At 41.8% G+C, this 72,089-nt stretch overlaps 1 long non-coding RNA gene across 1 annotated transcript; it reads left to right on the forward strand.

The window, feature by feature from the left end:
- Window positions 1–22,697: 22,697 nt before the first annotated feature.
- LOC132593701 (uncharacterized) lies at window positions 22,698–47,692 on the forward strand. The gene is made up of 3 exons (XR_009559442.1): window positions 22,698–23,338; window positions 24,152–24,257; window positions 47,469–47,692. It is a non-coding gene; the product is annotated as an uncharacterized lncRNA (long non-coding RNA).
- The last annotated feature ends 24,397 nt before the right edge of the window (window positions 47,693–72,089 follow it).

The following is a 72,089-nucleotide window of genomic DNA, read 5'->3' on the forward strand; positions in this document are numbered from 1 at the left end:
CCCTCTCCTGACATACGAGGTTCTCCGGTGTCTCAGTGATGCTTTTCTCTCTGTCCTAAAGCACTTCCACACCCACCTCTCTGAGTTGTCTGTCTGTTACTGGAGAGACACCTACTCTCATGCTGTCCTCTTTGGAATTGCCTTCTTGCCTTGTCAGGGGAATGAATTACATCACTCACCCTGTGACATGAGATAAGGGGTCCCCCGGCTTTCCCCAAACTAGCCAGCGTAGCCAAGCCCAGTGGTCCCACCAGCAGCCTGACATGCCCCCTGCCAAACTGAAGTAGGTTCTTTTCTTGTTTGTTTCTCTCTAATTTTTAATTTTTTTAACTTGGTTGCACCAAATGGCATGTGGGATTTTAGTTCCCCGACCAGGGATAGAACCCATGGCCCTTGCATTGGAAGCATGGAGTCTTAATCACTGGACCGCCAGGGAAGTCCCTGTTGCTCTCTAATTTAATATGAAAGCTTTTGGCAGAAGGTCATGTCTTGATTATCCTTGAGTTCCCAGAACCTCCGGCAGACGTATGATGTAGCAAGAGCCCAAAAATGTGTTTGTTGTATCTAGAAGTAGTTTCTTGAGTATGGGATGTGGAAAATACAATCAGAAGTCAGAGCTAATACTTTATTACTACTCTCATGATGATTTCTCCAGCTGTTTCACTGCTGAGGTCCTACACCACACCATCAATAGAATGGGGATTAGGGCCAAAAAGTTATTCAACCAGAAAAAACAGTTTTTTTTTCTCATTAATGGATCCAATCCATTTGGAAGCTCGTTAGCGAAATTAGGAGACATGATACCCAATGCAGAAAGCTCAGTTTGTTGGGTTAGTTCACTGAGGATTTCATGGAGGAGTGGGGAACCATACGAGGGGCCGGAGGCCAGCAAGGAATTGTCCGGGAGCCAATTCATGAAAGAGCCCTGGGATCAATGGGACTGGGGAAGCATTTTATTTTCATTCCATTCAAGTAAATTCCACAAAGGTGTGTCGAGATTTAAATGCTTAAAATAAAGGATTGATAAGCGCGCGCACACACACACACACACACACAAACACGTTCTACACAAGTTTGTACCCATCACATCTCACTGCACCAGTGCAGAGTACCTGTGGTTTACATTAACGACACGATGAACAAATGACAAATACCCTCCCGCTATGGACATCGCGTGCGTGCCTCCAAGCCCACATGCTCACCTCACGCGCGCGTTCACATATGCACACCCCAAATTACAAGCGTGATTTACAGACACACACCACACCAGCATTCCTACTTGTGTTATACACAGAACTTGCCCACATTACTCTTATCATGTGTGTACACTCATATATAAAAACACAATAAATGAACATTTACATACCACAAAGTGAGAGGGACCCTCACACTTTCATCATAACCCCATATCTCACACAATTCATATTCCCTCCCTTGTTTCCCGTGTTCCATACCCCACACAGCCAGTCCCCCATCCCTCACATGCTATACAGTCTGTGCTCACCTCTCGTTCCTCAGTTGTGACACACACACATACCCACATCTACACTAGTGAGCACACACATACGCTTGTTCACCCACAAGGATGCTGCTGGCATGTTAACTACATTGAAGAGAAGCCCTCTGACACTATAACAAGCAAGGTTTGAAAACAATGAAACCAGGTGTGTGAAAGAGCCACACCTGTCTGACTGAAGCTTTGCTGCCGCTAGAAGCTCCTAGAAACACAAAGAGAACCTAGTGCAATAGGCATCTTTGTTGCCATCAAAATTGTCACTGCCCCTTTGTCGTGTGTTCTAACTCACTGAACATGTTCAAACACGTTGTTACGTTCGATCTTTGTCACGCGTATTCAGGAGGGAACACTGAGCGTCTGAGGAAGGAGGTGACTTATAATGTGACCCCATCCAGAGGGGCCAGAGTCAGGGGCAAAGGTGACTACCTGCTTCCTTGTTCCAGAGACCAGTGATTGTCAACTGGGGAAGACAGGCCATCTGCGCCCCTGGGAGACGTTTGTCTGGGGACGTTTTTGGTTGTCAAAACTTTGAGGATATCGTGACTGGCATTGGGGTATTAGGTGTCAGAGGTGCCCTTGAGAGCTTGGAATGCCCAGGACAGCTGCCTTCCTCAAAGAGTCGTCGGACCCCAGATGTCAGTAGTGCAGAGACTGAGAAACCCTGGGCTTGACCCAGGGGGCTTCCTGACGGCTGTGTGCAGGAACCGGAAGGGAGACAGTTTGCTCTTCTCAGTGTGTCATCTGGACACACACCCCAGCTAAGGGGAAAGGCCAGGGGTATGGTAGACACAGAAATGGCTTCTCTCTGCTGACATTATTTCTACATATGCCCTCCAGAGCCATCCCTTTAAGAAAGGGCATCTTTATTAAAACAGAAGGGCCGAAACCTTTCGAATATGGGCTGTTGTTGAGCTGAAGTATGACTGTCCTTCCTCTTAAAGTGCCACACCTTCCCTTCAGTAGCAATTACAAGAGAAACCAGGAAGAACAAATACGAGTTTCTCCTGGCGTGACGTAGATCAGCTGGACAGGCCCTTGTGGAGCTGAAACACATCCATGAGGGTCTCCCGTTAAATCACTTAGCCAGCAAGAGGGAGGGCAGAGGGGGCCGGCTGAGTTGCCAGCAGCCTTCCTAACAAAAGAGCCCGCCATTCTGGAGTCCAAATCCTCCCCTCGTCCTTGTTTCTTTGGGCACAGAAACTCCTGGGAGTCAAGGGAAATGAATCATTTCATAGAAGAAAACCAGAAGCCAGCTGTCGTTTGATTCATTAGAAGGTCTCTGAACAACAAGAGTTGATCTCAGGCTCATACTTGAGCCCAGATCCTTCTGTGGTTTGCCGTGAAGATGGTAGGGGTCCTCCTTGTCAGAAGATAAGTAGTTTGTTTGTGTGTTTGTTTCTGGAAACAGAAATTATTATTTGCTTCAGACCATCCCCATACTTTCCTGTGGGCCTTCTGCTGGTTGAGGAATCTCAACAGGCATGATTTAATAACACCTTAAGATCCCCATAGCAGTATCCTGTTCACAGAGAGCGTCCAAGCTGATCTCACAGCAATCCAATAAGGTGGGTGACATGGTTATTATTATTCCTACTTAATAGACGATGAAATGAACTGAGGCTGTGAGATATCAAGTGACTTGACCTCAGCTACTCAAAGTGACAGACACAGGAATAGAATGTAGAGATGTTAAGGTTTTGAGAAGAGCTAATTTCTTACATTCATAGCACGAAATCAGAGGTTCTCAGGGTTACTTGCAGACTGGAAATAGAAGAGGGCCTAAAATAATGCTCACGCCTGGGTCCTCCCCTCAGACATTCTGATAAAACCAGTGGGGTTAGAGCACGAGTATGAGGGCTTGTGCAAGCTCTCTAGATGATTCTAATGTTCAACCAAGTGTGAGAACCACTGAACTAGGTATTTAGTACATTGCAGGTTGGGAAAAGGGACTCTGGGCCTCCAGGGATCATTACAGTAGAACAGCCAAGACTCGAGCCCAAAGACGTCTTACTTCAAGTTCATGTTCTTTCTATCTGCTCACGAATAATCTCCAGCACCTTTAGGGCACCCAGCGATTTGCACAGGCCTTTCATGGCCAGCATCCCTCCGATTCTCATGAGCACTATGAATTAGGAGTGAGGTGAGCATTGCTTTTGTCATGTTACCGATAAGGAAGTTTCAGCATTTTTAATTTTCAGGAAGAGTTACTGACTTTAAATCCTATTCTTGCCATTCATCGCTCATGAACTTTAAACCCCAGGCTGCTAACTACACAGTGCTCTGAGATCTGGCCACGAGCACAATAAAACTACCGTCTGATCCCCATGGGTTTGGGAAGAGGTGGGAGAAGATGCAGCTGGTTTTGTTTTTGTCGTTTTTCTGCCCTGTGTCCCATGCCACTGCTCTCTCCTAAAGTGACCCAACAGGAACATTGATCTAATTTGAGAAGGCAGTGGATGAAGGCATGTCTGTGGTCAACCAAAGTGAAGGGCTTCTTTTTTAAAATTTTATATTGAAGTCTAGTTGATTAACAGTGTTGTGTTAGTTTCAGGTGTACAGCAGACTGATTCAGTTACGCATATACATGTACCTATTCTTTTTCAAATTCTTTTCCCATTTAGGTTATTACAGAATATTGAGTAGAGTTCCCTGTGCTATACAGTAGGTCCTTTTTGGTTATCTATTTTAAATATGGTAGTGTGTACTTGTCAATCCCAAACTCCCAATTTATCCCTCCCCACTCACCTTTCCCCTTTGGTAACCATACGTTTTTTTTTTTTTTAGTCTGTGAGTCTGTTTCTGTTTTGTAAATACAAAACAGAGATCTATGAGATCTATGAGATCTCATAGAACACCTGTCTGCCTTCTCCAATTTTAGCATCCTCTGCCCCGGGCTGCCTTCACGCAGTTCCCTGCAGGGTTACACATGCTCTTGCCTGCACAACGCTTGCACTTTCAACTGTTCCTATGTTCTTAAAGGTGAAATAACAGCAACAAATGTTTGCTAATACTTAATATGGACCGGTTCCTCTTGTAAGCTCCTAACATGCATTTATTCATTTAATCCTCACAATAACCTCACAATATGTATAATTGCACACACTTTAGAGCAGAGGAAACTGAAACAAAGGACGGATAAAGTGACATATTCAGGAGATGAACCTTCCAGTCCAGCTCCAGAACCCACATTTAACAAACAGACTTTGCTGCTTCTCAAAGAAGAGAGAAAAGAGCAGCTGGTTCCTGCTCTCCAGTTCACACTTTGTGATTGCATGCCATGCAGATGCAATTAACATGTTCTGGGCACAAACACGTTCTCATGTGTTGCTCATCCAAGATGCTGGGAGATAAGCATTATCTCCATTTTTCCCTCAGATCAGGAAACCACGGCTTAAGAGAGGCTCAGTGACTTTTAAGTGCTATTTGGGCCACAGAGCTATGATTCCGGGTCTGTGTGATCCTAAAAGAAGTACTTGTAAATAGTAGTTATGCTAGAAATACACGACAGATTTAATTTAGTTTGTGCAGATAAATTCTATTTACTTATACTCCCAACCCTAAAATGAACATTAAACACATTTATTGAGTGCCTCCTCTAGGAGAGCTTAGTAAATCACAATCTTGCCTACAAGGCAGGGAGGACGGTCACGAGGAGAGACCCTTGTAGTATCGGTGGTTGACGTCACTACAGGTGTAAGCACAGGGCATTTATAAATACGCTGTGATCTGTCAGTGTTGGCCGACCTGAAGTCCGCTTCTCCTCATTCTCTACCCACAAGCAAAGGTTCCATAAGCAGTTCCGAGCCACTTCTCCTACTGCCAGGTTTTATGTCCCAGTATCGTTCATGCGTCATTCATACCTGGCACCGGTCCTAGAAGGATTTAAGTTGGGAAGCCAAAATAAAACAACAGTTCTAAAAGCAGCATCCCAGACAGCTCCAATACTACTAAAACTTGGAGGACTGCTTTTGAACACTTCTGTTACTGACCAGGGTTCTTGGCCTCCTTAATCAATAGAAATTGATAAGATGCCAGACAAGAAATTCAGGCAAGGCTTTACTGGGGCTCCTGCTGCAGCGTGAGAGAGCGAAAGCAAGTTAACAGGTTCCCTTGCTCGCTCCCCGAGGTGGGGGCAAGCTGGCTCCTGATATGGGGTGAGGGTAGGGACGGGTCCAGAGGTTAGGCCAGAGGGGTAGCTTAGGTGGTTTGCCCACCCCTTTGGTGGTGGTGTGTGCAGGGGGCATGCACAGTGCCCTGCTTTTGCTCCCAGCTCTGCAGAAGTGGCAGTTGGGTTTTTGGTCTTTTCCTATCTTGTCCGTAATTTGCCCCACCTGCGTGTGCATGCACACAGCTCTTTTTAGTCCCTTATAGTTTCTTTGTATTTTGTTGCTGGAGGAGTCATTTATCCAGGTGCGAGCCCTGCAGCAGAGGGTCCCAGGTCCCATCTCACTCTGTCTCACTTTGTGCTGGACTCTATGCTCAGCAGATGATGAACAGCATCACATCGATTCCTCCGGCATCCATGGGCCATAAATACCATGCATCCCGCTTTTATGTACCAAGAAACTGAGGCTCAAAGAGACATGTTGACGTACTCAACTTCGCCTGTCTTGGATTCAGCTCTGAGTCCATTAACTGCTCTTAACCTCTGTTCCGTCTACACTGGATCACATTCTATGGACATGGGCTTGACTTTGGGCAACTTACATGACTATTCCATGCCTCAGTTTCTTTGTCTTTCAGTAGCCATCTCAGAGTGTACAGTGAAGATTAAATAAGTTTTAATAACATATAAGATACTTGACACATATAAATACTCAGTAAGCGGCTTTTATCTCTGTTCTTTCTCACCTTCCCCTGCAGTGTCTTCCTTCTTTTCATCTGCATGTATGGAGCCCGTATCCATATAAGTCAGATTTCCCACACTACAAAGGCACCCTTTTTTCAGCTTTTGCCCTAGGACAGAGAAGCTCTTATTAGCCAGACATCTGAGCAACTCAGCCTCTTCCGCTTGAGAAGAAGCAGAATTGACTGCATTAAACCTAATGCACAGAACTAGCTTTTAAAAGTAGTATAGCATATCATGACGTTTGTCCAAACAGCCCTGTTGCAAGGCACACTGCAGAATCAGGTGATTGCCTGTCTGTATTTCCTGCAGACAAATCTGTTACATACCTTGGGTGATTTTAGCAGCAGAATTAACTTTCAATTTGTTGACACTTTACCAAGGAGAAAAAGTAGAGAAAAATGAGACCTCAGAATTAAATTAGCTCCCGATACCGATATTCTAACCTTAATATCCAGCACACAGTGTCTACACACCCATGGAGCCAAGAGTTAATCAAATTCCTAATAATAAAATATTTTTCTTCAGGTTGAACGGATTACTCATCAGCAGATGAAACTGGTGGGAGAAATACCCAGTGTCTTCAAATACACACAGGAAAATAGACATGTATCAGCTGCCACTCTCCACTGGCTTTAGGAAATGCCCGCTTTGGGGGAGCATGTTCTCCACAGGCAAGGTCCTTTGTAGGTCTTGGTCTTTGAAGATGTAACGTGGTCCCTGCCCTCAAGGTTTCCATGGTATGTTCTAGACACCGACAAGAAAAGTTCCATCACTGAGTGTTCAAGCTGTAATAGGAGGTCAAGGGAATGAGGACATGTGTATGTCCTGGACATGTAGGAAGTCTTCTCAGTGGAGGGGAAGATGCTGTGAGGAAGAAGAGACCAGTTCAGGCAGTGAGCAGTGTTAGCTAGCTCACTTTCCTAAAAACGAAAAGGGTGGAATGCAAAGGGTTTCCCCTTGGTATGAGGAGTCTCCTAGGCTGCCTCCACTCTGCCAAAACTGGGGAAAGGAACATTTTAACTCTTCTCATTGCTTAGGGCATTTTGGATAACCAAAGACTTTCCTTTACCAAAAATAAAAATCTCTACTTGCCATCCTGTGGTCTAATTGTCTCGTCTCCTTGGGACCTGCCCTTTTGTCCTGCAACATTGCTGTCTCCTTAAACCTCAAATCTCCAGAGTGGGACCATCCTAGACCTGGATGTTTCTGTATCAGGAGGCCTTTCCTCCCAAACTACTTCCTTGAGCCTGGCTCAATAGCTGCGATCTCCCTCCTTCTGGAATGGTGACTAAGCTTTGAGGTTTTAAGCTCAACTGATATCCTGAGATTCACCATCAACCATCTATTGTGCTTTCCTTCCAAAAAATCCTACTTCCTGGACTCCAGGCCATCCAGACTCCAACCACGTTCATTCAAGTAAAGACTTTCTGCTTTCTGAGCTGACTTAATCCATAGTCTTGTCTTTCATGAACTTGCCTTCCCCATGCGTCCCACTCTGCCTGTCGTATTCGTTTATATTGCAAATTAGGTTATCAGTGCCTCTAGGAAACAAGAGAACTTGCCTACTGACTCTATGGACACTGATAATTTATTTATTTATTATTTTTTTTACCAGTGGAATATTACTTAGCCATTAAAAGAAACGAAATTGGGTCACTTGTAGAGACGTGGATGGACTGTCATACAGAGTGAAGTAAGTCAGAAGGAGAAAAACAAATATCGTATATTAATGTATGTATGTGGAATCTGAAAAAAAAATTGGTGTAGACAATCTTATTTACAAAGCAGAAATAGAGACACAGATGTAGAGAACAAACATATGGACACCAAGGGGAGAAAGGGTGGGGGGTGGGATGAATTGGGAGTTTGGGATTCACATATATACACTATTGATACTATGTATAAAATAGATAATTAATGAGAACCTACTGTATAGCACAGGGAAGTCTACTCAGTGCTCTGTGGTGACCTAAATGGGAAGGAAATCCAAAAAAGAAGGGATATATGTATATGTATAACTGATTCACTTTGCTGTACAGCAGAAACTAACACAACATTGTAAAGCAACTATACTCCAATAAAAATTTTTGAAAATAAAGTCAATATAGGAAGTTTAAAAAAATAGTAAGGGACTTCCCTGGTGGTGCAGTGGTTAAGAATCTGCCTGCCAATGCAGGGGACACAGGTTCGTGCCCTGGTCAGGGAAGATCCCACATGCTGCGGAGCAACTAAGCCCGTGTGCCACAACTACCTGTGCTCTAGAGCCCGCGAGCCACAACTACTGAAGCCCACCGGCCTAGAGCCCGTGGTCTGCAACAAGAGAAGCCACCACAATGAGAAGCCCGCGCACTGCAACGAAGAGTAGCCCCTGCTCGCCGCAGCTAGAGAAAGCCCGCGCCCAGCAACAAAGACCCAATGCAGCCAAAAATAGATTTATATATAATAATAATAATGATAAAAACATAATTTTTGACATTAGTCTGATTTCATCTCCCTCTCTGAGTCCCAGATCTTGACTTTGAAGGTCAAATTCATTCCTGCATTTGCATGTATAAGATGATTGTCCATGAGCAGAAGGACTGGCCACATGGATGAACTGATCACATAAGGAGACTTTAATAAAATGACTAACTTCCACCAAAATAGTTGAGGATTGTTCGGGAAATCCAATTACTCATCCTTCAGTTTGTGTCTCAATTCCCTGGTCACACCTTTTAGTTTAAGATCTTCTCTACTGAGACCGTCACCCCATTCCCGTACCATCACATTTAGACTTTCTCAGGTAGCTCTTTGTAGAGGAAGAGGCGTACCGTAGTCAATAATTCATATCCTGGAGTATGGGAGGTCATCAATTAACTATTGCCACATTCATTTTAGAGCTAAGAAGTAGGTACCATGATAACACATTGGCCCAATGATGTCAGATTCTGAACTTCACAATAAGCCTTCTTATTCCAACTGAATCTGTTCGTAAAAATATAGGTTCAAAGCCACATATTTAAGCTCCTTGGAGGCAGATATAGTCTGAAATTCTTTATTTACATTTTTTTGAAAGTAATGAATGGGTATACTATATCACGTATGCTCCAAGGGGTCGGGGAGAGCACTCTGCCATTAAACACAGCAATATTTTTGACACAAACTTATGAATGTTGACACAAGTAGGATGAATAAAAATGATAAAGAGCCTAGCCTCTTGCCAGGCCAGATTAGGTATTGACAGTAAATGGGCTCAGGGCAGGTTAAATTGTTCCACTAAATAGTTTTACCAGAAGCTTCCGATTTCAGAAATGTAGCTATGGGATTTTGGACTGTATTATCGACATTGTCATTGCTAAAACAAGTTATGTTGTACTGAGCGCTTTACAGTTAACCTGTATTGTTCCATTGATTCCTCATGAGATGGTGGTGTTGCCATAGTACTGAAGAGGATACTAAAGTTGAAAGGACGTACATGTCCTCATGCACATAATTATAGGCAGAGCCAAGATTTGAACTCTGGACTATTTGACTTCAAAGCCAGTAGTCTGGTCACTGTGCACTGAGCATAACCTACACTCTGTGAATCTCAATTTTGAGTGGTTCTCATTCCAGAGGATCTTTCATCCTAGGCTAGAGCTATTGCCTTAAGGTGAGAGGATTATGGTTTTCTTTTCTGACAAAGAAATGGAAGTAGAAGTCTTCTTTAAATAATCACTATAGTACAACATTCACAAATAATGTCATTTACAACTCAAAATCTAACCACCAGAACCTCATTTAGTTGGTGCCTTATCTGCCCAACTCTTAGGATCTGCCAGTAATATTCCTTAATATTTAGATAACCCCTCCTGGCTACCATTTTGTTCATTCATTCATTCAACAATTAGTTATTAAGTATCTAATATATGCCAGGAATCATTTGAGGCACTGGGGATACAGCAGTAAGCAAAACAGACAAAATCCCTGCCTTCATGGAATTTATGGTGGAAGGAGAGATCATAATTAAAATAAATGGGTGCGTGTGTGTGATTAGATGTTGAAATGTGATAAAAACTTAAAGCAGGGAGGAGGGGGTTGCAGAGGGGTTGTAACTGTAAGTCATGTATTCTTGGAAAGACTCACTGAAAACGTAACATTTGGAAGAGAAGCAAGTGCGGAGCCCCTAAGGGAGAAGTGTACTTGTGGACTTTGAGAAACAGTAAGAAGGCCAATGTGGCTGAACAAAATGAGATCCAGCCAGAGAGCTGAGGAAGGCAGCACCAATGCTGTAGGACCTGGTCAAATGTTGTGCTTCTACTCTGAGTGAAATGGGAGCCTTTAGATGGTTTTGGGTAGAATGATATCGGCCTGCTGGGTTAAGAAGAGAGTAGAGGAGAATGAGGGCCGAATCAGAAAGGCAGTGGAGTGAATCTGTCCCGGCCCGCCTGCCTGACTCTTCATCCTGCAGGTGGAACATAGAGGGAGCTGGCTTTAAGTCTGGATCTTGAGTGAATGTTTCCTACCCAAGTCTCCCCCAGATATCCACAGCTGGGGAGATCAGATAAGTCAAAGCAACACAGGAGAGTTAGGATCTAAATTACCTAACTATGAATTATGATTTCATTCATCATACCCCAAGTCTTGGTCCATAAACAGAACTAAACTTGGATTTCCAAGCTACCACTCAGAGTCAAGTTTGGATGAGATGAAAAGAGGTCTTATGAAGACTTTGCACTGTCAAAAAAAGAAAAAAAAAGCAAATTAGAAACTAAAGGAAAGTCTTCATTTTATAGATGAAAAAGGAAGAACCCTTAATATGCAAAGGATATGAATTGAGAGTTTACAGAAAAATGTTCTTAAACATGAAAAGATGTTTTAGCATCACTTACAATGAGACACATGGAAGTTAAGATTGTACTTACTATTTTTACTCACCATGTTGTCAAAGATTGAAAAGGTAAGTTAATGTACTCTTTGGTAAAACTGTGGGGAAACAGACCCTTTCACATATTACTTGTAGAAATGCAGAACCCCATACGAAGGGCAATGTCTATCAGAATTATAAATTCATATGCTTTTTGTTCCAGAAATTCTACTTCTGGGAATTTATCTTGTAGTGTTAATTAGTCATGTATAAGATGATTTAAGCATTGGATTATTAACTACAGCATTGTTATGCAGTACAACATTGTTGCACAACAATTAATCATGATACTTTCATGCAACCAAAGTCGAAGTTGCTATAAAAGAGAATGAGAAAATGCTCATGTGGAAATACCTCTAAAATATAGTAGTACATTTGAGAAAGCAAGTTATGTAGCACGGTATCTTTTTGTGTAAAGATGAAGAAAATCAAGAATATATATTTTCATTTGCTTTTTATGCATAGGGATACTCTGTAAATATACATAAGAAACTATTAATTGAGGGTATTTGTTGGGGAGGTGGGATCAGGGAAGAAAGACTTTTCCCTGTAATACTTTCATATGTTCGATTTTGAACAAACGTAATAGATGACTTATTCGCAACTAATTCACTATATAATTAAGTTTAAAATGCAGCACTCAATTTATATCTGCTATTATAATTATTAATAGTAACATTGATATTAATATTAGATACCCTGAATTCTAGTCAGACTCTGATACAAGCTGACTGTTGCATTCTGGTGAATTCTCCTAACTAGTGTAAACTTTCTTAATTCATAAAATGTTAATTTCTGAGGGCACTCACTCATTTAACATCACAGTGACAAGAAATGAATGGGCATTTGAAGAACAGCACTACATTAATGTAAAGTATTTCTTTTTCTTCATTTTAGAGATGAGAAAAATCACAATGTAGAGGAATTAAATAACTTGCATGGAGTTCCAAATCCAACGGGTGTCAGAACTGGGATAGGGACCCATGCCCTCTGTGATTCCAGAGTTCCCGGTGATACCACTACCTGAGGGATACTGTCTATCCTAAAAAAGTCTGATCAAGCATCAGAGGCCAGCACCAAGTAAAAGATAGAGGCCACAGTTCCAGGCTTCCTTCCTGTCTTGGTCCTGCTCGAATTGGAAGGTGGACAACCATTGTCAGGAACAGGCCTGTTAGGGTTCTGTGTCTTCCTACTGGTCATGCCAATTTATTGACCATGTCGTCAAGGGCAGTAGGGCCCATACTTGAATAGAACATGGATTTAGAGGGTTTTTTTTTTTTTTTCCTTGAATTGAATACCTACGTTTTAAGCGGCTCCCTGTTTCCGAATCAGACAAAACATTCCTAGAACTTAAATGATGCCTTAACCGTGCTGGGCAATGTAGATGTCACTTAGAAGTGACAACACCTGAAAGGGATGTACCATTTATCAAAATGGCTTCCAAACTGCTCTGTTTTGTGTAAGCGCAGCCCACAGGTACTCATCAGTGTCGAGGCTGAGTGGTGTGGGGAATGCTTGTGAGAGTGGCCACAAAGAAAAGGGTTTGCTTAGCTTCCACTGGAAACTCCAGAATAATTTTCTGGTGGTGAGTGGAGGCCCCTGTGTGCTGTGATCCTTTGCGGGGGCGGTTTGTTGATACTTTTTAATCTCAGCCTCCAGCATGTTGTGGAAACTAGCATATGATTAACTTCCTGATTGCTGCAGGGTTGTTTTAGGACTCTTTTTTTCCATTTTAATTTTATTTTAAAGCTGGGACATTGCAAGCCTCTGTAAACAAAGGAATGGATCGATTGCTATCAGCAGTTCTTGTGAGACGGCAGAATAATTTGATGGATTCCGGACAATAGGAAAAGAATAGTGCAAGCAAGTTGAATAAATTAATGAACATTATTATCAGCGGAAGTGGAGGCCCCTACAGGTGTGCTTCAAGGGGCACATTCATTCTTGCTCTGAGGCTGCTACATGTCTCAGGCCACGTGGAGTCGATCATGAGTAGAAGTTTCTCATTTACAGTCTCTAGTCCATTTTTGAGTCTTCTTGCTTTTGTAATTAGAGTCTTCCGCCGTACTACAGGTGGCAGAGATTTTAAATGTTTCCTTGTTTATATTTAATTTTCATCAAGCCACTAAATGTTAGTACTAGGAGAAGATGCTTCTGTCTTCTTGTACCCTGACTCCCTTCGATGAGAAACAGAGACTCTGAATCCCAGAAAGGAGAAGAGATTTACTCAAGGTTACCACTGCTTGTTGTCAGAACCAAGCCTTAAGTTCAAGTTTTCAGCCTTCACGTTCAATGCTCCATCACTCACGTTGCCCACCAGGTGTTATTTAGGTAATTGTAACATGAATGCCATTGTAGTTGGGACCTCTTCCTGAACTTCCTGCTTCCTCCCTCTTTACTTCTCATCCACCTTCCACATCGCCTCCTCTGTGAATTCCTCCACACAACTTTTGTCCTTAACAGGACCAGAGAGTCTTGAACCAGAGTTCAAACTTCTTTGATATTTATTTATTGTTGACTATTTTGATTACTAGCTGTACTCTGACTTTTAGATCCTATATATACCACTGCATGGTTGTTCCAATATCCAAGGATTCGTCATGTGTTTTCTAAACTCCAGCCAGAACTTTCTACTCCTGTGCAGAGTGTTAGGTTGGCTAATGATCTTACCATAGCTGTGAATACCCACTACCCACAACATTGAGTAAAATCTTACCTGGCTTTCAAGATGCTTGTTAAATGGCATTTCCTTTATGAAGCTGTGACTGTGACCTTCACACCCCTAGCCTTCCTGTGCACAGTCTCCTTTACTTTTTCTGTTTCTGAGATGACCCTGGAATCCACATGTTGAAGATGATAGAGCCACAAGATGGAAAGAACCTGGGTGCCTGAATCACCACCACTTGAAGGAGATTAGTCCTTAGTCAGAACAACCGTTTAGGACTTCACATGAGTAAGAAATAAGTTTCTACTTTGATAGTCATAGAATGTTAGGGTTTACCTTAACTAATATAAGACAACAATAAACAATAGAACAATGGAATAAGAGTTGAACAAGAATTGACTTCAGAAGGCAGGGTAGGGAATTATCTGACCAAGGACTATGATTTGCTCAAGAAATAGTGAATTATCCTCTTTAGGGCAAGGGCCTGTATCTGATGGTGCATGGTCTACATTTGACCCACCATCTGTTTATAAATAAAGTTTTATTGGAAGGCAGCTACCTCATGTGTTTATGGATTACCTAGGGCTGTTTTCCTACCACAACAGCAGAGTAGAATAGTTGGGATGGAAGCTATAGTCCATAATGCTGAAAATATTCATTATTTGGCCTTTTACAGAAAAAGTTAGCCACGCCCCTCCTCTAGAGTTCTGTAGCTGTGCAGGCAAAGGAAAAAGAAAGGAAACAGAAAATAGGACTCTTGATGCCCTGAAGGGATTTGGATTTTACCGTTCTGTGCCCCGCTCCCCATTCCATCCATAACCGAGCGTGGTAACAGTACCTACCTTGGGGTTCTCTGAGGACAACATGAGCTAATGCATGCACGGTGGTTAGAACAGTGCTTGGGATGCCACGGGCAATCGAGAAATGTGAACTATCAATATTACCTTGAAACAAAAAAGGAAAAATCAAATAATTTGTAGCAGATGTGTTCCAAATCATATATTCATTGTAAATTGATTACTTTGGCTTTAGCCAAAAGTGGGGTTAGAAACTTAGGTGGAAGGAGAGGCTGCTTACAGAACCTCTTCAATGTCTTCTTTCTTTCCCAAGTAGTCTCTTAGATGAGCTTTACTTAATTATTTGCTGGTTAAACAGCACCTAGCTATTCTTCTTCAAATACACTGATGATGTGTGGAGCAGGCTTGAAAGATCTGAGCTGATCACCTGCTCTCCGTACGCTTGCGTACCTCTGCCTGCGAGGGGAGAGTTTATGCGTCTTAAGAAGCCCCTGTATTTGTGCCAGTTGTTCTTGTTATTGTATTTATACATTGAATTAATTGCCGTGTAAATGACGAAATGGGAGTGCAAAGACGAAGAGAGTCATTTCTATGAACACAAATGTAAATGCTTTGGGAAGAATTTGATGAAAGTGAGTTGTTTAAAAATGATGGTTAAATCAGTAAAAATGGGGGATAAAAAAGTAAAAACAGATCCAGAAGTCTCTTCATATTGCTTTCTGAGTGTCTTTACATTTTTCCTCTACTTTCAAGAAACTTATATTGGAAATCAAAGATATACATTGCGAGTAGGATTTATGCAGAAAAGACCAGGGGGACCTGCAGTCCATCAGGGACCCTTCTTCAGTTCAACGACTTGGTTGTACATCTGAACCTTGGCAAACGAGGCCTGTTTTTACGTTTTAAGTCAATACAAAATGCTTGAATTATGTGTGCCTCATTTTTATGATTCTCTTTAACTGATTCCTTTGATTAATTAGCCCACTCTGATAGCCCTGTTGTATTGGCTACAGGGCTTCTTTCTAATGAATGTTGAGACTCCTTTAAGCCGCTGCTCCTCTAAGAGTTCCGCCCTCAGCCGGAGCTCCTTCTCTGCACCCCGGGACCCGTGACACGGACACACCTCTGCTAGCGCAGCTTCAGTACCCGCTGCTCATGTGAAATACTTGGAGACAGGACTCAGGCCTTCAGGTTCACTGTTCTAGTTCCCTGTTAATTCTCTTCTCTGCACATCAGCCATTCCGAGGATTTACATTATAAAGCTGTTCCCTGAGCACCTTCTATGGTTCCTCTTCAATCACCCATTCGTCTCTCTTAGGATAAAAATCTGACATTCTTACCATGGCCTAGGAGGTGCTATGTGACCTGCCCTCTGCCCGTCTCCAGGGTCACCCCCTACCACTGTGTTCTTTCTTATTCTTGTGCAACCTGTGGATTGCTGTTCTTCAAAGACCCCCCAATAGGTTCTAACATTGGGGGGTTCACCGCTCTCTCTCTACCTAAACTGCCCTTCCCAGAGCTTCCCATGGCGTGCTTTCCGAGGTCATTAAGTTTAAACGCAAAGACCACTTCTGCAGAGAAGGCGTTCCTGCGCTCCCCCTATCTTAGGAAGCACCCGCCTCCCATCAGTCTCTGCCATCAGCTTCAGGGTATGAATAGATCTAAGTATTAGCTGAAATGGTATTACTTATTTGTTTCCTTGTGTTCCCCTCCTACTCAAGTAGGAACTGTATGAGAGCAGAGAATTTTTTTAAAACAATCTGTGCTTGCTGAGTGCCCAGAACATGCCCAGCACAGAGTAGGTAGACGATGATTATTTGCTGAAAGAATAAACTGAAGAAACAATGTTTATTAGATTCGGATGCTTTGATTTGAGTGGCTATTTTTTCCCTCTTTAAATGTATTCAACACATTCTTGGAAAGAGAACACAGGAGAGTGAATATATCAGATGATATATGGGAAACTGAGAAAATAAAAAGGCCAAACTGCGGAGCTACTGAATAGTGAATGTTAAGGGGAACTTTCTTATTTTTAATACCTTTATTTCCTGGAATAGAAATAGAATATCTTCATTTGGAAAGGAAACCCCAGTGGAACTTGCAAAACGCGAAAGAGAATTGCTTTGCCTTTTAGGGTTTTGTTTTGCTTTGCGTTGCTTCAGTGTATGAAAAGAGGTTTCTGTGCACATTTATTAGGTCAGTGTTTGTAACAACATTATCCTTAGGGCAGTGAGGGAGAGATTGGAAACATTAGAAAAGGGCGTTGGGCAAGAAAAGCTACTAGTTTTTCAGACCTACTCTGTGCTCATTGCTTTACAGTAGTTATAATAGTGGCTGAAATTGATTGAGGAATTCGTCATTGTCCTGTGTTACATGCGTTATCTGATTTGGTCCTGTTAATCTTTATGGTATCTGGATGAATCAGTACTGTCATCATGATTTTGTTGATGATGAAACTGACTAAAACTATTTCACTTGCCAAATCACATGGGTTGTAAGATCCTCTGCTTGGCATTCCCACGATTGGTGCCCTGATCGAGGCTTCCTCTCCCCTCAGAGGCTCTGTAATAGGTCTTTGAGCTGATCTACTTGCCTCCAGACTCCTTTTCTTCCAACCCTTTCTCAAGACTGGACCGTCAGCATGTCACTGGGTGGTCGGGTGCGTTCCCGGATTGCTTCTGACCGACCAGCTTCAGGACACGTGATCCTGCTGGTGTCCAGGCCCCCAGAGGACCTCTGCAGTGCAGCAGAGAGAGCTTGAGCCTTTTAATTAGAGAGATCGGGGGAACGTTGACAAGCTGGAGGACAGGGCATGAGCCTTGTTCATCTCTGGATTCCCCACACTTGACATGATGCCAGGAACAGAGAGCATATCCTGTAATTTTGAACTTTCCCATTAACCTGTTATTTTATCTCTCAAAAATCCTCTTATAACTCTTGTGGGTATATCTGTCAGGCAAGCAATAGACATTTGGAAAAAGCTAGTAATGGCACATATTGTGGCTAAAAATAGTGTATCCTTTCCAGAAAGCACTTCACAGACCATAGACCAGAGGGTTACTCTCTCACTTTCCTCATGTATAAAATGGAGACAAAGAATCATACTTACCATATGGGATTTCTGTGGGGTTCAGTGAATTAATGTGCAGAAACCCTGAATGTAGTACCAAGATTATAATGAGTACTTAACAAATGTTAGCAAAAGTTATTAAAGTTCTTAAAAAAAACCTTATGAGGAAATCATTATGCATATGCCCATTTTATGGATGCTATCACTGAGACTTGGGAAGTTAAGGAAACAGAAGTCCTTGGGTTTGTATCGGTATCTGTCTCCAACCCCGTAGGATGTTGAGTCTTCCAGAGGACATTTGACAGCGCCTGGAGACATTTCCGATTGTCACCACTGGTGGGTGGTGATATTGGCATACAGTATGTAGAGGTGTAGGACGTCCTGAACATCCTCCAATGCATAGGACAGACTCTACAACAAAGAATTATCCTGCCCCAATGTCACTGGTGCCAAGGTTGAGAAATTGTGCTTTGACCAATGATCAATTAAATTGATTCACCACAACACTATAATCACAATCTAATAACTACAGAGCAGACACTCATAGGTAGCACTGCAAACTTCATGCCCAGGGGATCTGGTCAACCTCAGCTGACTGGAATCTGGTGTCATTAGCAAAGATGATTCAATCAGACCAGCCAGGGGCACCAGCTTGTTTTTCTAAGCAATAATGAAACTCCCGGTAACCGTGTCATAATTGGAGGAGAACAATTCTATTTAGATCACAACCCCAAGATTATCCTTTGTGATATTTGTCACACCTATAATTCATTAATCCATTAAGTTGTCTATTAAAATGTCATCTTCTTTTTACAATGTAAACTCTCTGGTGACAGGGACTGTGCTGGGCTCGTCCGCTGCTTCTCCATAGCTCCTGGCAGAGGGTCTGGAGGATAGTAAGTCTAAAATAGATCCAAGCTAGAGATATACTCATATAAATAAAGAAACAAATGATCCAGGCCAGCAACTGGAAATATGAAAACAGGGTCTAGAGCCCAGGACAAAAATTTGTGCTATTTAAGATGTGTTAGTATAGAATGTTTAAAGGATTTGGAATCCAATGTTCGTTCATTCATTGACCGGATATGCATTCAGAACCCACAATGTGCTAGGTGTGGTGAGATTGCAGGCATGTAGCCAAGAATCCGGAGATGGGCCTGGTTTGACCACTTCCTAGCTCTGTGAATTTATGTAACTGCTCTGCATCTTAATTTTCCTCTATAAAACAGGTAAACAGTCATTGCAATGAGATTGCTAAGAGGATTGCTAAAAAGATCCTTATAAGGTTAGGTGCAGCTTCAGGGCATAGAAGGTATTCAGTCAATGGGTAATCATACGTGGTGGCTTTAAAACATGTTCACACATTCTTGGACACACCATCCATTAAGAGGCATCTCTGTCCCTCCCCGTAAACCTAGGCAGGCTTGGGGGTTTCCTTGGCTAATAGAATGTGGCAGAAGTGACACCATGTGACATCTGAGACTGGGTTGGGAAAAGCCAAACCGCAAGCTTAACAACCTTGTAGAGAGACCAGAGAGGGGGAGAGAGAGAGAGAGACAGAGAGAGGCAGAGACAAAGAGAGGCCCGAGGAGCCCCAGATGTTCCAGTCCAAGTGTGAGTGAAGATGCCAGGGAGCCCGACACGGCCTGGCTGCAGACACGTTTCCTGCTCCCGGGGCATCAAATAGGGAAGGGTAAGGGGATGGGGAAGGTATTTTGGAAGCTAAGTCTAGAATGCTATATTGAAGTCAGATGTTTTTAAAGTCTTATATGTTGTATTCTGAAGATTGTTCAAGAATTGGGATTTTTGCCTAGGGGGTGGAAATACAATAAAAATTTGAGAAGATTCAAGAGACTACAAACCATGACTTCAATATTTTATCCTGTAGAATTCAGGTTAATTACAGGTTGTATGGAGTAAAGAATCATTACATGATCTACACTGAGGAAAGGAGCTGGATGCCCGTCAAAACCACGTGTTATACACACAGTTGTTTTATTTTTATTGTTCTAGAAATAGACTATTACTATTCCCCTAAACTTTTTTTTTTTTTTTTTTTTTTTTGCGGTACGCAGGCCTCTCACTGTTGTGGCCCCTCCCGTTGCGGAGCACAGGCTCCGGACGCGCAGGCTCAGCGGCCATGGCTCACGGGCCCAGCCGCTCCGCGGCATGTGGGATCTTCCCGGACCGGGGCATGAACCCGCGTCCCCTGCATTGGCAGGCGGACTCTCAACCACTGCACCACCAGGGAAGTCCCCTCTAAACTTTTTAAAATTGAAGTATAGTTGATGTACAATATTATACAAGTTACAGGTATACAATATAGTGATTCACAATTTTTAAAGGTTATACTCCATTTATAGTTATTATAAAATATTGGCTATATTCCCCATGTGGTACAATGTATCCTTGTAGCTTATTTTATACACAGTCGTTTGTACCTCTTACACCTCCCTACCTCTATATTCTTTTGCCTCGCTTTATTCTTCCAATAAAAATGTATAAAATGTAATTAGACAACATTTCAGACAGCCACTTCTTATTAATGGTGAAAGCAGCTATTTTAACCACTACCCAAAGATTAGTTTCATTTTAAAAACAGGGAACCTATTTCCCATTTCTTCTGTTATAAAACAGAGCAAGAAAAAAAAACAATGTCGAGAGATGCAGCCAAAGATTTTCCTGAAGTCATGATCTTCTTTACAGCAATCAAGTGTTTGGTCGCGTATTAGGTACCAGGGGAGACCACAGATGTCCGCATCAGAAAAGCAATCTTTCCTCCCAGTATTTTGACATTTGACTCCACCTTCTGACCTTTGGATAATGTTCCAGTGTGATCTGATGTCATCTACCGTTGACAGTGTTTATTTTTACTTCCTTCTTGCAGGAGAGAAGACGCTATTCTGGGTTTAAGACTGTCTGCTTCCCCCCTGATGGGCAAGCGGTTGCCTCGACCAGCCCGCAGAGGGTCGAAGGAGCAGGGTTTGTGCAAAACAGCAGACACTCAGCTTCTCCGGCTACTTGAATTATTGATGGCAGGTTTGTCACTGGGCTGGCAACGCCTGGAGCTATTACGGCTCTGGGCTAGAGGAGCTGTGTTTCAGAGCCAGGCACACGACTTACTGGAGCCAGCGCTGAGATAAAAAAGTTCTGTGGATGGAAGTTGGTGATGGCTGCACAACTGTGTGAATGCACTTAACCCGACTGAACAGTGCACGTAGAAGTGGTGAAGATGGTCAATTTTATTTATGTGTTTATTTTTTTTAACAACAGTTAAAAATAGAAAAGAAAAGAAAAATTTAAAAAATAGAAAAGAGGGAAAAACACTTTGTCTTACCAAAAGTAGAACTTGGGTAATCAAAAACCTCATGGGGGACCTTTGCGTCCAGACAGGTAACCAAGTAAACCCTCCCAAGGACAGAGCGACTGAGTGTAGGGTTTGAAATCAGAAGAGCAAAGGCATTGAGAGCTGGGTTATGGAAACCATTATTCAAAATGATACTATAGCATAAACTTGCAATTAAATACATGACATTAAAAACTAATGCAGTGGATAAAAAAATGAGGGACTTGGATTTATTGCTCCTTTTTGGTACCTTCTGTATGCATACAAAGCACACTTTGTTTACTTTATTCAACATTTCAGATGCTCTTCCCATAGGAAGCTAGAGAGGTCATTTGGCGAAGTTCCTTCACTGCAAAAAAAAAAAAACCACCTCCCTACTGCATAGTTTTTAAAAAGCTTCAGGAAAGAAAGCCCAGTTGAGTTGTTCCAACGAGTTGTCATGTCCCCCAGTTTAACAATTGTTCTTCGTCCCCCCACCTACCTGCTGAAGTGTTTTGTTTGTTTGTTTTAACGTGCGTTTTGGTAATAATATTTATAATGCAACTGTGGTGAGGCTAGTCCTGGATGCAGTTTATGTCTTGCTATATTAAACTCACTTGTCGCCTCATTTATTTGCAGCAGCGGCTGTTGCTGTCTGGTCCCTTTTCCTTCAACACTCACCATTTCCTTACCCTGAGGCCCTTCTGCTGCAAATACCTGGGACTCTTTAGCTGAGTCCTTTCCTGGTCAGAACTGCAGAGCAGAGGCAGTCAGGATGCTGGGGAGCAACTCCCCTGAGAAAAACCCTCAACCAGTGACAGACAGGAGTGGTGGATACACACCCAGTATCCTTACCTTTGGGTGAGATAACTCAGCAGTGGGTCCAGTCTTTCTAAGTCCTCGATGGTATGGACCCCCCGACGTGCTTGCAGCAGTGTCTTGCTCATGAGTGTATGATCCACTGTGTGCCTTCCATCCTCACCTCAATTCCCCATTCATTTATGGCGCTTCCTGAGAACTCTTCCCACCTAAATGCAATGCACTCAAGTCCTTGTCCAGGGTGCACTTCTGGGACCACTCAGCTGCAGACATGTGTCCCATTCAAACCTCTTCTGTCTTTTGCATTATTTTAGGAAGATTGTATTTTCATGGCAAGTACTGTTGGGGTCTTCTGCTTGACTAGGGTGAGGTTGGTGAATGCGGATGGCCAGGCTCAGACAGACCCACTCGCTGCAAGAGCATCACTTCTGCAAGAGTCCCTGTCTATCGCATCAAAGGGTTGTGAGAACAATGAATATGTTACCTTTATTTCTCCTCTTCTCTTCTCATGGGCAATTCTATTTAATTTTTTTGTTTTTTGAGTTGGAAGGTTGTACCAATAATAGAGGGATCAGTTGTGAAGGCCTGATTCCTCCACAGAAGGAGGAAAGGAATGAATAGTTCCTGAGTATGTGCTGTGAGCCAGAGACATTGCCTGGTGGTTTAGACTTAATTACTGTATATTATCCTCAGTTTTCGGAAGATCTTGGTGCCCTGCGTGATGGTTAATTTTGTGTGTCCACTTGACAGGGCTAAGGGATACCCGGATAGCTGTTAAAACATTCTTTCTTGGTGTGTCTGTGAGGATATGTCTCCAGAAGAGATTAGCATTTGCATCTGAATTGGTAGACTGAGCAAAGGTCACCCTCCCCAAGGTGGGTGAGCGTCACCCAAGCCATTGAGGACCCAAATAGAGCAAAGAGACAGAGGAAGGGCAAATTCAGCTGCTCTCTTCTTGATCTGGGACTTCTGTCTTCTCCTGCCCTCACTTATCAGTTATCAGAGGTCCAGTTTCCTGAGCCTTTGGACCTGGACTGAATGACGTCCCTGGTTTCCTGGGTCTCCAGCTCACAGGTGGCAGACTGTGGGACTTAGCCTCCGTAACTATATGAGGCAGTCCCCATAATAAATCTTCTCTTATCTCTCTCTCTCTCTCTCTTTATATCCTATTGGCTCTGTTTCTCTGGAGAACCCTGACTAATATACCCTGTTTTGCAGGTAATGGAATTGAGACAAGGTGTGTTACGCAGTGCCTCAATATGTTCCTATGTAAAATGGAGACGTTATTGAGACTTTATTGCCTTGTGAGAATTACAGGCAATAACACAAAGATACTGAGAACAATTACCAGCACATAGCATGATATCAACACATCTCAGCCAATGACTTTCTAGCGTACTATGACATGGCTGGTAAGTGACAAGTGCAGGAATCCCTCCTGGGTCTTTCCAGAAGCCATGCATTCTTTCATCATTTCTATGAGGGACCCTGAAACTCCACCATTTGGACAGGGGATGGTACTATCTAATGAACCTCAAGCCAGGTGTCACCAAGTCTTACAAATAACAAGAAAGGGGTTAAGGAACTACATGTTGCAGATGCTCCCTGTGTAAAGTACAGTGACATCTACATCTTAGGTAATATATCCTGGAAGTGGTTTGCGCTTGTGACCCCGAAGATACCCATGCACAGGATGATCAAACATTAACATTGCTGTGTGGTGGAACTCAGAATGCATTGATTTTATTTTTTGTCATTTTCTTTGTTTTTAAATTTTTTGAGAATGGGCAGTTATTTTTGTAATACTGTAACTGTTAAAAGTGCTCGCCACATGAAGTTTGCATTAGAGACAAAATAAAATACTCATTGGTTTCTGTCTATGAGACATGCTAGCCTTGAGACCATCTCCGTAAGCCCGTCTGCAACTAGATGCTATAAAGGGCCGATCCAAGTCATCAGGGGGTTTCATATTTTTATTAATACTGAGAGATATGAGTTCCAGAAGGAGCCACTTTCCATAACTATAAGTAGAACCATGGTGCTGCCTAAGATGATGTTGAAGTCTCCCGATAAGTAATGCATTGAGCTCAATGACTCAATTCTAGATTCCATCAAATAATTTGCCTCAAGCCACAAAGTACTTCCTATCTTGTTCAGGGTTGGCCAGGGCCTAGAACAGGCCTGGACATGTGCATTGGGTTCAGCCATGTGTCTATCTCTTACAGGGGTCTATCAGTGAGCAGAGGCCTGGCACACGTGTGGAGCTTCTCTGTACGTCCATCCATTCCACAGAGTGAACAAGATGGCAGTTCTGGGATTCCAGAAAACATGGTGAGCCAAGAAAATGTTGTATAAAAATGACAATATGATACCATTTATAATCCCAAAATTAGCAGAGAGAGAGAGAAATCTATAAATATTAACTGTTGACAAGGATGTGAGGAAACTAGAGTTTTCCTCATATGCCACTGGAAGGATAAAATGGTGTAGATAGTAAGGAAAACAAGTTGCCATTACCCAGTAGTGTTAACGAGGTGAGTAACATTTCGACACACACACATTTACACCAATCGATGTGTGTAAGAGTGTTCATTCTTTATGTCTTCAATAATCTCCTCTTTTCCCAATTTGATTAGAGGGACTGAGTTTATAATCACTCCCTTCTGAATACCCTCAAGTCTTTAGACCTGGGGCTGGTCATGTGTTTTGTAAATAAAGTTTTATTGGAAACACAGAGCCATACCATTTGTTCATGTATTGCCTGTGGCTGTTTCCATGCTGCAATGGCAGAGTTCAGTAGTCACTACAGAGAGTCTCTGGCACACAAGACTTAAAACATTTCCTGTATCTCCTTTTACAGAAAATGTGTGCTGACTCCTGACACCATCTCCTTCTTTTTCCAAAACAAAACTAAAATAAGCCTGGCTAAATCCGAGTCTTTGCCTCCTATCTCATGCAGCTCAGTATGTCTGAAGAAAAACACACAGGCATAATGCCCTGTCTCCCTTTACAGTTTTAAGCATTAACCCCAACTGGGATCTTAGTATACGTTATTCTACTGAATTCTGCTGTTTGTTTTCTCTCTCATTCTTCTAGATAAATAATTTAGATCTTCTCACTCGAAAACCTCCTCAAAAGCCATTCCTAATCCTCACTCTCAGTCACTGTCCTTATTTTTTATACCTATGAACAAATAGAAGTAAACAGAAAAGATCCCCACCAACACATCTGCTCTTTCTATGCATTATATCAGTTAGCTAATGCTGCATAACAAACTACTCCAAACCTTAATACCATCATGATTTACTATTTTTGAGAAGCCTGCAGATGAACAGAGCAGTTTTGATGATTTGGACCTGGCTTGGCTTATTTCATTTCATGTGTTTGTGGTCATCTGGCTTGGGCTTCAACGATTTAATTCTTCAACACGTCTCTCACATCCCTCAAGCAGGCTTGTCCAGGCATGTTGATATTACGGTGACCAGAAAGCAGAAATACATAAGCAGTTTTTCAGTCTCCTGTTTATCTCAATCTGATACTGTCCTGTTGGCCAAAATAAGTCAAATATAAAGTCCAAAGTCAGTGTCAGCATGGACACAGGGAGGTATGAAAAATCAAACCTGCTAATATATCAGTATACTACTGTATTTCTATAACTGCATTACTTCTCACTACAGTGGTACAAGTTACCATCATTCTTGAAGTTGATTCTCACAATACCCCCCAGCCAGACTCCTTGATTCATCCCTGGCTTTTTTAATGTTCACACTCAACACAGCAGCCAGAGTGACTCTATTAAAAAATAACTCGTATCACGCCACTCTTTTTCATCACATCTCCCCAAGGACTTCCCATCCCACTTAGAGCAAAAGCAAAGATCTTTATCTTGGGCCATTAAGCCCTACCTGTCTTAGCTTCCCTGTAACATTTTTGATCTCATTTTCTCCACTCTTCCTCATTCACCCTGATCCAGGCACCATGGCCCACTTACTGTGCCTCAGATGGTCCAAAATCCTACTTACTTAAGGCCTTTGCATCCTGTTTGGATAACGTCTTCTCCAGAGAGCACCAGATTTTAGGTCTCTATACAAAAGTTCACCTTATCAATGAAGATTTCCCTGACTATGCTACGTAATACATGACTACACTGTGTTCTCCAACTGCAACAATCCTTATTCCCCTCGTCCCACTTTATTTTTTTTCCCACATCTGACACACTGTGTATTCACATTTATTTTTGTTTGCTTCTTTACTCGAGAATGTAAGCTCCTTAAGGACACTGCTGCATTGGTTTACTCTTGTTTCCAAAGTGCCTAGAACATTGCTTGTCACTGGATAGGCCCTCAATGACTATCTGTTGAATATATGAATGGATAAGCAGATAAAAAAAAAACAGAAGAAAATTAGAAAAACCTGATATGCAATGGCTATAAATGGATTAATTAAATGTGGTACACTTTTACAATGGAATACCATGTAGCAGTGAAACAGAACAGATCACCACTACGCATATCAGCAAAGATGAGTTGCATTATATGATGTTGAGCAAAAAAAGCCACTTGCAAGAGAACTGTGGAAATTACCCACACAAAGAATCAGGTTGGATTAACAGAAGCCTTAGACTCCCTTTCTTGACTATATCCTGGGGGATGAATAATAGATTCACGCTAATTGTATTGCAGCGTCAGAGGTAGGGTGCTCGGGGAGATGCAAGCCCCTGACTGAGCAGCATCTGAGGCCTTACTCTCAGCTGACTGTCATAGTAGCCAGTCATAAAGTTATCCTTCAAACTAAAAATAATACATTCTCTTGTGTTTAAGTGGCATTACTTTGAGATAATATCTTTCCTTTTGGAACATGCATAAAAAGGAAAAGTCAACACACGTGGTCAGTACAGGAGACAATAAGTCAAAATCTAAGACGAGGGCATAATTCCTTAACTGTATCAGGCAGAGCAAGGCAGGAGATCTCTGTGTTCCTCTGAGTCATCTAATGGAAAAAATGAGTAATACATCTAACTACCTATTTAAAAACCACTTCAATAGTGCATTATAGCATGACCAAAACAAAGCAAATAGGACGATATGTCCCCCAGACACTGTGTAGTATCCACAAACCATGGACTTTTGGGTCAGAAAGACCTGAGTTAAAATCCTAAGTATACAGTTTACAATCCTTAAGTTGTCTAAACTCTCTGAACCTCAGTTATCAGTTTTTCTTCTGTAAAAATTGAGGCATTAATAATGTGTTAAAGGTTTTTGCAGTGACTAATCGGAAAACAAAATTATAAAAGTACCCAGTATAAGACTGGCATTAAAACTTGAATAATTGCATGAATGAATAAATAATATAAGTGTATGAGTAAACTCTGCAGTCAAGTAGGGGAGACATGCAATTAACTATAAGTCAAAGTTCGAATGTGATAAAGCTACCTGCATTGTTCTCCTGGAGAGCAGTGCAGATTACTGTGTTAGGGAAACAAGGAAGATGTCAGAGGAGTGAATTTGGGATTTGCAATATGGTGAGACTTTTTGGTTATGGAGAACAGAAGAGGTTTTCTATGTTGACAGTGAAGGGAGGAGAGGTTGCCTAGAGACCAAAGACAAGGTTGGGGTTTTTACCAACTTGACAGTTGGTCATCAATCTACCAGTAGAACTCACGGTTTAATACTGATGAAAACTACTTGTATATCCATATGGTGTCATCAACATCGAGGCACTGTTTCTCAATCAGTATCTGGAAGTTTTAGGGCTTGTGATTTAGAATTCTCTCCTCTCTCCCTGCCTTTCTTTCTTCTTTCCTTCCTTTCCTCCCTCCCTCCTTCCTTCCTCTTCCTTTCTTTATTTCCTTTAATTTTAGAAAGGTCATGTCCTCAGTGGGATCATGGAGAACAAATATAAATATTTATGCAGTAACCAACAAACCCATCCACACTAAAGGGATAAAGACTAGAAAAAGCCTCATGTCAAGTCAGGTAATGTTTTATTGCAAAATACTTATAAAAAACCTTCAGCCTTCAGAATTTTGGATTTCAAAATGGAAGCTAAGAGACAGTCTGTATGGGCCCTGAGAAAGAAGCCTGACCACATGAAAACACACTTGGCCACATCTGAGGTAAACATCTTATAAAACCACTTAGGGCAAGGGGTCGTACAGAGGAAATGTTAGGCCCATAATCGCTTACTGCACAGTAAAATTCATTTCTCCTTGCTTTAAATAAGCCACAAGAGTTGGGAGGCCCTCTGGAGAAATCCAATCTGTCACATACTAATTAACACAAATAGCAATCCTCACATGGCTGGATTATGTCTGAAAAATCACCCTTGACAGTGCACATCTAAGCATCATAGGAAAGTGATGATAAATAAGTGTTTTCTCTTTCTAATGGCTTGAAATACAAGATATTTCAAAAACAAGATCAACAGAATACCAATTTGTCTGACAAGGGAGAGAAAATGTGAGGCATGTTTTTCTTGACGATTTTTTTTCCTCTTGAGATGTCAAAGATTTAACTCAAATCTGCAGCTCTTTAGCTTATTATTGGTGCAATTCCAAAAGCGAGGCTTAATGCACTGGGCTCTAATGTGGTTAAAGTGATGAGAGCAAAAAGCACCATCCCATCACACTCATTTCAAGAAGATCTCTTAAGTTCTATTAAGAAATCTTTTCAAGGGAATTGGCAAGCAGGGTCTTGCCAGTCAGCGGCTCTGATGGATGTGCCCATCAAGACATTGGATTCTCTGAGCTTCAACCTTTTGTACTGAAATTAAGACGGCACTTAGTGTAGACAACAGAAAAACATGTGTGGACCCTGAGAGCCCATCAGTGAATGTGTCTTAATAACTCAATTTCACCAATCCAGTTATACAGACATATTCTCAAGTTTTCCACTTGGAATGAGAATTAGGGTGGACTTGGTTTTAGGACTTCATGGTAAGAGTCAGGAGGACTCTGCCCAGGGTGGCTGAGAGCACAGGAGCCAGATGTCAATTCCAAGCCACAGTCCTTACAGAAGAAAGAGTGGGATGAAATGAGTTTTTAAAAAATCCAAAGGGTAGTGATGAGCTGGGGTCTAGTCAATAATCATGAAATGAGATAATCTGGAATAAAATGAGAGAGAGCATGATTGCCCTGTGGAAAGCACTGCCTTTGGGTTCAAGCCAACCTAGGCTTGAAACCCACCTGCCCACACCTTAGCTCTGTGATTGAACAACCCATTTGAGATTTCTGAGCTCTGAGCCACTCTCTCTCTATCTGAAAAATAAAGAAAATGGTGTCAACATTCTCTCATTGTGAAGATTAAATAAGAAAGTGGCAGAATGTCTGGCACATGAAATGTGTTTGATAGAAGCGGCTATTATTATAGGATGGTGGTGTTGTTTGTGCTGATAAAGATTGCTGGTGGTGGTGATGGTGATGATGATGATGGTAATGATGATGGTGATGATGGTGATGATGGTGATGATGGTGATGGTGATGATGGTGGTGATGATGGTGATGATGATGATGATGATGGTGATGGTGATGGTGTTGATGATGGTGATGATGGTGATGATGATCATTAGAAGTAGTAGTGGGCTTTCCTGGTGGCACAGTGGTTGAGAGTCCGCCTGCTGATGCAGGAGACACGGGTTCGTGCCCTGGTCTGGGAAGATCCCACATGCCGCGGAGCAGCTGCGCCCGTGAGCCATGGCCACTGAGCCTGCGCGTCCGGAGCCTGTGCTCTGCGGCGGGGGAGGCCACAACAGTGAGAGGCCCGCGTACCGCAAAAAAAAAAAAAAAAAAAAAAAAAAAATAGTAGTAACAACCAGATGAATTCAGACCCAAGAGGATCTGGGATTTAGAATGATCATAGCTTCATTGTCTCATAATCAATCTTGTGGTACATGAGGGTTTAAAACAAACATAAAGGTGAACAAATCAACTTGGGAACCTAAATGTTGATTGGAAGAATCGGAAGAAATACCCACTCAGTGGGTAACCAAACCAAAATTTCCTCTCTAATTTGTGCCATAAATTCTTCCCTATGCTGAGGACACAGAGGCAGATTAGACAGAATTCCTGCCCAGCAGAATTTATCTGCTCAAGAGGGAAAACAAATGACAAGCACGTAGACAGATGAATTCAGGAGATAGGTCTGGATACTGATAAAACCTCTTAAAACTATACCAGGAATTATGTGTAGAGAGAAACGATTTTTGTTATGTGAAGAGGGAAAATCCAGAGCTGTTTTACCTAGAGTTGTCAGAAAAAGTCTCCCTGAGAAACAGGTTTTCAAATGGAAATGGTTAAAAAAGGAGAATCTAGTTTAGGTAGGACTGTGTAAAGCAGGGTAAGAATTTTGGATTTTTTTCTCCTAAGTAGAAAGGGAAATGATTCGATGGTTTTAAACAGGGAGGGATATAATCTGATTGTGCTTTAGAGAGATTACCGTGCTTGCTGAGCGTTAGGCATTGAGCTGGGGCCGGGGGTGTTGTGTGGGGAAGTAGTTTGGGAAGTTGCTGCAGAAATCCAGAAGAGAGATTGTGCTAGGTTCATGGTCACAGAGAAAAGGGATATGGCACAACTGGGGGATACATTTTGGAGATGTACTGTCATGACTTATATGCCTGAGTGACAGAACTCTTCAAATCAGGAATAAACAGCCTCCCGAGCTGGGAAAAATCCATCGTCAGATGCCAGGTAAAGCAAGTCTACAGCCCTTCAGGGACTTGCCTTGTGTGCAGGACACATTCTTTAAAAAAGAAAAAGTCCATAACTGAGCTTCAAATTCCCTTCATGACCGTGCTTCTACCTACCTCTAGGTCTTTCATTTGCACCAAGATTTTTGGTGCCTAAGTTATTGTTCATGGCATCCTTTCTCCTTGGCGTGCTCTAGGAAACATGTCCAGAACTCTTCACCTGGCTAATCCCCACACCTTCTCCAGATCTTACTTTAAATGTCATTTCCTTGGGAGCCTTTCCTGACTGCACACACTGGGTCTCTCCCCGATACACGCGAGTGTGGCACCCTGAGCTTCTTGGTAACGCTGTCAGCACGATTACTATGTAACTTTCCCTGAGGGCTCACTGGCTGGCAGCCGCTTTTGGCCGGTTCACATGAAATGTCTACCTTAATCCTCGCAGCAGCATCATAAAGTAGGTAGTTGCATTAACTTCATTTTACATAGAAAGGATCTGAGTTTTGGGGTAGCACAGCTGATGGGGTCGTGGATCGGGGCTTGAGCAAGGCCGGCTGACTCAAATACTATAATTCTATACTACTGAGCTCTCACAGTCCCTTTCCCAGGAAGAGCTGAGCCATCCTCTCCCTGCTAAGCAGGAGGGACATTTTGATCTGGAAGCTCTCATGTGTGCGCTTTCCTTCCTGTGCACAAAGCTGGCCCTCTGATGACCCAAAGCAATGCAGTGCCATAAGCGCCTTCTCTCTTTTTGGCAGAGGAGTTGGGGAATCCATCTGGGCTTCGCATCGAGGGATGGGTTCGGAATCTGGACTCCCCCACGTAACTCGCTACATGTGCACAGCTTTGAACGAGACTGTTAAACTCTCTGAAGCGCTGTCTCCTTACCGGCACCAGGGTATGACGTCATCCCAGTTGTTATGAGTAATAAAATAGATGGTGTAGAAAACATCAGCAGTTCCATTCATAAAAGAAAAGCTCTTCACTTTTGCACATGACTTTTCAGCTTATGAAACTAAATCATAACTGTTTCTTCATTTGTCCTTAACACAGCAATTGATATTCTTCTTTTTAAAACATTTTTATTGGAGTATAATTGCTTCACAAAGGTGTGTTAGTCTCTGCTTTATAACAAAATGCATCAGCTACACATATGCATATATCCCCATATCTCCTCCCTCTTGTGTCTCCCTCCCACCCTCCCTATCCCACCCCTCTAGGTGGTCACAAAGCACCGAGCTGATCTCCCTGTGCTATGCGGCTGCTTCCCACTAGCTATCTGTTTTACATTTGGTAGTGTATATATGTCCATGCTACTCTCTCACTTCATCCCACTTCATCCCCTTCCCCCTCCCCGTGTCCTGAAGTCCATTCTCTACATCTGCGTTATTATTCCTGTCCTGCCCCTACGTTGTTGAGAATGATTTTTTTTGTTTTTTAGATTCAATATATATGTGTTAGATTATGGTATTGTTTTTCTCTTTCTGACTTACTTCACTCTGTATGACAGACTCCAGGTCCATCCACCTCACTACAAATAACTCAATTTCGTTCCTTTTTATGGCTGAGTAATATTCCATTGCCACATCTGTGCCACATCTGTACAACATCTTCTTTATCCATCCGTCTGTCGATGGACATTTAGCTTGCTTCCATGTCCTGGCTATTGTAAATAGTGCTACAATGAACAGCAATTTTTGAATTATGGTTTTCTAAGGGTATATGCCCAGTAGTGGGATTGCCTCCATACTGTTCGCCATAGTGGCTGTATCAATTTACATTCCCACCAACAGTGCCGGGGGTTCTCTTTTCTCCACACCCTCTGCAGCGTTTATTATTTGTAGATTTTTTGATGATGGCCGTTCTGACTGGTGTGAGGTGTTACCTCATTGTAGTCTTGATTTGCATTTCTCTAATGATTAGTGATGTTGAGCACCCTTTCATGTGTTAGTTGGAAATCTGTATATCTTCTTTGGAGAAATGTCTATTTAGGTCTTCTGCTCATTTTTGGATTGGGTTGTTTTTTTGATATTGAGCTACATGAGCTGCTTGTATATTTTGGAGATTAATCCTTTGTCAGTTGCTTCATTTGCAAATATTTTCTCCCATTCTGAGGGTTGTCTTTTCATCTTGTTGATGGTTTCCTTTGCTGTGCAAAAGCTTTTAAGTTTCATTAGGTCCCATTTGTTTATTTTGGTTTTTATTTCCATTTCTCTAGGAGGCGGGTCAAAAAGGATCTTGCTGTAATTTATGTCATAGAATGTTCTGCCTATGTTCTCCTCTAAACATTTTATAGTATCTGGCCTTACATTTAGGTCTTTAATCCATTTTGAGTTTATTTTTGTGTATGGTGTTAGGGAGTGTTCTAAATTCATTCTTTTACATGTAGCTGTCCAGTTTCCCAGCACCACTTATTGAAGAGGCTGTCTTTTCTCCATTGTATATTCTTGCCTCCTTTATCAAAAATAAGGTGACCATATGTGCGTGGGTTTATCTCTGGGCTTTCTATCCTGTTCCATGATTCTATATTTCTGTTTTTGTGCCAGTACCATACTGTCTTGATTACGGTAGCTTTGTAATATAGTCTGAAGTCAGGGAGTCTGATTCCTCCATCTCTGTTATTCTTTCTCAAGATTGCTTTGGCTATTAGGGGTGTTTTGTGTTTCCATACAAATTGTGAAATTTTTTGTTCTAGTTCTGTGAAAAATGCCATTGATAGTTTGATAGGGATTGCATTGAATCTGTAGATTGCTTTGGGTAGTAGAGTCATTTTCACAATGTTGATTCTTCCAATCAAAGAACATGGTATATCTCTCCATCTGTTTGTATCAGCTTTAATTTCTTTCATCAGTGTCTTATAGTCTTCTGCATACAGGTCTTTTGTCTCCTTAGGTAGGTTTATTCCCAGGTATTTTATCCTTTTTGTTGCAGTGGTAAATGGGAGTGTTTCCTTAATTTCTCTTTCAGATTTTTCATTGTTAGTGTATAGGAATGCAAGAGATTTCTGTGCATTAATTTTGTATCCTGCTACTCTACCAAATTCATTGATTAGCTCTCGTAGTTTTCTGGTAGCATCTTTAGGATTCTCTATGTGTAGTATCATGTCATCTGCAAACAGTGACAGCTTTACTTCTTCTTTTCCAATTTGGATTCCTTTTTCTTTTTCCTCTCTGATTGCTGTGGCTAAAACTTCCAAAACTATGTTGAATAAGAGTGAGAGTGGGCAACCTTGTCTTATTCCTGAGCTTAGAGGAAACGTTTTCAGTTTTTCACCATTGAGAATGATGTTGGCTGTGGGTTTGTCATACATGGCCTTCATTATGTTGAGGTAAGTTCCCTCTATGCCTACTTCTGGAGGGTTTTTATCATAAATGGGTGTTGAATTTTGTGGAAAGTTTTTTCTGCATCTATTGAGATGATCATATGTTTTTTTCCCTTCAGTTTATCATATTGATTGATTTGCATATATTGAAGAATCCTTGCATTCCTGGGATAAACCCCACTTGATCACGGTGTATGAGCCTTTTAATGTCCTGTTGGATTCTGTCTGCTAGTATTTTGTTGAGGATTTTTGCATCTATGTTCATCAGTGATATTGGCCTGTAGTTTTCTTTCTTTGGGACATCTTTGATTGGTTTTGGTATCAGGTTGATGGTGGCCTCGTAGAATGAGTTTGGGAGTGTTCCTCCTTCTGGTATATTTTGGAAGAGTTTGAGAAGGATAGGTGATAGCTCTTCTCTAAATGTTTGATAGAATTCGCCTGTGAAGCCATCTGGTCCTGGGCTTTTGTTTGTTGCAAGATTTTTAATCACAGTTTCAATTTCAGTGCTTGTGATTGGCCTGTTTATATTTTCTGTTTCTTCCTGGTTCAGTCTTGGAAGGTTGTGCTTTTCTAAAAATGTGTCCATTTCTTCCAGATTGTGCATTTTATTGGCATAGAGTTGCTTGTAGTAATCTCTCATGATCCTTTGTATTTCTACAGTGTCAGTTGTTACTTCTCCTTTTTCATTTCTAATTCTATTGATTTGAGTCTTCTCCCTTTTTTTCGTGATGTGTCTGGGTAATGTTTTATCAATTTTGTTTATCTTCTCAAAGAACCAGCTTTTAGTTTTATTGATCTTTGCTATTGCTTCTTTCATTTCTTTTTCATTTATTTCTGATCTCTTTTATGATTTCTTTCCTTCTGCTAACTTTGGGGTTTTTTGGCTCTTCTTTCTCTAATTGTTTTAGGTGTAAGGTTAGGTTGTTTATTTGAGATGTTTCTTGTTTCTTGAGGTAGGATTGTATTGCTATAAGCTTCCCTCTTAGAACTTCTTTTGCTGCAACCCATAGGTTTTGGGTCCTCGTGTTTTCATTGTCATTTGTTTCTAGATATTTTTGGATTTCCTCTTTTTTTTTTTTTTGCGGTACGCGGGCCTCTCACTGTTGTGGCCTCTCCCGTTGCGGAGCACAGGCTCCGGACGTGCAGGCTCAGCGGCCATGACTTACAGGCCCAGCCGCTCCGCGGCATGTGGGATCCTCCCGGAAAGGGGCACGAACCCATGTCCCCTGCATCAGCAGACAGACTCTCAACCGTGCGCGGCCACCAGGGAAGCCCAATGTGGACCATTTTTAAAGTCTTTATTGAACTTGTTACAATGTTGCTTCTGTTCTATGTTTTGGCCTTCTAGCCGGAGGCACGTGGGGTCTCAGCTCCCTGACCAGGGCTAGAATCCACAAACCCTGCATTGGAAGGCGAAATCCTAACTACTGGACCACCAGGGAGTCCCTGCGTTTGTTCTTAAAATAACCCAGGCTATCTAAACACAAATGTGGGACAGCACAATTGACATAATTGCAATTTCTTGTTGGCTTGCATGGATTGACTTTTTGGATAAAAATCACAGAATCAACTTAGACCCTGGCTCTCCCACTTTGAAATGCTGTTATCTTGGGAAATACCCTTCTGCTCTTTGAGCTCCTGAAAATAATAAAAAATATGTTATATCCTATCTACCAGTCTCGTAAGGTTGGGGTGAGAATCAAGATGGCCGGTGTGGGATTGTTCAGTGAACTGTAGAGGGCTATTCAAAACTGAGTTGTTGAGCTTCCCTGGTGGCGCAGTGGTTGAGAGTCCGCCTGCCGATGCAGGGGACACGGGTTCGTGCCCCGGCCCGGGAAGATCCCACATGCCGCGGAGCGGCTGGGGCCGTGAGCCATGGCCACTGAGCCTGCGCGTCCGGAGCCTGTGCTCCACAATGCGAGAGGCCACAACAGTGAGAGGCCTGCGTACCGCAAAAAACAAACTGAGTTGTTATTACCTGATCTCTGTTTCTGTGTTTACTCTGCATATTTGAAATCAAATTTGAAACTCATCAATTCTGACTTCTCTGTAGCATCCTGAAAGATGTACGCAGTGGGTTGGACGCCCACTCTGCTCCAGGGAACTTTCTTCATAATTACCATTTATTGACCACTGGCTTGGGTCTGGCCCACTGCTCATTCTCTGGTGCATATTATTGTAGATGGTCACATGCAACTTTCAGAGCAACGTGCTTTGTGTAAAATGCTGTAAGTGCTCAGAGAATACTCGAAAATTTAATGGGAGTGACCTTCCCCTGGAGATTTTAGTCATAGGTCTGTAGAGAAGCAAAAAGTTTTGCAGTGATAACACCTTGTCTCACAGAGGGCTTTTACAAGAGCATGAGTTGAAAGTTTCACCTTTCTTCCTCCCTTCTTTCCTCCCTCTCTCCTCATTTGTTTATGAATCCTGCTTCCTTAATCACTGTCAGTGCACCTTTCTACTCCGCAGATTGAACCTTTGAACCCGGAGAAATGTCTTGGTCAAGTGGAACCTCTTACTAGCCTCCTCTTAGGGCTGTTGTGAGCATCCTGTGTGGAAATCACACAGCCCAATTCCTGGTGCTTAATAAACAATAAGTTGAAGGTGAGGCCAGCTCCCGACCCACTCTGCTGTCTCCAGGGTTGCCTCCCACATGGCAGTAACATAAAAATATACAGATCAAACATTACAGTTCCAAAGAATAATTCACTTGGTTTTGGTGGCTAAGACAAGGTCACAGACAGAAGTGGAACCCCAGAAAGAGGAGGAGGGAAAGGTTGGAAGGCAGAACTTTAGTCCTGCTCCAATAGGATTTACATGGCAGGTAAGAGAATGCATCCTCTTTTTCATTGACCCACAAGGCAAAGAGTGAGAGACCTAAGTGGTGGAATTTATCCTATTTTTTTAGGCAGCCGATGGTAACTTTGTCCAATGGATTAAATGTTCTTTGTTGTCCTGCAGACCAAGGAGAACAGGAATGGAGAGAAAGTGGAAGCACCCCACTTTCCGAAAACTCCAGCATCCTTCCTGGTACTTCATTGTCTTCCCCAGTACCTCTGAAAGTGTACAAGGGGTCAGGGAAGATCCCTTTTGTATTGGCCAAGGCAGGGAATGTGGGAAGGGGAAAAAAGAGTTCCCCTTAGGAAAAAGAAAGTTTGATTTCTGAAACAGAACTGGCAGATGAAAAGTACCAGGTACACAGATGTCCAGTAAATTGTAGCTATTATTATCTGTTGCAACCTTACATTCCAGTGATTCATGTCTCTTATCTCCCCTGCTTGAATTTAAGTGCCTGACAATAGGATGCATATCTGATTTATCTTTTTATTGCCTATAAAACTTTGCACATAGAAGGAGTGAGGTAAATATTTGTGTAATAAGTTATGTGTGTGTGCATGCGTGTGTATAATCATAGGAAACCAATCACTGCTTTGTGACTCATCAGTAAATATGAACTGAAACCTCTGAACTGAGACTTCTCATGCTGGGTATTGATGGTAGGCATGACAAATTCAGAATGATGGGCTTTGAGGCAAAAGTTTAAATGACCAGAAATCTCAAACCTTAAGATTTTCCACCAACAATTTGTCTCAGAGTTAGCTAAGATTTACTGAACTCTGTGTGTTAAATGTTATGTTAAGAGATTCCGTATGATATTTACAGTTTAAAAAGCTCTGAAAAAAAGATGTCACCACCTCCATCTTATAGATAAGAAAACTGAGGTTTAGAGAGGTGAAATAATTTGTCCAAGGTCATGTACCAGTACCAAGTTGAGCTGAGATGCTGAATTCAAGCACATATGTTTCTTGGGAAAGACTATGAATTTGACAGCTGTAAGGAATTACCTTATTGATCATTTTTTAATTCAAGTCCCCTGGTAATCAGTAGAAACGGCTCAATCAGCCGACGGTGGCCATTTAGCAAACTCGAGAAAATCAAGTTAGATGTGGAGTGTCTGCTGAAAGAACCAGCAAGCCTTAGAGGGAAGATGGAGGTAAACTGAAAACTACCCTTTATTCCTTAAGTGACATGGGATATGAAGTGTTTGACATTTCTCCTCCCTCGGAAATTAGGGAATAATAAAACTTAGGGTTGGAAGGGGCACCAAGAGCCCCCAATTCTAGTGACACTTTCTTGGAATCCTTCCCCGGCATTCATGACTCTATCAAACCCATTTATTATACCGTTAAAATAGTACAGTTCTCTTTCATTGTTCTTATCTTCCTCACTAGGAGCTGAATCTGTTTTCAATTTCCACTCTGAGCGCTGGCACATAGAAGGTGTTGTGTATGTGTTTGTAAAAACAAATTTTCTGAATTATCTTTCGGGGGCATATGAAGCAGGTTTTTTTTTTTTTAATCAAATTCAATGACCCCCCCCCCAAAAAAAACCCAAAAAACAAATGACAGAAAACAAACTAAAAATATATTAGGCGAAAGTATAATTATTTTGGATCAACTAATTAAAATTTGGAAAGCAGTGATGCAGCTTTTTTTTTTACATCTTTATTGGAGTATAATTGCTTTACAATGTTGTGTTAGTTTCTGCTGTATAACAAAGTGAATCAGCTATACGTATACACATATCCCCATATCCCCTCCCTCTTGCGTCTCCCTCCCACCTTCCTTATCACACCCCTCTAGGTGGTCACAACGATGCAGCTTAATATATATAAGTTAAATAAGTAAAATAACCAGAAACCCAATGAGTAGCAGTACTTTTCCTTCCTTCAGTGCCTCTGCTTCTTCCCACAGATGAGCTATGGTCTTCTTCTGAAGATGGGACGGGAAACCCAGGCACTTTCTAGGCTAAGTTATCTCTGTGTTGGACTAGTTCCCATTCTGCAAAATCCCAGGGAAGTGCTCTGGTTGGGAAGCACTGGGTCTTGAGTCAACGCACGTTCAAGGCTTAGCCTGCCCTAAATACTTTCTGCCACAAACCACAAGGTAGGAGGGAATAGGATTGCTCCCCCAAGAGAAAAAGGAGCTGGTGTTGAAGAGGTAAAGGTTGCTGGGCAGAAACAAAGCAGAATGAAGCAGTATGACTACTATGTTAGCCTTAGCTGGGGCATTTCTCTCCCTTCAAGACAGAAGCTTCTCCTGAAATCAGGAGAAAAACTCTTTTCCTCCTGAGCCCATGTGTCTCCTTCTTACAGGTAAGGGTTTAGTATGGTGCACTCTGTCTTTGGTGCTGACCTTTGGACTGGACAGATTTTATAAATCTATGTATGTACATGTATGTATATGTATATATCCATGTACAAAACATGCGTGTGTATATTACATGTCCCTTCCTCCCTTCCCATGGGCTCGCCACTTCCACAGCTCCTTACTCTACAGCAGTTCTCCTGGTGAGCACATCATCCCTCCCAATACAACAGGTCTTCCCTACAGGAGTTTACTCCACCACAAGGATAAGGTTAAGAAAGACTCCGTGGAACTACAGAGTTACATGTTAGGCGCCACTGTATAACTCGAATCATTTTCCCCACTCAGTGGGAATTCTTTGAGTACGAGGACTGTGAGTCCTTCTCTTGCATTCTGCACAGCCCTTAACGTGGAGTGTAGACCATAGTAGATCTATCACGAGCGTATGAATGAATGAACGGGTAAAACACTTATAGCTCAAAACCACACGCTAACTAGTTTCCCTGAGTTAAAGCTTTAATAATTCATCTATATCTGATGTATGATTTTTATCGTCAAATCTGATCATGTTTTATTATAATTACCCTTTTTAGTTTCATAATTAGCAAACTTTAAATTTTCATAAAATTTAATAAACCTAATCCTTTTAATAAAGTTGATTAGTTTCTGCCATTCAATTTGCTAATTGAATTAAAAGCTGATGACTCTGGCTTTTCTACAATATAATATTTAGAAGCAATACTTAGTCCATAGAAATTTGTTTCCTATGAAAACACCTGTTACAAAGGATAAAATTTGATCAGGATAAAGACAAATTTAGAGTTTATATTGAATCTTAAACTAAACATGAATGTGTTAATATCCTTTTCCTATGGTTGATAGTTGCTTGGATTTTGACTTTAGAAAATATATTTTAGCTTCAAATGACCAAACTTCAGTGAAATTGGTTTAGTCAAAATTTTAGGTAGTTTTTGATTGGAGATTAGGTAAGTGCATCTTCACTTGGGATTTATTTTTCAGAATGGATGAGCATTTTGGTTGACATTTGTCCGCGCGAATGAATCAACAGAGCTGTGTGAAAGAGACTGGCTCATTCTGCAGCCTTTAGAAAAGGAGTTTTTTGGGGGACCAAGGTGTCTGTCTCAGAAGTAAGGGATGGTGAACAGATTCTCAGATACTGGTTTTCTGTCTACCTCCTATTCTGTCTTTGAAAGAAAGAAAGAAAATTAGATAGACAGGCAGACAGAAAAAAAAAAAAAAAAGAACTACCCAAACTAGCAACTTAAACTACAGTATTTGCTATTAAAGACCTGTGAGGGGTTTTTTGTGGAGCTGAACAATGAGGGCATCCCAGCTAGCCTTGGGATGAGAGCATTTGCATTGGTATCTATTTCTAAGGAAAGCTCTCGTGATAGAAATCTGTAAGAGGTCAGTGAAAGCATGCACATTTGATACTTTCTCAGAATACAGAAATTAGTATTGTATTCATCAGAATCCCCAGAGCCTAGCCCCGAACTCCTTGGATGGTTTTTTGAGTGCAAATGTGGTGAATCCCCTTCCAAAGAGTGAGCACCATGGTGTCACGACCCGGGGGAGGATGGAGAATGGTGCAGCTGGAGACTAGCAAAATCCAGACGCCACGGGCGATTAGAACCAAGGAAAGAATTTGAGGCTGGGCCAGGAAGAGTGCAATGCCTTAGGTGCTCAGGGCCTGTGAGAGGCAGGGAACAGGAGACAAATACAACCGTGAGAGAGCAGAGCGTGAGCAGGAATGTGACATGGAAGTTCCTTTTTCTTGGGGTTGGTGGCTTGAACTGGGAGTTACTTAGTCTAATAGCCAAATCTTACCCTGGTTGTCATCTGATGTAATGTGCCCTTAGTCAGTGTTTGCTGAATCGAATTGAACTTCAGTAATAGTTCAGTTTGTACAAATAATAGCTCAGTTTTGTAAACCAGACACTTTACACTCACAATACTTCAGTTTAAACATTATTTTCCCTGTTTAATGCATGAGGAAGAAAAGCCTGAGAGAGCTCATCTTGCTTAAAATCCCACAGGGAATCAGCCTTTCAGCCGCCACTTCTGTCTGATTCCAAAACTAAGCCTGCTGTCTGTGCCATGTCGCCTTCATAGACTGGGAAGGAATGGGGCATGGGTCAGGGACAACAGGTAGTGAATGAAAAGTGGGACGGAAGGGAAGGAAAAATGGAGATTACAACTAGGGGAAATTGTGTGTTTGTTTCGGGGGGTTTGGGGAGAGCATTCCTTTCCAGTTTCTGGGAAATGGCTGTTCTGCCAGCAGTCTGAATTCTCAGACTCAGGAAAATTAGACTCAGGTCTTACTTTCTCAGTGCCTGGAATAAGCAATCTACTCTCCTGGGTCCTAAGTTATCAGCGCTCAAGGTATTCAGTGGAGCCGTGTGAGTGGACCCCCATGGTTACCAGGTAGTGGAGCCGAAGGCGAGAATCTGGGATTTGGAGTCGGGGAGATTTGAGCTCAAGTCTTGGTTCTGCTGCTTGTTGCCTAAGGGAAACTGGACACACTTAAACATTCCTTGAGCCGTGGTTGCAAAATAAATGAAACTGGATATAATTTGCTTCTCAAAGAGTTGTTATAACAATTCAATTAGATAAGGTATGCCAATGAGCCTAGTACAATGCCTGGTACATTGCAGGCTTTTAATATATTAACTCGCCACTCTTTAACAAAATGATGTAATTCCAACTTCAGTGCCTTTCCACTACACTCTCAATGGTTCACGTCACCAAATGCAGCACTTACATGCCAACTATTTGGCTTATAGGATAATAGGAAAGATTACCTAGATCAAGATCTTGGTGAAGTTGGAGAGTGGGCAAAGTTTGATTTCAGTATAGTAGAATGCATCTCATGAATTATTTATTTTTCTTTCAAAGACACTCGCTCCAGCCTCCTCATTTGGAGAATATATTTCTATCAGGCTCTGTCTAAACTTCCACCTAACCAAAACTACTGGAAAGACATGCTTTACTATTCGCCCTACACACCTTAATTTTTTACTGTTAGTGTAAACAGTGATTGTTCCTAGCATTCTTTTCTCCATTCTTATTCCCTCTGTGGAAAGAGAGGCTCTGTCTGTAGTTAAATACTTAATATATCTTCCAAAATTTAGGGAAAGTGTGTGGGATGGGCAGAATACCTTCCTTACAGTCATGACACACAGTGGGTGCTGACCCAGCAACACTAAGTGCTAACCCCACTCGGAATGAATGGATTTTCTTTCTGCACTGCTCTCTGTACCATTTCTCAGCCTTGAAGGCGGAGCAAGCCTGAGGATCAGAATTGAGCGTAGCAGTGATCGTGCTTTGAATATCCCACTCCAATAAAAAGAGCAGGTTTCCTCCTGTTCGAAATGAGGACAACGACATTTCCGCGCTTCTTTCGTAAACTCACATTGAGTGAGACGTATAATAGCGCTTTGCACAATCGGATACATTACAAACCTATAAGGATGGGGTTCCCTCCTGATGGTGCGATTACTCTTCCCTTGGCTGACTCTTAGTTCTTGGACATCTGATTACCAATGGCCTCCTTCTGCATTTGTTGTCAGGGAGTCGAGGTTAGGTATCATTGTCTATCTGGTTAACCTTATCATTATTTGATTAACTAGCTGTTTGACTTCGCATTAGGACCCTCTATAATTTTGCCTTGATATTGGGAGGGTGGAAGATCCTTCATGGGAATTTTCAAAACCCGAAGGACCAAAATAACTCATTGTAAAAGCATATTAAATATACATTTTATTTTTATAAGGTCATTGGAATACAGTAAGGCTTCACAAAATCTTCCTGAGACGTGGCTCAGTGCGACATATAGAGGGTTAAAGCACTGTTGAGGAAGGTGTGGGTTTCAAAAGGTTTAAATGATGCTATTGCAATCACTTTATAAAACTCTGCATTCAATGATTCTTGAAATCCAGGCTAGGTCTCATTCATTTATTCAGTCACTCAACAAATAATTACTGAGCTTCTACTGTATTCCAGTAGCTGTTTACCAATATTTTATGGGTCTATATCAAATTCATTGGTTTGGTTGAAACCTGACTTCCCTCCTTGTCATTCTAGGGCTTATTTGGACAAGTTATTGTGTCTTTTGTGCAGAGATAACTAGTTCTCAGGAAGACGGTGGCCTCCAGGGCTGCACCTGAGCCAATCACGATGCACTCAGAGTGGCTGAGTGATTGACGTGTTGCATAAATAGAATGCTGAAAACACAATATGGGAGTGGAAGAGCCAAATGTCAAAAAAAAAAAAAAAAAAAGGCTCCGAAAATAACCGTTCAAATGTATGCAAATTGCCTAATTAATTGACCTCAGTTGTGCATGCTGACATCCTTTGCCTTTCCCTTTGTGAACTGGTTATATTTCCTGTGCTCCAAAACAATATTCCAAGGTGAATTAAACCCTTTCAAGCTATAAGTTAATATTCACTTCATACGTAAACACATTTATAAACATTCATCGAATTCAAATTGCTCATTTCATAAATACTATTTTCTTCATTTTCAGCTAATAGATGTGTTCTCTGCATTTATTCAGTGTTGGTCTTAAGGAGTTCACGTGTGGGGAGGTGATAGTTATTTAAATGGCAACATAGTGTTTCCTTTCAGGTTGATTAAGAGTTTTCCTAGCTCCCAGCTGTTTGTTTCTGTAAAGATTTAGTGCAAAGGCTTCATTTGGAGTGTTGGTGAGGTGAGTAAAATATAATGATGATGATTATCAGAGAACTCTTCATCCCAGAGCATTTGCTTTAAAGAGATGTCAAAGGGAAGACCCACTAGGCTGAACTCGGGAAAGAGTAAAATGCATCTTAATGGGGTCAACGTAACCTCAGATGTAGCTTCAGCTCGGCGTTATATTTATTTGTCCATTCATTCATTAAATGGCTAATGGATGTAGTTGGGTTGGCCAAAAAGTTCGTTAGGGTTTTTCCGTAACATCTTGCAGAAAAACCCGAATGAAGCTTTTGGCCAACCCAATATTTATTGTTATCAATCTACCCATCCATCCACCTAAAGATTAACTCACTCAATAAACATATGCAAACTATCTTTCAGCATCGAAATTTGAAAACTGATTGATCCAATGCAAGTTCCTGGGTCACATCACAGATCCACGGAATCTGACACATCTACATTTTAAATAAACTTCCAGAGTAATTATTATACGCATCAGAATACTTCTGTCTTACATAAATACATATTACGTACATGCTTAGTGCCAGGCGCTGAAATAGGTGATGGGCACTGGGGTTGCATTTGTGAATGAGGCAGACACTCCCTTCTTTAAGACATTGATATTTACAATTAAGCACAACAAGTACTATCACAGGGGACATATAAGGAGTTATGGGACGGTATAACCAGTGATCCTAAAGTAAGGTAAGAGTCAGGAAAGGGCTCCCTAAGAATATCATGTTTAAGTAAGTAATCCCTGAAGGTTGAATGGGGTTTAGCCACATGGAAAAAGATTAACCAGATTGCACGGTCTATGCTGCTGTTTGGGGTGTGGAATGGGTAATTTGAACCAAAAGATGACATAGACCTGGAGTTTATCATCTGCTCTGGAAGACAGACAAAGTGAGCAATAATTCCATTTTGGCTACAAGCACTAAGTCATGATGAATCAAACATGTTCTGGGGTCAAAATTTGAAGCCATTTCACCACTGTGTGACACCAGGAAAGTCAATCTCTTTGCACCTCAGTTTTCTTCTTTTTATAAGAAGGTACAGTATCCCTTCCTCGCCAGAATGCTCTGATGGTTGAACGACATCATCATATGTAGCAAATACTAAAGGAGCATGGAGAAACCTGGTGGTCTTGGGAAAGGCTTCTCAGAGACCAGAAGAAAATATGTGATAGGGCCTGCTCTGCAGGGATGCTGCTGGCATTGGCCACGGGCAGCGCTTTGGGAGTCATCTCTCACCCTTTAGATGCCAGTGGGGGACCAGACCTAGAGGAGGTGGAGCCCTGGAAGCAACAGGAAGTGGTTTCACAGGGATTTGGTAGAGCTACCTGAGCCTACAGCTCCTTGAAGATGGAGACATCACAGTCTGGCCAGAGACCCAGGCAATCAGCTAAGGCAGGTATGAGAGGAAAATGGTGGGTGCCACATGGTCACTGAGAGGACCAGGCACGAAACTACAGGTGAAATATCTCCAGGGAAAGCCCAGCGATGTGGGAGAGGTTAGAAACCTCCAAGCAAGGGCAGATCCACAAGATTCCCATTGAGCGGTCATCATCGTGACCTGACTTTGCTCACTGTCTGGTGTGATCTGGCAACCCGGGCAAGAGTGCTGTGTACTGGAACCATATTGGGCATGGTGGTGGTTCGTAATTTAAATGGCATTGTTGCTGATTTTGTGTGCTCTATGACTGCCCTTTGTGAGAACATCAGAGAACGTCAAAAAGTCAATGCACTTAGTATGATCATCTCCAGGTCCATCCATGTTGCTGCAAATGGCATTATTTCATTCTTTTAATGGCTGAGTAATATTCCATTGTATCGTATATATGTACCATATCTTCTTTATCCATTCATCTGTCAATGGACATTTAGGTTGCTTCCACGTCTTGGCTCTTGTAAACAGTGCTGCAATGAACATTGGGATGCATGTATCCTTTCATACTAGGTGAAGTAAGTCAGACAGAGAAGGACAAATATCATATGATATTGCTTATATGGGGAATCTAAAAAATAATGATACAAATGAACTTATTTACAAAACAGAAACAGACTCACAGACTTAACTTATGGTTACTAGGGGGGAAGGGTTGGGGAATTTGGGATTGACATGTATACACTACTATATTTAAAATAGATAACCAATAAGGACCTACTGTATAGCACAGGGAACTGTGCTCAGTATTCTGTAATGACCTAAATGGGAAAAGAATTTGAAAAAGAATAGATACATGTATTTGTAGAACTGAATCACTTTGCTGTACACCTGAAACTAGCACATTGTTAATCAACTATACTCCAATATAAAATAAAAAATTTAAAAAAAGTCAATGCACTTTATCACTGACCACAAAGATTTTTAAGTGTATACTTGGTCATGATTTCTTCCCAAACTTACTTGGCAAGACAAAACGCTCAAACCTTTGCTTCTCTCCTTTGCCTCCTCTTTTGCTCTTTTCTCTTCTTCCTTCATTCTTTCTTCCTGTTTTCTTCTTTCTCCACCCAGAGGTCTGACTTGAGATCTTTCTTCAGCTTCTTACAATCTGTGCACGAGTGAATTCCTTGATGAATCCACATAAGTTATGAAGAAGGAAGAGGTGTCTGCTACCAGGACAGACTACTCTACCCATCCGGAAGTGTTTTCATTGCCTTTGTTTATTTTTCTTCTAAGCTGTGGAGAGAGCAGAACATGGTCACGCACAATTTCTGGGTGAAGCCACCTGCTATCATTTCCAGTGTTGAGATTTCTAAGAGCCAAAGCTTTTTAACTCTGCACGCTGCAGTGTGTCAGCATTAAACACTTAACTGTTCGTTTGTGTGTCAAAGAGGCAGGCCCAGCAGGGGACAAAAAAGAAAACACAGGATTCCTGTGTGAGAAGAGCTTAGCAGCTAAGGCTGGGGAGGGGGTGAAGGTTGGGACCACAGGCACGTCACAACACACGGGAGAAAACCCACACATGGGTGTGTGGCTATGTACGTGCATGTTTGCATACATACATGTGTGTGCATGTGTGTGAATGAATATATGTCACTGTGTTTTCCTGCGTGGCACGCGGAAGTGGGACAGCACTTGTATGTGTGCTGGTGTGAGTGTGTGTTTGCACAGTGCCTCCAGGAACTGCTGAGTGGGTACTGAGAACTTAGGACTCCAAACTGCATTTTGAGGCAGGAGAAGACACTCCAATTTTTTTTCGATGGTGAAGTGTAACATATGTCAAGAATGGTACACAGGGACTTCCCTGATGGTCCAGCGGTTAAGACTGCGCTTCCACTGCAGTGAGGGGCACGGGTTCAGTCCCTGTTTGGGGAACTAAGATCCCACATGTCACACAGTGTGGCCCCCCCCAAAATCAGTTCAAAATAAAGAATAATACACAAATGATTAGGGTGAATTTTCACAGATTGAACACATCTGTGTAACCAGTACCAAGATCAAGAAACACAATATTACCAGAATGATAGAGGCCCTCTCACCCCATCCGATCATACCTCTCCCAAAAGGTAGCTACTTCCCTGATTTGTGACAGTACATATGTGTTTCCCTGTTTTCTAACTTGATAGAAAGTATATACATGTATCCTGTACTTTTTCATGCTTGGCATCTTTCACTCAGTAGACTTTTTGTGAGACTCATCAATTTACAGGGGTTTTTTTTTGTTTGTTTTGCAGTACGCGGGCCTCTCATTGTTGTGGCCTCTCCCATTGCAGAGCACAGGCTCCGGATGCGCAGGCTCAGCGGCCATGGCTCACGGGCCCAGCTGCTCCGCGGCATGTGGGATCTTCCCGGACCGGGAAACGAACCCGCGTCCCCTGCATCGGCAGGCGGACTCTCAACCACTGCGCCACCAGGGAAGCCCTTTTTTTTTTTTTTTAAATCCTATTGTGCGACTCTACCGCCATGTACCTGTATCCATCTGTAGCGGAACCCGTGGGCAGTTTACAGCTTTCAGTTAGTCGTGCTCCCCTGGATGTCCTTGTTCATTTCTTTGGTGAATGGAAGTGTGTATTTGTTGGGTGTAAGTCTGGGCGTAGAATTGCTGGGTCATGGTGTGTGTACATCCCCATCCTTAATACACACTGCTACACAGTTGACCCAAGTTATTGTACCAATTTATATTTCCACCAAGAATCAGCTTGTCAGTATGGGATTATAACTGGGATTGCATTGACTCTGCAGATGAATCTGAGGGTTGTGGAGTCTTACACCCCACAAAATAGTGTCTCTATTTACTTAGATCCTATTTGTTTTATTTCATTAGGGATTTGTAGTTCCGCCTATGGATCCTGCCCACATTGTGTTAGATAAATATCTAGGTATTTCCTTTTTGGATGCTATAGTAAATAGTACTGTTAGCATTTTTGATCTCCAGTTGTTTATTTCTAGCTTATAGAAATACAATTGATATTTTATGTTACCTTGGTAAAATGTGACCTTGCAAAACTCAATCATTCATTTTAGGAGCCTTTTCTGTGGATTCCTTTGAATTTTTCTGCATAAGCAAGCATGCCATCTGTGAACAAAGACCATTTGATTTCTTTTTTCCCCTGCAATGTGTATGCTTTTTCTTTCTTTTACAAGGGTCACCGTGGTTGGTTTGGGTTTACGGCATCACCTAGCCTTAATCCGTGCCTCATAATTCTCAAATTACACTTGTGGATCTGCCCCTCTCTCCTTTTAGTTCTGCCAGTTTTTGCTCCATGTGGTTTGAAAATCTGAGTTGATATTCATGCACATTTAGTATTGTTATGTTTCCTTGATGTTACGAATTGAACTGCGTTCCCCTCAGATCCGTATGTTGAAGTCCTAGCCCTTAGTGTCTCAGAATGTTACCTTATTTGGGGATAGGGTGGTTACAGATGTAATTAGTTAAGATGAGGTTGTACTGTAGTAGAGTGTGCTTCTAACCCAGTACAACTGGTGTGCTTATAAAGAGAGGAAACTTGGACACAGACATGCATACAGGCAGAAGACGACGCGAAGATGAAGCCAGAGATTGGAGTGATCCTTAGATTGCCAGCAAAGCACCAGAATCTAGGCAGAAGGCAGGAAGCTGATTCTCTCTCAGCCCTCAGAAGGAATCAACCTTACTGATACCTTGGTTTTTAACTTCTAGCCTCCAGAACTGTGAGACAATAAATTTCTGTTGTTTAAGCCACTCGGTTTGTGGTACTTAGTTATGGCAGCCCCAGCAAACTAACACACTTGGTGAATTGTCCATTTTATCATTAATAATATCTTTCTTGATCCCTGGTAAGTTTTCTTTTTTTTAAAGAAATAACACATTTTATTTCATTTTATTTTCTACTTTTTGGCTGTGTCTCTCGGCATGCGGGATCTTAGTTCCCTGACCGGGGATTAAACCTGTGCCCCCTGCAGTGGAAGCACGGAGTCTTAACCTCTGGACTGCCAGGGAAGTCCCACCTGGTAATTTTTCTTGATCTAATACTAATAACCACTATATTTTTTTCTTTTAAAATTAACGTTTGCTTAATATATCATTTTCCATCTTTTTACTTGTAATGTAGCTGTATTATTATATTTAACAAGGGTATTTTATAGACAGAAATAGTTAGGTTTCCCACCCCCAATTTAATTTGGCAATCTATTAATTGGCATGTTTTGACTACTTACGTTTAATATAATTATTGATATGACTAGATTTAAGTATATCACTTAATTACTCATTTTCTATTTGTCTCCTTTGGTTTTTGTTCTTTCATTCCTCATTTACTTCCTTCTTTTGGATTATTTGAATAGGTTTTAGCTTTTCATTTTAATTAATCTATGGGTTTTGGGGTTATACATTTTTTTTTTGGTTTTCTTAGTGGTTGCTTTAAGGGAATACAACATATATACCTGCCATACCTTTTCACAGTCAGTTTAGAATGAATATTTCAAGTAAAATAGGTACCTTACCTTCCCCCCTCAGGTTATGTTTCTCATATGTATTACATTTACATACATCAAAAGGAGACTAAGGGCTTCCCTGGTGGCCAGTGGTTGAGGGTCCGCCTGCCGATGCAGGGGACACGGGTTCGTGCCCCGGTCCGGGAAGATCCCACATGCCGCAGAGCGGCTGGGCCCGTGAGCCATGGCCGCTGAGTCTGCGCGTCCAGAGCCTGTGTTCCTCAATGGGAGAGGCCACAACAGTGAGAGGCCCGCGTACCACAAAAAAAAAAAAAAAAAAAAAAAAGACTAAAAATGACTGGAGTTTTATTCTGTTCCAAAGGCAGCCTCTCAGCAGACTTGATCAGGTGCTGTGGTAGTTCTTGCTTACTATACCCTGGTGCTCATCTGTTCTGCCGCTGCCAAGCCATTACTGTTATCATTATGTAGGATTACTCCATGACCAAGGATCATCTATCAGGTGTGACAGTTGTCATTAGGAAAGTCACATGTGTTGTTAAGGAAGTCGTAAGCAAGTGAAGATTCTAGATTAAAACAGGGCTTCAGAAGTTCCATCTCTTGTGGGAATGGCTTAGAAATAATTTGTCAGGAGTTCTTCGAACCTCAAAGTCCACTGCTTTGATCATTTCCCAGTGCACTGTGCACATAATTCAAGGTCATGGCATGTTGCTGGTACCATTCCTTATCCCTCTTCTCCACTTGTATAAATATCTCTCTGGCTTTACGGCCATGCTCCAATGCCACTTTTCCCTGTGGTTCTCACCGATCCCCAGCTCCAACACCAAATCTGTAATGTACTCATCTGTGTTCCCAGAATGCTTCACAGGGACCTCCCCTAATTAAATCTTTCTCCTGATCTTCATACTGTGAGTTGCTCAAGGACAGAGATTGGATCCTTTTCATCTTTGTGTTGCTAGACAACGTAAGTAAAGCTTAATGTTTTTTGTATTATTGATAGTGTATGTGAAATATGCCTGCAAATTATTATCTTATCAAGGGCCCAGTGTGTGTTGCTGCTTATGCACATAAAACAGGCGTGGGCTTCGGTCATGCAAACGATTTCCTTTATTCTACTCCCTCGTTCCCACCTGGATCTTTTTTATTTTAATGTTATTTTTTCCTTTAAAATTCTACATTTTTCTCCTAGTACATATGTTGCAAGAAATCACTAAACAAGGCTCACTTCTGTGTTCTTCTTCTCTGTTAAATGGTTAAGCGACTGTCTATTTTGAGTACCGATATACAGCTGTTTCCATAGATACCTGATCATAATGGCTAATTAGCCGAGCATGTTTTCTGAAGCCTTTTGAATGACACTTTTATAACAAACATCCAGCTTTTATTCAATTATACATTTTTCTCATTTTTCTTTGGAAACATTCAGAAGTGCTCCATGATGCTTCAACAGATATAATGTGAAAGGACTCAGGTAATTTTTTCGGTCTCTACGTGGAGGCCATTTCTGGTCATTGCTCCACCTGGAAGTCGTCTTTCTCTGTTTAATGAACTCCCAGAGCAGACGTCTCAACAGCGATGCACAGTTGAAAACCACTTTTTAGTTTAAAAAAGTGCTTTTGCATATGCTGTTTCACTAAAACTTCACAAAGATCTGAGGAACTAAGTATAACCACCACCGTCATTTTGCAGATGGGGAGGTTGGGGCCCCTCCATTAAGAAACCTGGTGCATTACCTTGGATTCCCGGTGCATTGTGGGTGTTCAACAAACACCGATTAGAACTAACTTACTCAAGGTTGTGCAGGTGAAGAGTTTTGTAAATGGCGGAAAGGAGATGTTTTAAAAATGTCCCACCTTCCTCCTGACCCATCACGCTTCTGGTATTATCCCATCTCTCTTCACTTGTGTCAAACTCAGAGTAGTTACCACTTTCTACATTGCATCATCATTTATTTGCACGTCTGTTTTACATAAATGATAAAAATCAAGTCAAAGCCTTTTCTAGTCCATTCATTCAAAGCATATTTATTCACCATCTACTACCTGACAGATAATAATGGGTAAACATAATTCCTGCCCTTAAGGCATCAGTTCACCCTTGTGTTCTCCAAAGTGATCTGCACAGTATTTGCTAACGGTAAAGACTCAAAACTGTTTCCTGCAACAATACCGTTTGCAGAATGCTTCATCTAAATCAGCATTAGGTGAAACTTCTCCATCCCCTGCTTTTCATCAAATACATTCCAACTGGAATTAACAATCTTTCTTCTCCTGTTGAGGCTGCCTTCCCTCTTTGATCATGAGAGTCTCCTCCAATTTTTCAAACAAGAACCACGCTTAACTTGCTCTAAGGATAAATTCCCAGAATTGAGACGAATGTTTATATAAGAAAAACTGTGGACAAAAGCTCTCCTCACCATACACTTTCAGGTTTAATTCTCAGGCTATGAGGTAGACACCAAGACAATATCCATTTTACAGATGAGGAAACGGTATCAGGCAGGTTAAGTAACCTAGCCAAGTTCACAGTGATTGACATTGCCAGAGGGTGAACTTTTTTTTGCTGACACCCAACCTATGCTCTTAACTCTTAGCAGTTCATGCACCTGTACCAGTGCTCTGTGCTTCATATCTCTTGTTCTGATAAAACTGTATCTTATTCTCTTGAAGATGTGAACAAAATACCTAAGGAGACATCCTCATATCTGGTTTCTTCTCTGGAAACATAGAGTCTGGAAGCTGGGGAGATGATAGATTCCTTATTAAACCTGCAAGGTCCAAAAGGAGAATTGTTTCACACCTCTTTTGCTTTCCCACTGAAATTTCAGTTGCTTATGTTGGAAAGATGTGCCTTCGTAGAGAGATAGATAGCATATGCCCAAGAGAAGAAGGTGTGTAGGTCTAAAGATGCCTAGAGCAACACTCTCAAAGGCAAGAGAAGCAAGTGTCAGGTCAACTGGGATCAGAGACCATCACTGAGCATCGATGAATGTCGATGACGATGAATGTCAAATCTTCATAAGATTTCCTAATGGTACTACAGGTACTTCATACGTAAATCCTTATCCAATGGTGCCTAAGGATCCTTTCCGTCATTTGGAAGCCAGTATTATTTAAACCAACATTTGTAGCCGTATTTTAGCCACTTCTGGATGTTCAATAAAATAAAGAACTGACAAAAGGGAAGAACCGGTGTCCCCTTTTCTGGAAGGCTGCTTTGACCCATCCCTCTCCCTTTGGGCTGGGTAGCCAACACTTCTGTTCTCCCGCAGGTGATTACTTCAAAGATGTAAAGTAGATGTAAAGAAGATGATTACTTCAAAGGAGTATTACTCACACAGGCGTAGGCCAAGTGGTCAGAACCCTGGAACAAGAAACCCAAGACTTTCATTAAGTTGCCCAGAAACAGCAGAAAAACAGACTGATAAACTCATTGACTGTGCTCTCTGGACTCAACAAATGGACTTTGGGCTCAGCCATCGGCAGCACCAACTCTACTGTAATCAGTCAGTCCAGAGCAGATGACAGGTAATTTTTTAAACCAATCACTTATCTTTATGTAACTGCATGACTTCTGCCTTTGTCAGAGACAGGTCTTCACTGGCACGGCTCTCTCTCCTTCCTACCCATATTGAGGGAAACCCCCAAAGCTTTAAAATAATTGTGTCCGACTTATTCTTTGCAGTTTCATACTCATTCTGTTTCTTTTGTTGTTGTTTTCTCTTGTAATAGTACATTTTGACATTAGTACGCTGAACAGAGGTATACATCTCTTGCTTCTCTCTTCCAGTAGTACATGAATACACCTATTCACTCAGCAGACAGTTTGGCAGAGATTTTAAGCCAAGTCCTGTGTTACACACCAGACTTGTAAACTAAATAAACACCCCTAGTACTAAGTCCTGATAATACAGTGAGGGTGGCGGTAGAGGGAAAGAATCACAGACACATAATGATAATGGAAGGACATAAATGTGCTGTGAGAGAGACGTTTGCAAAGCAAACCTTCATCCCTCTGTACAGCTCTGTCGACTTGACTGGAAAATAATCCCAGGCCAAAATCCAAGACTTACTAAGTTTAACTGTGCATGACTTGAGTCTTTTGAATTAACTTTTTTTCCTGATAATCTTATTGTTTAGTAGATTACATTTAGAAAATCTGAAATAGCTCAAAGAAGGCACATGTTAGAGTAATCTAATATATATATTAGATAATAATCTAATATATATATATACACACATATGTATATATATATATATACACACACACCAAAGATAGGACAAAACTGACAGGGAGCATAAAAATGTCCCTTAGAAACTGGACCTTGCAAATACAATAGTGATCTTGTCTTCCTTGTTGAGGTATCCAGTGGAGGTGCCTTTGCACTAATGGGGGTTAGAGAAGCAAGTGGCAAACTGGAAGGTCTCAGACTTGAGAATCGGTTATCATTTTGAATTTTTGTTCTGCCACTGATTAGCTGTGTGATTTGGGCAAGATTTTGTTTATTCATTGATTTAAATATCCAAGCCTCAGTTTTCTCATATGCAAATTAAGAATGCAGTACAGTATATTGTGTATATTTATTTCACAGCCTTCCTTTGACAGCACTCCTGCCATCTCCATTTTGTCCTGATCATGACCCTACTTCCTTCCCACCCTTAGATGCCATCCTCACCACAGTAGAGAATGATCTCATCACCCTGACCATGAGAAAGTGTTAAAATAAAGTCACCTGCTCTAAGCAGGGCTCTGACTCAGTGTCCTCCTTGAGATTGGTCTATGGACACTGGAAAAGAAAAAAACTCTTCAATTTTGGATTATGAGTCTTGAGGGTCTTGGGAATCCAGTGATGATGCTTCTTCTCCTGGAAAGAGCTTGCCTAATGACAAAGCCAACACAGAAGGATAAAAGGCAGAAATATTGAAAGGGAAGCAAACACTAACGTCAAATTCAAAGCCTCACTTGAGCTTCTGAATCCAGCCATGCCTGGTTTTGGTCCCAACCTTATACTTCACAGTTAGGACTTCACAAAATCGTCTCTTTTTGTGAGTTAGATTTGAGATCCTGTCATTTGCAATGGCTGGAGTCCCAAAACAATACTTAACTTTCAGGGTTATTTTAATGATTTGAGGTATAACATGCTCAAAGCACATAATGATCATTCCAAGAATGGCAGGTCCTTTTATTGTTTCTTTAGATAAATGAAGTGGAATGCTCCCTTGACCAATTTGCCTTGGATTAATCTTGATTTGTTTTTCTCTATTTGTTGCCATTATTAATCCTCAAGGCCCATGGAAATGGATATATTTTAGCAGACTACTCACACATTGAGATGTGTTTGTTTTTAATTTACACATTTAAATATGTTTAATAGAAGTTCACATATTGTGATATTCAAATTCCTATTCATACTCTATGACACTAATAAAAGGTATTTCCCTTAAGTGGAAGCAAGAGGGTTATGAAGTTAATAATAGCTCTAATAATACTTCTGTTTATAATAGTCTTCAGCCTCTTTAATGAGGAAGGGGAATAACCAATATTTATTAGGTGAACATTATGTCTCAGAAAACTTACTACATTTTAATGAATGTTTATCTCATTTGGGTCTCACTCTGAATCTCTAAAGTTGAGCTTTTCATCCTTATTACACAGACGAGGAGACTGAAGCTGAGAGATTTTCAGTAGTTTGACTAAGTTGATGGAGATAAAGAGAGATCAAGTTGATAGTCAAACGTAAGTATGTCTTCCTCCAAAGCCTGGGTTCTTTCTAATGTGCCAAAATGTTTCTCTAAAGAATAAAAAGAGAGGCATCGACTGGGAAGTTAAGAAGCAGTAATGTTCTTCCAGAACAGAATTTTGGAAACAAGATCTAGCTTCTACGTGGCTGTCCGAGACAAATTTACCACGGGGTCCTTGCATTTAGCTAAGCTTGTTATCACCTTGGAGTGTCTGCATCAGCTGCCCTCTCTGGCTAACAGGCTTTTCCTACTGACCGTCTCAGGAAGCAGGGCGACCCCTGGTACATTCCTATCTCAACTTAAATGCCCTTCTCAGCGAGGCCTTCCCTAACCACTCTCCCCCACTGCCCTTTATCGCTCCTTTTTTAAATTGAAGTATAGTTGATTTACAGTGTTGTGTTGATTTCTGTCATACAGCAAAGTGATACAGTTTTTATATATATATATATATATATACACACACACACACACACACACACACACACATATATTCTTTTCCATTATGGTTTATCACAGGATACTGAATATAGTTCTCTGTGCTCTACAGTAGGACCTGTTGTGTATCCATTCTGTATATAATAGTTTGCACCTGCTCACCCCAGACGCCCCTGCCTCCCCTCCCCCTTGGCAATCTACAGATTTAACGTGATCCGTGTCAAATTACCCGTGATGTTTTTCACAGAACTAGAAGAAATGATCCTAAAATTTAATGTGGAACCATAAAAGACCCAAAATTGCCAAAACCCTTTATCTCTTTAGGCTGTTTTATTTTCTTCATAGAACTTAGCACTAACTGAACTCTTTGTTTGTTCATGTCCATCTCCCCTCCACTAAAATTTTAATTTCATGACCACAAGGAACCTTTTCGTCCTCTCTCCTCTGAATCTTCAACTCCTTAAACAGTATCTGGTACGTAGGATGTGCAAAGCACGCATCTGTTGCATGTTGAGCAAACCACATTTGTTGTGAGGATTCAGTGAGACAACATGTGATACAGATGTTATTATTCTGCCCTCTGGTGCCTCATCCATGGGGCCCAGGTACTTGGATGTGAGCACCACTCTCCCTTTACCCACAGGGCTCACGGACACCTCAGGAGCAGGGATGGGTTGCGGGCTCTGCCGGGGCAGCTGAGCAGATTAGGTCCTGAAAACTTCCCTCTGAGCTACGTGGTCTCCAAGAGAAGTGACCATCCCCTAGTCTTCAGGGAAGACGGAGCAAACACAGGCCCTTTGGGACCTTAACACTGTGCACAATTCTGGCCAGAGTCACTCAGTCGAGTCTGGGAGGCCGGCTGGTGGGCTGGAAGTGGGCACCCCTGGATCCTGAGTGCCAGCTAGATAGGACATCTCATCTGAGGCAGTTCAAAGCAGGCAGGAAGAATGGGTTATCCCACCTGGGGTCACCGAGTACAGGCAGAGTCAGAAGGCAGAGAGAACAGAAGCCACCGGAGTCTGAGAGGGCAGGATGAGATGGGGACCATGAGACGGAGCCCAGGATCTGGAAGCTGCTTGGGACCCCAGATCCGTGGGTGAGCATGTTGTGAGCAAGTACAGAGGGTCATGCGTGATAGGCCACGTCACTGACCTGATTTGGTCACTATGCAGAACCTGGCCAGTGCAGGGCAGAGGTCAAGGACAGTGGCAGGTGGGTCCTGACATTCACATGCAACCTGCTTTGTTACATAGAGAAATGAGTGCCGGGCTGGGGACCAGTACATTAGGGTTCTGCACGTGGCACAAACCAAGGACACCATGGCCCTGCGTACCTCTCTCCCTCTCAACACCCTTCACCCCAATGTTATCGTTAAGTGTCGAGATCAACCTCTTAAAAATTTGAATCTTCTTTCCCAAATTTCCACTGTCTCTGTCTTGGCTAGGCCTGCCCTCCCAGGTTACTGCAAAAATTTGTTAATGTCCTTGCTTCCTATACCAGCCTCCTCCAACAATCTTATAGTTTCCAGAGTGACAGTCTCTAAAAACTTTGAACTTATTCCTCCATGACCCTGCATAAATGCCGTCAATAGCTTACCACTGCCCACAGGATAAAAACTAAGCCTCTTACTTTGGCATAAAAGATCCTTTATGATCCTTTATGGTCAGGATCCTCCTGCTTGTGCTATGCCCCTCTCCCCACTGAATAATAAATTGCTCGCAGTTCTGTGAGCACATTGTACTTCGCCCTTGTGATTTTCTATGCACTGTTTCTTCTATGGGATATTCACTTCCCTCCACTGTCTGCCTGGTAAATTACTGGCACTCATCTGGCTCAGTACAGTCATTACTTGCTCTCGGGCATCTTTTCTCAAGTTCTTCCCTCACTACCCTGGTTTACGGACTCCTGCCTGGTCTTTCCAGAGCCCCCGTACCTACCTCAATCACAGCCCTTCTCACTTTCTTCCATTAATGCTTGTTTCCGTGTCGATAGACTTCACCAGCCTGTAGTCCACAGCTGGCAAGAAGCAGGGGCTCAGAAGAGTGTGGCTGAGTAAATGGGCGCTTATTCCACTTGAGAGGGTGGGGGAGATAGGGAAGTTATGAGCAAGATGTGAATAGGAAGCTCCCCAAGTCCAGAGTTCTCCATGGGAACTCAAGTTGTTACCAGGAGAAAGGGCACTCCGAAATCCCACACTAGGGAATTTCATTAGTTTCATTAATTCAGTGTCATTAGTTTCATTAGTCGAGAGCCATGCTGCTCAAAAGGCTTGTCCTCCAGCTGCTGGTTCCAGGGCTGTGATGGGAGCGTGCGTCTGCGTCAGCATCCATGACACACACCCCCTCCTTGATCAACAAAGCCTTGCCAAGAAAAAATTTGCCACCTGCAATGTGCAACTGATTGCATTCAGGCACAAACCCTTTTCTCACTGCAGAGTGAAAACACACTGTTTGGGGCTAGCAGAGGTCCTTGGGTCCTGCTTCTAGAATCTTCTGACTGAGTTTAGGAGACCAGGCAGGACTTTAGGAGGAGTCAGTTTTCACCTGATATGAAAGCTTGGTGTAAACATAAAACTGTCATTTGTTTACTTACTTCTTCCCATGGCCCAAATTAATATCTACCTCCAGGCTTTAAAAAAGTAAAAAAGAGGGGCCATGCCTAAAAAGAAAAAGAATCACTCAAAGTTTCAGCCAGCTTTGCCCCTCACTGTCTTTGTGACCTTGGCCAAATCACACCCTCTCCTTTTTGCATTAGGAGGACTGATTAATCCCTTTCCCTGTTCTTTCGTGGCACTTGTGAAGATTAAATGTGATAATGGTTGGAAAAGTGCTTGAAGAACTGTAAATTGCTGTACAAATGGAAGGGATTAAGGGATTAGCTTCAATCCGGTAAAGATTTTCTCTTTTATAGAACAACCCGCTAAACATCGGTCCCTATGAGTTGCCCGCACACACACGTTAACACACACCCGAGGGACGTGTGCCCTAATGTTCCTTCCTGTCTCCCTAAGCGGTTTTCTCAACCTTCCCCCTACAACGCCCTTCTGCAACACATCAAGATCTTTATCCAACATGACTTTAGGGAAACCGTATAACGTTAAAGGCTTCTCATGCCTGAGGACAACGTGTATGATGAAATGGTGTGTGTGTGTGTGTGTGTGTGTGTGTGTCTGTCTGTCTGTCTGTCTGTCTGCAAGTGTTTGTGTTTTCCTTCATTTCTCGGTTGTTTGGATTGTTCAGTGGAAAAAGAAATCCAAAGGAAAAGTCTGAGAGAAACAGGAAAAGTTGCTGTTTTATTTTCTTGACTAGGATTGTTTATAAACAGAAGGCTGATTACAAAATAGTATCCCCACCCTAAGCTATTTTGTCATATTCCTCATCTTTTTCAGAAGATAGTTATTGTCTGACTCTTTTTAAAATCTTAACAATTTTCCTCCAAGCATCTTGCAAATTACCCTCTTGAGAGAGGATTGCTACTCCAGCCCATCCGTTTGACAATTATAGAATGGGCGATGAATTTCCTACTGATTACCTGTTTGACCTCAGACATGAACTGGTCTAATACTGCCAAGAAACTTGGGGGCCCCGATGTATTCGCAGACACTCTGAGATAACCGTTAAAATAGTGTATATCTTGCATGTGTCCATTTTTGTGCTTATCTCCCTTCCTGAAAGTGAGCTTCTTAAGGGCAGGGACTGTGTCTCTTCATCTCTATATCCCACACCTAGCCCTGCTTAACATAGAAGCTGTCTTGCTTATTAAATGACTGAAGCAATATATGTACCTATATATTTACATACACCTAGCCTGTCCTTGTTCTCACATTTTCAGTGTTTATTTTTTATATTATATATGAAAAATTTGCTCCTTTGTAATAATAAATAATTCTATCAGTATTTTTCTATAGAAATGCATACCCGATGCATAATTCAGAGATGATTCCTATTTACTCACATATGTATCTTTGAATTTTTATAGCAAAATATGTATTAGCTACAAGAAATGAAAAGCAAGAACAATGCAATTTCATTCTTCTATGTTTTCAATTTAACTCCCATGGAGTAGACACAAACTGATTGCAAAGTGGATCCTGAGAAAGAACTCATTTTATGATTCTGTGTGACTTTACATTCTGTTTGCTACAGTTGGGCTGGGTAGGATGGGGAGGCTAGAGGTAGGAGATGAGATGAGAGGAGGAAAAATACTTGAAGGCAGCAGATAGGAAATCAACAAAATGAAAAGGTATGTTAGTTATGGGGTGTGCATTCTGGGCAGTAGTCAGCCAGGAAAATGATTTCTTTTTCCCTTGAAAACCCGGGGACGGTAATTAAATTCCTCCCACTACAGTTACATAGCATTTCATAGAGGGTATTGTGATGTTTTTCCATTCAAAGAGAGCCACACTTGTTGAATTTTGTCATTTTCATGGATTCACAAAATAGCTATTTGGGACAAAAATAACTAAAGACCTAGGTAGACTGTTTATAAATTCTGGGTAATCAAGGCACGATTCCTTTAAAGGCTAACGTTTGAGGAAATGTATCCTCAAAAACTAGCATTTTATTTAATGCTAAGCCCAACTAATGTGCACTGTAAATAAGTATAATATTAGTATTGGATTACACAGACCCAGTACTGCCTTTACCATTCTAAGGACATAATCAGTGTCACAGTGAGGTGAAACTGGTAAATAGTATGAGACCCACAGTTAGGTGACTCTTACATATTACTTTTAAAGAACAAAGATTTGGGGCTTCCCTGGTGGTGCAGTGGTTGCGAGTCCGCCTGCCGATGCAGGGGACGTGGGTTCGTGCCCCGGTCCGGGAAGATCCCACATGCCGTGGAGCGGCTGGGCCCGTGAGCCATGGCTGCTGAGCCTGCGCGTCCGGAGCCTGTGCTCCGCAACGGGAAGAGGCCACACAGTGAGAGGCCCGCGTACCGCAAAACAAACAAACAAACACAAAAAAAACAAAGATTTGACCTAATATTTATTAAAGCCTATATAGACAAACTCTTACTACATTTGTGTGTGTAGGTGGACAACACTCGTATTCAATATATGGTTAAGTGGTATGTGGACGGTACTAATAAATATTTGTTGAATACCTCCGTAAATCACAAGTTTGGGCAGAATATACTTTGTCCTATAGACTGGGTTCACTCTTGTTATCGTTAAAATTTTTCAAGGAAAAAACAACTTAATGTAAGCGACGCAATGCTGTTGGTATTTGTCACACTGTTTTTCAGATTCTGTAGAGGAGTTGAGGAAACAATTCTTCTTGGTGTGTTGTAGGCTCTTCCAGGATGAGTACAGGGGCAATTTCTGCATTTCATTCAGAAGACTGAGCCCAAGTTTCACCCCATTACCAGCTATGTGAGGTTGGCCAAGTCACAGATTGCTTTAGTCTTTATTTTCTTACACGTGTAAAATGAGTAAGATCACATGTGAAGATTCCATTAAGAAATTTTTAAGTGTATTGTCTTTCTGTCTATACGTGACAACTTATCTGAAGCTCCAGCAAACCCAGTACCAAAACTGTCTTATGCACCAGTAAGCACTTTCTATGAATTATCCTATATCATCCTCACAGACACACATCATTTCTCCCAGGTATAAGATGGGAAGCTAAGGACTAGAAAGGTTAAGTGATTTATCCACGCTGAGGGAGCTGTTAAGGGGCGTATTGTAGATTTACAGTAATATCTTTCAGGACCTCAGGAAATTGAACATTTTGCCATAGAGTTTGCCATGATTTCTGCATTCTCCACTTTACTAGGTGGTATATACAGTTGTCACATCACCTTCAGAGGTTGTCCCTAAAAGACAGATACACGGTGTCTGCGTTTCAGATGACCAAGCTGAGAGTGAGTCAGCTCTGGAGAGAAGTGCGTGGCTCCCGCCGCACTGGCCTCTGTGGTCTCATCGGAGGAGGCTTGACTTGCAGGTGAAGGGATGGCTGTGCTCCTTGAGGTCTGCAGAGATCTTCCCTTCTGCTTACGTGAGTGTCACGCTCAGGGTCGCTGACTCAGGCACGCCATTTATGTGTTTTGAGTCAGAGAAACAAATAGAAACACACACAGGAAAAGTCACAGATTTTATATGTATATATAAAGTCCTAATAGTCGTTCCTCGGTGATGCGCAAACTACCGTTACATCGACAATCTCAGTCAAGGCTAGTTTTAGAAATGCACCGTCACGCTCCTCCTGTTACGACGTTGTGTTTGGCACAGGTAGTTAGGCGCAAGCTTAACTTATCGCAAGCATAAATTAAAGGCAGAATTATGTAAGCTTTATTTTTTTCCTCATGCTGTGCAGTTGCTTCTATACCAATAATTAGGATGGGGAAATAGGCCACCAGAGATTGGCTTTGCAAAGGCCCCACCTGCTCTGGCTCATCTTGCCTGGGGCTAGACTCTCTCTCGGGGCGAAAGGAGATCCAAGAATAGCAGGTGGTGTTTAAATTCATAAGTCAAGAAAGTACTGAGGAAAAATTATAAACAATGTAATAAGTTTACTCTGTCTTCAATGTATCATCCCTAACATTTTTTTTACTTAAAAATTTTTTTATTATGAAATAGATCACAAATAAAGACTACTTTAAAAAGGAACCTCTGAGTACTCAGCATGTATTAAGAAAATAATATCACCAGTACGTTAGAAGGCCCTGTGGGCCCCTCCCCAATTACATCCTGTTCACTAACTACCCTCCTCCCACCCTGCCCTTGTAACTGTTATCTGTCATGGTATCTAAATTTCCTTATTATCTTTATATCATCCCTAAAATTTCAACAGCACTCCACTCTACAACGTGGCCGTTGGTAAGGATCTTCATGGGTGTAAGTCCTCTCACAGCATATCCTAGGAATTCCTGCTTGCCGTTTGTAGGGGAAACTGGACTTGCTCCACACAGAGAAGGAAAATGCAATTAAAATAAATATCAAAATCAGAGAAATATATTACGGTATTTAGCTGATAGAATTTGATGTAGCCACGAATGTCATATTGTAAAATATATACAATCTATTGTGAAGTATAACAATATTCAATCATGTATAAATTATATAGATTAGATTTGAAAAATACATGTATAGAAGACAAAGGAACAGATATTTAGTTAAATGCTGGGAAGTTATCAGTGGCTGTCTCTGGGCTGTGCTCCCTATAGATGGGCAGCAAGTCTTTATTTGAAAAGGGATTAGGACAGCACAGAGCCATGTCTACTGTGGTCCACCCCTTGTCTGCTAAATGTCCTTCTCCATATGTATTTGGGGACCAGGATATCTAACTTGAAGAGCCCATAGATACAAGTATGGGAAACATATACTTCTTTTGTGAGTGCCATGTATACCCCTAGACTCCCTGACCATACGTGCTTCCAGTGGGAAACACAGTGCCATATTAAGATTTTTGGTTCAAAGCATAGACTGGTTCCTGGAGGACAGCACCCACTGCTCCTCAGGTAGTGTCTCCAAACTATTGTTTTCAGTTGTGCTTCATCAAGCCAGGTCAACATTCTAAGTCAGAAGCTTTTAGGTAGTGTGGTGCGCTACATCCGGAGGGTTCCATACCTACGCACTCGCCCCCCTCAGCATCTTTTCTGTAAGGTGAATTCCCTGGATTCACATGATATTATTTGGAGCCTTTTGATTGTGGATCAAATGCTCCGTAATCCCTTGAGACTAGGGAAAGCAGATCTGTACCTGGAGTATGTGTCCACTACTGTGAGAACAAACTGCTGGTCCTTTCAGAGTAGAAGGGGCCTTGTGTGTTCGATTGTCACCCAGTGGCTTCAGGGCCTCTCTGAGAAATTGTATCCCATTGAGAGTTCCGCATTGGTTTCTGCTGGTGGTGGGTTTAACACTTGGTGGTGGCAATAGATCAACCTTGGTGAGCCTTTCTTCGTTATAGGGCTGGCGAATAGCATCCACCTCTGCCACTGTAGCCACTCCACCCATGTGCCTGTTGTGGTAGCACTTGGGTAGCCAGTGACAGAGGGCAGCTGACATCAGATGACTGGGTCCTTCTGGTACTGGGCGGGTGCCTCTTCCATAGAAAGTGCTCTCTGATGGATGTTAATATGGGATACTAAGAACTTGAGACTTCATTACCCCTCCAATCCCAGACCTCCTCATTATCAATATTCTAGTAGTTTCTCTTGAAGCCCCTGAACAGGCAGCTAGAGCATTCAGTGCTGCCCCTGACTCCTTATTTAATCTGCATTTGGGCTACTACTTTTTCCATACAAATTGGATGACCATGAGCGCCATCTGAAGCTCTGCCCATTGGGAAGGCATTCCCTCACGCTTACCACTGTCTTTAAGACCATCTCTGAAAGATTAATTTTTACATCTTTGAGGGATTTGGTATATGAAAAAGAGAGAGAGAGAGACAGAGAGAGAGAGAGAGAGAGACAGAGCTGTATGTGGTCTGCAAGTTATAAAATATTTACAGAAATATTTTCACAGAAAACATTTGTCAGTCTCTTTTCTATATCCTCAGTATTTTTTCTTTGCTTGATTTATAATTTTCTTACCGAGATGTGTTAACATCTTTCTATTTAGTATTCTTTAGTTAATCAAATGTCCTTTCTACTTTAACTTTTAGCATCTATGTTTTTAAGTACTCATAGGTCCAGGATTATATTATCTTTCTGGTGAATTATTCATTTTATCATTTATAAAGGTCACCTTTCTCCATATTAATGCTTTCTGCATTCACTTAATTAGTATCTGTCTTGCCTATATTAAAAGAAAGCTGGTGTCCAAATATTGATATCAGAGTTAACATTCTCATAAGGGATATGTTTATTTGGGGTATTTATGGGAGAATCTTAGATTTTGGAAATGGTCTCAGAAAACTTTTGAATTTCCTTCCCCTGGGTGTTCCACGGGTGTTCCAGGTTTGAGATAAGTTAATTCGTTCATTTATTGGTTTAGAGATCACTGAGCATTTCAGATAGAGCAAAAGCAGCACTCCACGCAGGTCTGGGTGTTTAACAGTTTCTCATGAATGAATGACCTTTCTTATTCTTTCCTCTCAGCTAGAGCTCTGGCTAGAGACAATCTTCATTGCCTCTTTCCTTGGCTGTTGAACAGTATTTCTCTGGTCCCTCCTTCACTTAGGCATTTGGTTTTCTCAGGTCCTGAATCAACACAGGAAACCCATTTCAAAATCTCTGGATACTCATTTCAAACTCTCTGGATAACCTGGCCAAATAGCAAACCTTCTTCCCTTCTATGGGGTTAACATCCCTTAGGCCCCTAGAATGTCTGTCTAATGTGTATCTCTAGGCTCCAAAGACTTCAGGAGCAGCTCATGAACTAATAGCATTGGTTTCTAGCACCTGGAATTTCCCTTTCCCTTTTGGATTTTTATGTTCACTTACATATTTAATCATTTTTTAAACATCTTTATTGGGGTATAATTGCTTTACAATGGTGTGTTAGTTTCTGCTTTATAACAAAGTGAATCAGTTATACATATACGTATGTTCCCATATCTCTTCCCTCTTGCGTCTCCCTCCCTCCCACCCTCCCTATCCCACCCCTCTAGGTGGTCACAGAGCACCGAGCGGATATCCCTGTGCTATGTGGCTGCTTCCCACTAGCTATCTACCTTACGTTTGGTAGTGTATATATGTCCATGCCTCTCTCTCGCTTTGTCACAGCTCACCCTTCCCCCTCTCCATATCCTCAAGTCCGTTCTCCAGTAGGTCTGTGTCTTTATTCCTGTCTTACCCCTAGGTTCTTCATGACATTTTTTTTCTTAAATTCCATATATATGTGTTAGCATACGGTATTTGTCTTTCTCTTTCTGACTTAACTCTGTATGACAGACTCTAGGTCTGTCCACCTCATTACAAATAGCTCAATTTCGTTTTTTTTATGGCTGAGTAATATCCCATTGTATATATGTGCCACATCTTCTTTATCCATTCATCCGATGATGGGCATTTAGGTTGTTTCCATCTCCGGGCTATTGTAAATAGAGCTTCAATGAACATTTTGGTACATGACTCTTTTTGAATTATTGTTTTCTCAGGGTATATGCCCAGTAGTGGGATTGCTGGGTCATATGGTAGTTCTATTTATAGTTTTTTAAGGAACCTCCATACTGTTCTCCATAGTGGCTGTACCAATTCACATTCCCACAAGCAGTGCAGGAGTGTTCCCTTTTCTCCACACCGTCTCCAGCATTTATTGTTTCTAGATTTTTTGATGATGGCCATTCTGACTGGTGTGAGATGATATCTCATTATAGTTTTGATTTGCATTTCTCTAATGATTAATGATGTTGAGCATTCTTTCATGTGTTTGTTGGCAGTCTGTATATCTTCTTTGGAGAAATGTCTATTTAGGTCTTCTGCCCATTTTTGGATTGGGTGGTTTGTTTTTTTTGTTATTGAGCTGCTTGTAAATTTTGGAAATTAATCCTTTCTCAGTTGCTTCATTTGCAAATATTTTCTCCCATTTTGAGGGTTGTCTTTTGGTCTTGTTTATGGTTTCCTTTGCTGTGCAAAAGCTTTGAAGTTTCATTAGGTCCCATTTGTTTATTTTTGTTTTTATTTCCATTTCTCTAGGAGGTGGGTCAAAAAGGATCTTGCTGTGATTTATGTCATAGAGTGTTCTGCCTATGTTTTTCTCTAAGAGTTTGATAGTTTCTGACCTTACATTTAGGTCTTTAATCCATTTTGAGCTTATTTTTGTGTATGGTGTTAGGGAGTGATCTAATCTCATACTTTTACATGTACTGTCCAGTTTTCCCAGCACCATTTATTGAAGAGGCTGTCCTTTCTCCACTGTACATTCCTGCCTCCTTTATCAAAGATAAGGTGACCTTATGTGCGTGGGTTTATCTCTGGGCTTTCTATCCTGTTCCATTGATCTGTTTTTGTGCCAGTACCATACTGTCTTGATTACTGTAGCTTTGTAGTATAGTCTGAAGTCAGGGAGCCTGATTCCTCCATCTCCGTTTTTCGTTCTCAAGATTGCTTTGGCTATTCGGGGTCTTTTGTGTTTCCATATAAATTGTGAAATTTTTTGTTCTAGTGCTGTGAAAAATGCCAGTGGTAGTTTGATAGGGATTGCATTGAATCTGTAGATTGCTTTGGGTAGTAGAGTCATTTTCACAATGTTGATTCTTCCAATCCAAGAACATGGTATATCTCTCCATCTATTTGTATCATCTTTAATTTCTCTCATCAGTGTCTTATAATTTTCTGTATACAGGTCTTTTGTCTCCTTAGGTAGGTTTATTCCTAGATATTTTATTCTTTTTGTTGCAGTGGTAAATGGGAGTGTTTTCTTGATTTCACTTTCAGATTTTTCATCCTTAGTGTATAGGAATGCCAGAGATTTCTGTGCATTAATTTTGTATCCTGCAACTTTACCAAATTCATTGATTAGCTCTAGTAGTTTTCTGGTAGCATCTTTAGGATTCTCTATGTATAGGATCATGTCATCTGCAAACAGTGACAGCTTTACTTCTTCTTTTCCAATTTGGATTCCTTTTATTTCCTTTTCTCCTCTGATTGCTGTGGCTAAAACTTCCAAAACTATATTGAATAAGAGTGGTAAGAGTTGGCAACCTTGTCTTGCTCCTGATCTTAGTGGAAGTGCTTTCAGTTTTTCACCATTGAGGATGATGTTGGCTGTGGGCTTGTCATATATGGCCTTTATTATGTTGAGGAAAGTTCCCTCTATGCCTACTTTCTGCAGGGTTTTTATCATAAATGGGTGTTGAATTTTGTCAAAAGCTTTCTCTGCATCTATTCAGATGATCATATGGTTTTTCTCCTTCAATTTGTTAATATGGTTTATCACATTGATTGATATGCGTATATTGCAGAATCCTTGCATTCCTGGAATAAACCCCACTTGATCATGGTGTATGATCCTTTTAATGTGCTGTTGGATTCTATTTGCTAGTATTTTGTTGAGGATTTTTGCATCTATGTTCATCAGTGATATTGGCCTATAGTTTTCTTTCTTTGGGACATCCTTGTCTGGTTTTGGTATCAAGGTGATGGTGGCCTCATAGAATGAATTTGGGAGTGTTCCTCCCTCTGCTATATTTTGGAGGAGTTTGAGAAGGATAGGTGTTAGCTCTTCTCTAAATGTTTGATAGAATTCGCCTGTGAAGCCATCTGGTCCTGGGCTTTTGTTTGTTGGAAGATTTTTAATCACAGTTTCAATTTCACTGCTTGTGATTGGTCTGTTCATATTTTCTATTTCTTCCTGGTTCAGTCTCAGAAGGTTGTGCTTTTCTAAGAATTTGTCCATTTCTTCCAGGTTGTCCATTTTATTGGCATAGAGTTGCTTGTAGTAATCTCTCATGATCTTTTGTATTTCTGCAGTATCAGTTACTTCTCCTTTTTCATTTCTAACTCTATTGATTTGAGTCTTCTCCCTTTTTTTCTTGATGAGTCTGGCTAATGGTTTATCAATTTTGTTTATCTTCTCAAAGAACCAGCTTTTAGTTTTATTGATCTTTGCTATTGTTTCCTTCATTTCTTTTTCATTTATTTCTGATCTGATTTTTATGATTTCTTTCCTTCTGCTAACTTTGGGGGTTTTTTGTTCTTCTTTTTCTAATTGCTTTAGGTGCAAGGTTAGGTTGTTTATTTGAGATGTTTCCTGTTTCTTAAGGTGGGCTTGTATTGCTATAAACTTCCCTGTTAGAACTGCTTTTGCTGCATCCTATAGGTTTTGGATCATTGTGTCTCCATTGTCATTTGTTTCTAGGTATTTTTTTATTTCCTCTTTGATTTCTTCAGTGATCACTTCGTTATTAAGTAGTGTATTGTTTAGCCTCCATTTGTTTGTATTTTTTACAGATCTTTTCCTGTAATTGATATCTAGTCTCATGGCATTGTGGTCGGAAAAGATACTTGATAAAATTTCAATTTTCTTAAATTTCCAAGGCCTGATTTGTGACCCAAGATATGATCTGTCCTGAAGAATGTTCCATGAGCACTTGAGAATAATGTGTATTCTGTTGTTTTGGGATGGAGTGTCCTATAAATATCAATTAAGTCCATCTTGTTTAATGTATCATTTAAAGCTTGTTTCCTTATTTATTTTCATTTTGGATGATCTGTCCATTGGTGAAAGTGGGGTGTTAAAGTCCCCTACTATGAATGTGTTGCTGTCGATTTCCCCTTTTATGGCTGTTAGTATTTGCCTTATGTATTGAGGTGCTCTATGTTGGGTGCATAAATATTTACAATTGTTATGTTGTCTTCTTTGATCGATCCCTTGATCATTATATAGTGTCCTTCTTTGTCTCTTCTGATAGTCTTTATTTTAAAGTCTATTTTGTCTGATATGAGAATTGCTACTCCAGCTTTCTTTTGGTTTCCATTTGCATGGAATATCTTTTTCCATCCCCTTACTTTCAGTCTGTATGTGTCTCTAGGTCTGAAGTGGGTCTCTTGTAGACAGCACATATATGGGTCTTGTTTTTGTATCCATTCAGCCAATCTGTGTCTTTTGGTGGGAGCATTTAGTCCATTTACATTTAAGGTAATTATTGATATGTATGTTCGTATTCCCATTTTCTAAATTGTTTTGGGCTCGTTATTGTAGGTCTTTTCCTTCTCTTGTCTTTCTTGCCTAGAGAAGTTCCTTTAGCATTTGTTGTAAAGCTGGTTTGGTGGTGCTGAACTTTCTCAGCATTTGCTTGTCTGTAAAGGTTTTGATTTCTCCATCCAATCTGAATAACATCCTTGCTGGGTAAAGTCATCTTGGTCGCAGGTTTTTCTCCTTCATCATTTTCAGTATGTCCTGCCACTCCCTTCTGGCTTGCAGAGTTTCTGCTGAGAGATCAGCTGTTAACCTTATGGGGATTCCCTTGTGTGTTATTAGTTGTTTTTCCCTTGCTGCTTTTAATATGCTTTCTTTGTATTTAATTTTTGACAGTTTGATTAATATGTGTCTTGGTGTATTTCTCCTTGGATTTATCCTGTTTGGGACTCTCTGTGCTTCCTGCACTTGGTTAACTAGTTCCTTTCCCATATTAGGGAAGTTTTCAACTATAATCTCTTCAAATATTTTCTCAGTCCCTTTCTTTTTCTCTTCTTCTTCTGGAACCCTTATAATTCGAATATTGGTGCGTTTAATGTTGTCCCAGAGGTCTCTGAGACTGTCCTCAGTTCTTTTCATTCTTTATTCTGCTCTGCAGTAGTTATTTCCACTATTTTATCTTCCAGGTCACTTATCCGTTCTTCTGCCTCAGTTATTCTGCTATTGATCCCATCTAGAGTATTTTTCATTTCATTCATTGTGTTGTTCATCATTGTTTGTTTCATCTTTAGTTCTTCTAGGTCCTTGTTAAATGTTTCTTGCATTTTGTCTATTTCCAAGATTTTGGATCATCTTTACTATCATTATTCTGAATTCTTTTTCAGGTACACTGCCTATTTCCTCTTCATTTGTTAGGTCTGGTGCGTTTTTATCTTGCTCCTTCATCTGCTGTGTGTTTTTCTGTCTTCTCCTTTTGCTTATCTTACTGTGTTTGGGGTCTCCTTTTTGCAGGCTGCAGGTTCGTAGTTCCTCCTGTTTTTGATGTCTGTCCCCAGTGGCTAAGGTTGGTTCAGTGGGTTGTGTAGGCTTCCTGGTGGAGGGGACTAGTGCCTGTGTTCTGGTGGATGAGGCTGGATCTTGTCTTTCTGGTGGGCAAGTCCACGTCTGGTGGTGTGTTTTGGGGTGTCTGTGGACATATTATGATTTGGGGCAGCCTCTCTGCTAATGGGTGGGGTTGTGTTCCTGTTTTGCTAGTTGTTTGGCATATGTTGTCCAGCACTGTAGCTTGCTGGTCGTTGAGTGAAGCTGGGTGCTGGTGTTGAGATGGAGATCTCTGGGAGATTTTCGCTGTTTGATATTATGTGGAGCTGGGAGGTCTCTTGTTGACCAGTGTCCTGAAGTTGGCTCTCCCACCTCAGAGGCACAGCACTGACTCCTGGCTGCAGCACCAAGAGCCTTTCATCCACACGGCTCCTCAATTTGGGATGATTCGTTGTCTATTCATGTATTCCACAGATGCAAGTTACATCAAGTTGATTGTGGAGATTTAATCCGCTGCTCCTGAGGCTGCTGGGAGAGATTTCCCTTTCTCTTTGTTCTCACAGCTCCCGGGGCTCAGCTTTGGATCTGGCCCCGCCTCTGCGTGTAGGTCGCTGGAGGGCGTCTGTTTTTCGCTCAGACAGGACGGGGTTAAAGGAGCCGCTGATACGGGGGCTCCGGCTCACTCAGGCCGGGGGGGAGGGAGGGGCGCGGAGTGCGGGGCGGGGCTGCGGCGGCAGAGGCCGGCGTGACGTTGCACGAGCCTGAGGCGCGCCGTGCGTTCTCCCGGGGAAGTTGTTCCTGGATCCCGGGACCCTGGCAGTGGCGGGCTGCACAGGCTCCCAGGAGGGGAGGTGTAGAGAGTGACTTGTGCTCGCACACAGGCTTCTTGGTGGCGGCAGCAGCGGCCTTAGCCTCTCACGCCCGTCTCTGGCGTCTGCGCTTTTAGCCGCGGCTCGCGCCCGTCTCTGGAGCTCCTTTAAGCAGCGCTCCTAATCCCCTCTCCTCGCACAGCAGAAAACAAAGAGGGAAGAAAAAGTCTCTTGCCTCTTCGGCAGCTCCAGACTTTTCCCGGACTCCCTCCCGGCCAGCCGCGGCGCACTAGCCCCTGCAGGCTGTGTTCACGCCGCCAACCCCAGGCCTCTCCCTGCGCTCCGACCGAAGCCCGAGCCTCAGCTCCCAGGCCCTCCCGCCCCGGCGGGGGAGCAGACAAGCCTCTCGGGCTGGTGAGTGCCGGTCGGCCCTGATCCTCTGTGCGGGAATCTCTCCCCTTTGTCCTCCCCACCCCTGTTGCTGTGCTCTCCCCTGCGGCTCCGAAGCTTCCCCCCTCCGCCATCCGCCATCTCTGCCCGCGAAGGGGCTTCTGGTGTGTGGAGACTTTTCCTCCTTCACGGCTCCCTCCCACTGGTGCAGGTCCCGTCCCTATCCTTTTGTCTCTGTTTATTCTTTTTTCTTTTGCCCTACCCAGGTACGTGGGGAGTTTCTTGCCTTTTGGGAGGTCTGAGGTCTTCTGCCAGCGTTCAGTAGGTGTTCTGTAGGAGTTGTTCCACGTGTAGATGTATTTCTGGTGTATCTGTGGGGAGGAAGGTGATCTCCGCGTCTTACTCTTCTGCCATCTTCCCCTGCGGCTACATATTTAATCTTTAAAGAATTAATTTTATCCCTTATTTCTAAGTAAGATACAA

This window comes from Globicephala melas, chromosome 17 (assembly GCF_963455315.2).
Source record: "Globicephala melas chromosome 17, mGloMel1.2, whole genome shotgun sequence".
Taxonomy (NCBI): Eukaryota; Metazoa; Chordata; class Mammalia; order Artiodactyla; family Delphinidae; genus Globicephala; species Globicephala melas.